Raw genomic sequence first — 72089 nt, forward strand, 5'->3', positions numbered from 1 at the left:
TTACTCTTCTTTTTGTGTCCCGTGGAAAGGTAAAGAAATCATCTTAAATAACTATACAAATATAATTTTTCAACAATGGAAATAAGTTATCGAGCATATATGTTACTATATACGGGCCTAGAAAATTTAAAAAAAAAAAAACTTTAAGAAGGTGATGTATGATCATATAAATTAAAAGCTTAACCGCTAATTAGTTAGTAATTTATTACAAAACTATGCATCCATGTGTAGTCCTGAGTCCCTGATGCAAATCCTTTGTGAAAAAAAAGAAATTAAAATTTTAACCGCTAATCAATTAGTAATTAAAAGTTTAAAAGTTTAAACAAGATTACTTGTTTTCAGTTTGACCAATCGGCTTTACGTTGTCATTCATCAACGGAACGTGGTTTTAATGTCATCGCTAAGCATGATGTCAGTAGTTACTGTGTACACAAATGTATCGTCGACAATCATCTCATTCCTATTCCAAACCTCATCTAATACTGTGTAGTGAACCGAAATCTCACGATTCTCAAGAGATCAGTTTGTCATGTCTAAAACATCACCGTAATCTAGAATAACCTTAAGCGTTGGAACGGATGAGTGAGCGATGGTCAAATTTAAACTAGGGTTGGTGTCATTTTCCTTTTTCAAGGTTGTGAATCCTTTGAACCAAGGGGTCTGCCACGCTTAAGTGTCGGAGTAGATGATTGGCTAACCTCCAATGTACCGAGCCGCATGGAAGGTGGGGCCTCCCCACATTCGGGGACAGTCTGGCCTTCCCAGGTGAGATGGTAACGTATGCAGGGTACATTTATCCTTTGCAGGTGCGTTTGTAGCGGGTATATGTGATCTTGTCACCTTAGCTAGATCATTAAAAGCATCTGGCATGCTCTGAAGATCTATAATTCATTGCACTTCAGTTTCAGATTGGGCAGTGCGGGGATCTAAATGAGACATAGTGGGAGCATACCACTACAATTCGCGGCGTTCTCCAGAAACGTTAGCATGCTTATTTCCCACTTAACGACTGGAAGACTGTCTCATCAAAGTGACAATCCACAAAACGTGCGGTAAAGAGATCTCTTGTCAAGGGTTCTAAATAGCGAACAATTGATGGCGAATCATAATCGACATAGATTTCCATTTTTCTCTGATGACCCATTTTGGTACGTAATGGTAGTGCTATTGGCACATAAATGGTGCACCCAAACACCTGTAAATGCGAGACATCAGACTCGTATCCAGTGACCAGCTGTAACGGTGAATGTGGTTGGGTAGCGGTGGGCCTCAGGCGGACTAGCATAGCTGCGTGCAATATTGCATAGCCCTATGCAGATACCGGCAGTTTGGTTCTCATAACCAAAGTCTGATCTATCAATTAAATGTGCTTTATGAAAGCTTCTACAGGCCGTTTTGGGTGTGAACATGGGGTACATGATGTTCCACATCAATCTCTACTGACATGCAATAATCGTCAAAAGTCTGTGACGTAAACTCTCCAGCGTTATCTAGTCGAATCGACCTAATCGGATAATCAGGGTGGTGAGCCTTTAGCTTAATAATTTGTGCTAGGAGTTTAGCAAATGCAGCGTTGCGTGTGGACAATAGGCAAACAAGTGACCATCATGTTAATGCATCAACCAACACCATAAAATATCTAAATGGTCCACATGTTGGTTAGATAGGTCCCCAAATATCCCCTTGAATCCTCTGAAGAAACTTAGAGGGGGTTGTGAATAATCTTTGTAATCAAAGGTTGAGTATTCAACTTCCTTTTTGAGCATGCTTTGCATGGTGGGAATCCAACATAGGGAGGTAACCGATGCCCATGAGATGTTTTGAGGATGCGACGCATCATGTCACGTCTAGGATGACCCAAATGGTTATGCCAAAACAGCAAAGTACCCTGGAACTCAGGCATAGGGCCAGCCACATATTGGGCTTCTATGCTGTAAATGGTTGTGATGTACAACCCACTCGAGAGACGTTCCAACTTCTTGTGAATACTCTTTTGGCCATATTCATACAAAGTGATACAAAGAAATTCAGAACCATTATCTTCAGTGGTTTCAACATGGTATTGATTATCTCAAATATCTCTAAAACTCAGCAACGTTCTTTCGGAACGTGAAGAATGAAGTGCCGCTTTAATGGTTAAGACTGTACTATTGGACAACATGATACGTGCCTTTCCGTATCCTTTAATCAGGTTGGATGGCCCTGAAAGGGTTGTCAGATGTGCTTTCTTGGGTATAAAGTTAGTAAAATAGTGTCGCACATGCAAAATGGTGTGCGTAGTAGCACTATCAGCTAGACAACTTACTTCCCCACTAGACATACCTAGAAATAAACTGATTGAATTGGTCACATGCATAAATATAAGTCCATTCATTCAATTAAGCAATTCGAGAAATAATATCCATAAAATAACAATCCATAATTCAAAACAAACCAAAACCAAACAAATTATTCCAAATACTTAGAAAAATTGTTCAAAATTAAACCATAAACCTAGAAAAAAAGGGAAGAGGGGCCGGCCACTAAGGTCAAACACCCTAAAACCATGTCTAATTTATTCGACCATAGGTGCTGACGCCTCCTGAAAATCCGATATCTCCATAAATGTAGTAACATATTCCGGATGATCTAAATGTGCAAAGTTAGACTCACGATGGGAAGGATACTTGGCAATAGCCTCGGGGTTAGCTTGGCATACGCGTGACCAATGATCTTTTGATCCACAACTGTAGCACATGTCCATTTCAGTGGAAATCGGTTGAGCAGTAGCTTTTCCTTTGTTTTTGAAGTTCGGGGCCTTAAATGCAAATGGTGGACGTTGCTGGGTCATATTTCCTCCCTTGGGGCTGGCACTTTGTTGACCTTGGGCTAGTGGTTGGGCTTGTCGCCTATTGCCATGGCCACGATGATTCTTTCATTGTTTGTGGCTGTTAGAATTGGGCACATGTGCTTTAGGCTCGACGTTCAAGCCAGGTGGTCGAGATTGATGATTCTTTATCAAAAGATGGTTCTACTTTTTAGTGAGAAGTAGTACAAAGATCAAATCCAAAAACTTGGTGAATTTTTATGCCCTATATTTTTGTTGCAGGATAATATTGGTGGCATGAAAGGTCGAATAGGTCTTCTCCATGAGATCTGATTCAGTAAGTTCCACTTTATAGAACTTCAATAGGGATCGAATTCTACAAACTTCAAAGTTGTATTCATTGACGAACTTAAAGTCTTGGAAGCGAAGATGCTGCCTGTCGTGTCTTACTTCAGGCAAGTATATATCTTTCTGTTGATCGAAACGGTTAGCCAGAGCAAGCCAGAGGGTGCGTGGGTCATCCTCAATGAGGTACTCGGTCTGCAGAGCATCATGGATGTGTCTTTGAATGAAGATTATTGCAGTAGCTTTCTGAGCTTCGTCGACAGGTTTATCGTTTGTGGGTGCCTCGATGGTGGCTCTAATACCCTTTGCAGCGAGATAGAGCTTCATGTCTTGAACCCACTTCAGGTAGTTTTTTCTTGATACTTCCAGAACGGTGAAATTGAGCTTGTTTAAGTTCGACATGTCCCTAAAACAGAGGGTAAAAAAAAATGTGATTAGTCATATGGTGATCCATAGACATATATCGTAGAACATTCAGGTTCTATAGACATGTATTGGTTTAATTTACGCATGAAAACTACTGGTTTCATGTGGTAAGTTTTGAATGAAAACTTCAGGTTTCAAAGGCACTAAATATGAAACTACAGGTTCAATTTAGTTTTTATGAACAATTAGTTCATAAATGAAAGGTTTCTACAAAAAACACAGAATGCAATATACTGACTTAAGTGTAGTGAATTTGAGTTTCTTCAGGAACTCAAGTGTGAGAGCTTCATTAATACGAAGGTAGGTCAACAGTTCAAAGTATAAAAATAAATTATTGAATCGATGATGTCCAAAAGTGATCTTCAGGTCAATAATTTTGGATTTAATCATCAGATTAATGGACTGCAGGTCAATTTTAATTAATTCAATAGATCGGGACCGAATAGAGTCGATTGTGGAAGCAAAATAATATGGGAGAAAGGCCCTGCAGGTTCGGCTGCAGGCGTGTTGGGCTCGTTGAGGGCTGCAGGCCTAGGGTTGAGAGGGTTTGGGGAGCTTAACAGCCAAGGCTACTAGCTTCAAGTCGAAACTGGGACACGGGGCAGGCCCAGCAAAAAGTTGGCCTTTTAAGTTGGTCTGGGGAAGCCCAAAAAAGCTGGGTTTCATGTTTTAGGTCTAGGGAAAATTAAGCCCAGCAACATAAAGCTGCTGGCGAGTGGGCTGAGACTAGGACGAAGCCCAATGAGCATACGGGCTGCTACAGGCGAGCCGGATTATGGGCAACAAGGAAGCCTAGTAGCTTAGGGTTGCTAGAGTTGGGCCAGGGACTCGGGACAACAGGCTAAGAAAAGGCTATAGGTTTTTCTTGGGTGGGCTAAGGGACTTCAGGCCCTATAAAGTAAGTAGGTCGGAGGCCTAGGGTTTGGGTCAGCGCAGCAGCCTGCTGTGAGGTCTAAGTTGTCTAAAATGACATAGTGCCATGTTATGCTCCACACGGTTGGGCTTCAGGCCAGTGGTGGTGTCTTGGTGAAGCCACGGTGGTGATGCGGTAGTGTTGCCGCATGTTTCCCAAATTTTTTTTTTGACATTCCTAGGGTTTGAAAAACCCTAAATCGCTTATAATTTATTAATATGCTTTGACTCACAATTCCACATAGCAAATTAATTGCGTAATGCATGAAACATATATATATATATATATATTGACAATCATATGAAACATATATGATATATTTATATTGTAAGGAAAATATAAACATAGAGGGGTTCATGCATCATGGGGAATATTTTCATGCTTCGTGGACGTTTCAAATATCTTCATTTATTTCAAGCGTACCTAATTAGCAGAAAACAAAGAATAACCTTTGAAATGTGTGGAAGATAGCCTCCTCCTATGATCCGTCAAGTCCTCAGCTTCTAGCAAGAGTGTGTTGATAACGTATTGTAGGCCTATTTAATTGAGCTATCTAAAGGTTTAGAGAGAGGGAGACCGGCGGTAGTGAGAGAGAGAAGAGAGAGATTTAATTGTGAGATGTGTATTGTATCACCCCCATTGTACCTTTATTTATAGTAGTAGGATATACAAAAACCTTACCCTTTAGGATTACAACTCTTAATAGGTAATCAACTCCTAATATGAATATAAGATATATTCCTAGATCTATTAGGATTTACTCAATCACATTCTTATTCTAAATATGACTGCAACAATTTGGTTATTTTACAATAATTCTCCTTAAAAATCTTTGTTTTCATTTATTTCTTCTTTTCTTTTGTTGTTTTTAACTTCTGGTCCACCATTCCCCATCTATTTTTTTTAATTTCTCCTCTCAACTCTTAGTCGAATTAAGTGATGAGTAGTGATTGCGGTTCGTAATATCTTCTTCTAACTATCTTTATCTTACTCTATAGCTTACTCTTTGATTGTAATTTTACTTTATCTTACTCTTTCTATTGTTCACTCCACTTGAATAGGTTCGATTCATGTGGTGACAAATTCGATATACCAATTTATTAAAGTTAGTTTATTGTGTGCAAATTCTCATCTCTTAGTGTAAATATATCGCTTTATAAAAAATAAACAAAAATATGATAAATCCATGGTGCATATTAGAAATTAAAAAAAAATAGAGCTTCACATTTCTAAAATGACCCCTTATATATGTGAAGTAGCAGATTCACCACTACTTGTGTCCACTGCATAATATTTCTTATGATCTGAATTGATCATTTTAAAGTGATGTCATCACTGCAACAATTCACTTAAATCGGAAAGTATTTAGTTATCTAACTATACTTGGGTTTTTATTTTTATTTATTTTTTTATATATTTATATATATTATTTTATTTTATTTTATTTATTTTTTTAAAGGAACAGTTGGTGATAAGCCATGGTTATCCACCCAGTCCGGGGGCTAGGAAGACTTACAAAGGCATTTCAGCCTTTCCCTGATCACAATCAAGCAAACTCACCAACTTGGAGTTTCAAACACGGGACTTCCTTGTTTTTTGTATTTTGGGAGCTACATAGTTAGACAAATCACAGTGTTAGACAAATCACAATGTATTTTGGGAGCTGACTTTGGCCAAATAGTTAGACAAATCACAATCTTGTAGATGATGCTTTACCACAATGGGGAAAAACAATCATATCTATGTATTCTAGTGCGGGTTTGATCTCCACCGATCTTCTTTACCCAAACAACTAACAATTTAACCCACTACCAATATCATTTGTCAAAAAAAAAAAAAAAAAAAACGTAGGTCTCAAACAATTCCCCGTTGAACTCAATTTTCTTTAAATTTAATCCCACTTATTGAGGTAATTGATTTTCTATGATCCATAAATGGGAAATTTGAAAATGTCCTTTTCTAGAGGCTTGAAAAAGACCTTTTCCCTTTTATTACCGAACTCTTATAATTTTTTCCTTTTTTACGTGTCAAAAAACTTAACTAATCCTAATTGCATTGAATTTTTTTGTTTAGTTTCTATTGCTCCTGACCCCCTCAAGAGCAACTCAACCTCATCTCGACGCCCTTGAATAATATAGCAGCAAGTAAATATAATACTCAAGACAAGAGAAATGATTTGACAAGCACTCGAGGTGTCGTCGAAGGATCTCGAGAAATGAAGAATAGGCTAATGGTTTGCATGCGATTAAAACTATAAGAAAAATAGTCTTTTATTTTCTTCCCAAAAAACGAAATGAAGAATAGGCTATTTTTTTTTTTTTTTCAAAATTGAAAAGCACAATTCCTTTTCAACCTCGAAAAAATAGCACTTTTCTAAATTCCTAGGCATAATCAAAGATTTTAAACATAAATTTTAAATTTGGTAAATATTGAATTTTATAGGATACATAAAACAAACAAAAAAACTCTAAAGGGCCATCAATTTTATGCTCTAAACAGTTGACTATGACAATTTAACCTTAAGTTGACTATATTAACTACATTGGAGAAGTAGCAGAGATGAACAATTATAAAACCAAAAAATGAAGTTTTATAGGGAGAAGAGAAATGTGAGAAAAAAATGAATGAAGGTTTTGTATTGAATTCAATGACTAATTTTACTATATCTTTACAATAGCTATATATAGTTGACTAGAGGACTAGCTCATAAGCTTTGAGTAACAAACTCTAACTAACTCTTTCAACTAACTATTACATCGTCCAATCCTTTACAACTGTTTTGATGAGTGGCAGTGATGAGTTGGTAGTGATATATTCAACATCCTCCCTCAATCTCAGATAAAAGGACTGAAAACATAACCTTCGCAAAAAATCTTGAGCTGAGCATTTCGTCAAACACTTGGACTGCATAAAGTTCTAAACTTTCTTCCACACTGGAAAACAAATTAGGGATCAAAGTCGCAAAAAAATATAATTCAGAAAGCTGATCAGAGTACGCCACCAAGAGGAAAGAACTATATCGAAGGCACCGAAACGCACCATAAATTGATGACCGAGTGTTATTCCTAACACCGCACCATGTCCGGAGGAAAACCCATTTCCAGAGCAAAACCCAAATTGTAGACCACCATCACGAGCCCCTCCAAGGTGAGGGTATTCCACTGGATCCAAGAATTTGCTTGAAAACCCATTTTTTTCCCTAGTATCAGGAGGTGAAGAACTCGATGAAAATCTTTTTTAAAAGCCAACAAATCAATTGGATTACCACATATTCGATTGATCCTACCAAGCAATGACCATAACAACTGGATACATACATACATACATATATATATATATATATATATATGAATGGGACTTAACTTAATGTGAAAGCTTGTTGCAGAAAAGAAACATGGAAAGTCAAAAAGGTTTAAGAAATACAATACCAAAAGTAGAAAGAAATTAAGACAAACAAAGGAAAATAACGAAGAAAAACTATGATAAAAAGGAAGTTTCTATGTGCACTGAAACATGCCATGACCTACCGGCAATGTTTTAAAAACTCTCACCTAGCGCCTAAACGTGATAAAAAAGAAGTTTTTGTGTGCACCGAACCAAGCCATGACCTACAGGCACTATTCTAAAAACTCTCACCTAGCACCCCCAAGACCTCGTTTAGGTGTTAAGAGGTTGACCACTGCTCTGATTAATTCTTAGACGTTTGAAAATTAAGAAATGACATTTAGACCTGCTTAGGTGCCCACCTAGACCGCCTAGGCGTCTTCCTAACCTGCCTAGACACGCCTAGGTCACGATTCTCACTTAGGCAGAAAAGAGATAATCTTCATTTTGCATTTTATTCCTCATGTTTTCATTACGTTCTAATACTTTATAATCTATATGTCATTCTATTTTGTAGTTTTGTCATCCCAATAGAATTATGTATTTTTTTAAGTATAAACAGACTTTTATTTATACGATATATAATATACTTAAATCCGCTTAGGCCCTGACCTAATTGCCTAGGTACTACACCCTAACCTGTCGCCAACTAGCGCCTAGCATCTTTTAGAATCTTGCTTGTAGGTCTCAGTTGCATTTTCCTTTCTAATGGGAGGAAGTTTCCTTTTTTTTTTCTTTTTTTTTTTTTTTAATGTGTTCTCTTTTATATATACTTAGGCAGCCCATGAAATTTTTTTTATCCACACATCTCTTTTTACTTCCCACACATTCTATGTTGATTTATGTTCTTTGATTTTCTTTTTATTTGATTCAATGATCGGAAATTAGGAGAGGTGTGAGAGGTAAAAAGGGGTGCGTAGATACCACCACCCACTCATTGGGTTTGTACATCTACTAGATAGAGGGAAATTAGTACAATAAACATATTTTTGTTGAAAACCTAGCCCATTTGAATTAGGGTTTTTTAGGTTTTGTTTTATATAAATATAACTTGTAGTTTAATATAAGAATAAAGTTAGCCACAATATAGCCTCTCATAGTAGCCGTTTGGGGAATTTGTTGTGTTCTCTTTCTTCAATTAATAAAGTTTTATTCATAATTTTATATTCAGTTTGAACCACATTATTGCTAGCTCATTGTGAGACTAAACCCACCCCCTCCCCTATAATATCGTTGTTCAAAAAAGAAAAAAAACCTATTTTGACATCAATGCATAAATGATCAACATTTATTATGTCGTCATTATATATATCATTGTTGTCGTTATGTCATCGCTAAATCGTTGATATGTGATTAATATGTCGTTATTACTGAAAATGATCATTTCTACAAACTCAATGTCAAAATGTGTTTATTGTAGCTATTTTCCTTAAAGAAAACGCATCTGATTAATGTCTTAGCAATATCTATTCCACACTATGTATCTTAATTACATGCAAAACGTACTATGCTAGTTAATATATAAAATATTAATGTTTGACTTGTGACATGATGTTCTACAATTTGATTTCAGGTCACGTGTCACGTATTTAAAAGGTGGATTTAACTTATATATTGGATTTTTTTTTCATAAGTACAAACTTAACTATATTGGTTTAACTTATACGTTTACAAGTATTCACGTTATAAATTATATGTCACATATACATATAATATTTTTCTTTCTATAATTGTAAGTTAAGCACAAGATGGGTTGTACTTTGTTTGGTAATTAAGAAGGGAGTTTGTACCGGTGGTGTTTGTACATGTGGTATTATTTATGTTTGTTTGTGTTATGGCAAAAAAAAATGTTTACCTTGTTTGTGCAAATTACCTCCGACCGAATCATTGATCACTCAAAAAAATATTCTCATAAGACTCTATCGTTTTCTTTAAAAAAACAAAAAAACAAAACAACAAATTAAGAATATAACTATAGCTATAGTTATAGCTTATCGGGAAGAAAAAGGGGAAACAACAAAGTAGAAATGATCCCATTGTAAATTCATGGAGTTTTTTGATATGGGTCCAAAGTAACTAAAAATTGGACTTATTTCAAAAGTCAAAAGTCACTAAAAATTGGACCTATTTCAAAAGGTAGTCTATAAAATTGGACCTATTTCAAATTTTCCCTTAATTTCATTACATGGATATATGTATATATTGTTTTTTTTTAATAAACGATAGGATATTTTACATTAAATTATTGAGATTAAATTCAAACGTGAACGCAAAGAGATGAGCACGCGACTCTAGCTAATTTAACTATGTCTACCGAAGATAAGATATCACTGAAAGAATAAATAAAGAATTAAATTATGAGTATATGGTATTTGGTCCACAAAGATGGGCAATTAATTAATTGTGTAATGCACTTGTAATTCGATATGACTGCTTTCTCTGTCCGGCTGGCTTTTTTGAGCAAGTCTAGGACTTCCTTATTTTACTTAATCCTTGCATTTTCAGTTGGTTCCGGTGCTGGACCATCTGTCAATCAATTTGAAATGAACAAGGGACCCAGAACTGCTAAAAGTATGGAAGCTTAATATAATTTTTGGATTTCTCTTCCCAAAACGACTTAAATAAAAAGTTTCTAAAACAAGAGTTTGATCTAGAAATCGTAATCTCCTAAAAGTTCCAAATGTATTGAGCAATTAATGGTATTCTGATTTCCCAAAAAGGCAGAACCAGAAAAGAAATTCATAGGAATGCGATCAAACATTTGTGGAACTGTAACCCATGCCCATTAATCTGTATATCTGTGTTGTAAAACCAACCAAAAATCAATTATGTACACAAAAAATGGAAAATTACTAAAAATATAGAAAGTCACAATTCTTTCTTTTTCAAGATGGATAAGAAGAAACCAAATTGCTTGGTATACAAGCAGAATTCTTCCATGTCCTTGCATGCAATTTTAAGATCTCTCTAGCCTTCTCCTTGGTCTTGCTCCCACTATCCACCTGAAGAACTAAGCATAGCTTCGCCACAATACCCAATTGCATCATCTCCTGCAAAACATTCGACGTCGCGGAAAACTTGCAAATGAAGAACAAAATCTTCACTGCCCTCTCGCTTGCCACCTTCGAGACCCTCATTATCTTCTTAGACACCACGGCTAGTCCTGCGCCGTGGGTCAGCAGTTCTGCGCGGCCTTCCGCGCAGCCGCATAGCATGTCAAGCACCAAGAGTGTCATTTCCAAGGTTCTCCTATCGGAAGAAGTATCTAGAAGAAGCTCAATCAAGACCATAACCGCCCCGGATTCAACGGCTTTGATTCTGTTTCGTCCCCATGGACAGAGCTGGATCAACAGTTGCAATGTGGCTTTTGAGGCCTGTTGTGAGATTTGATCATTTAAGACCCGAACAACTTGGACGAAGAATCCAGGTTTTACGTTTGTCATCCTCATCGAATCAGCAACCTCGAACATTGATCTCAACAACATCACAGCGTACGTCCGAGATTCGTCGCTCCCACGTTGCATGAGTTTGATTAAGGCCTCGACAAACTCACCCTCTTTGCCTATTAGGGTTTTGAGAACATCTTCACTAAGATTTAGGTTGTAGAGGATGCTCAAAGCTTCTTCATTTTCGGCGTTGTCTCTGTCGTTCTTGATGTTGTTGATTATCGTTGAAGCAAGGAACTCGCCTGCACCAGTGGCTTCAATGCTTCTCTTGTTGGCTTCGCTTTGGGATGAAATGGATCGAAGCTGACTGAGGCATTTTGCCAGACCGTTTGGGGACTTTTTGGCGTCTCGGAGGAGCTTATCGATCTGAGATTTGTTAACGGGAGGCTTCGGAGTTGGGATCCTTTCGATGCCGTGAGAAGCGTTCATTGTGCACCAAGCTTGGAGCAATCGGCGAAGAGTGTGGTTGGGAGTTATGTCGGAATCCTCCGAAACCACTTGTTTGGTAACGGGACAAGTCTTGTTCTTGCTCGAGAACAACCATTTCTCTATGCTCTCTCGATCGTATGTGATCCCGGTCGAGATTGTGACGGGATCCTTCATGATTTCTAGAGAAATGGGGCACAGGAAAAATGAGGGAACATCAATTTCTTGGTCCATTTGATCGAGAAATCCAAAACCGAAACGAGAAACCTGCCGAAGATTGAGAACTGACAAAGGATACTTTTGGTTGATCAACAAAGTGTTTGATTAAAGGTGAGAGTTGAAGATTGATATGAAGGTTTTTTTTTATGTAGTTGTGAATTGGTTTGAACTTTGAAAACGTTGTGAGGAGGATATATGACAAAGGAGTTGAGTTTGTTTATATATATACAGGTGGGGAAGAGAATGAGATTTTCAAATTGAGAAAGTCAAAACACGGTACATATGTGTGTGAGAGAAAGAGAGAAGAAGAAGGTGAAGACTTTTCCAAGTTATTGAATAGCTCAAGGTTGACGAACGTTTCCAGATCATTAAAGTGGCACGAGGTGAAATAAACATACAAATACATACAAAGTTTTTGGGCAAAATTGACACACGCACAACCCTAACTCCCTTTGCTAAGTGAACAACAAAGCTACGGGGACGTCACACACAACTCAATTATTATTTGATATCTTTGATATTTTGAAGATTTCAAATATTTACGGGGACGTGACACACGCACAACCCTAACTCCCTTTGCGGCCTCAACGCCACCGAAACCTCCTGTGCACGGGTGCATACACACAATCAACATTTCCATATAACAAACTTCACTCTTACATAATACTAATGGCCTTAGAGTATTTTAACTCAAAAATGTGAAACTTTCTATTGCCTATTTGGTTCACTGACGATGATCACTTTTTATTTTGTTGAAAAGATTTTGAGTTCAACTCTCATTGATATTGAAAACAAAGATTAATTGTAAGTTTTTACGTACATGTATGAAATAAAATCTGAACACATATCCTCATATTTGGCATGAATTAAACCAAATAATTACACAATACAAATTAGGCTTATTCTGATATCCTAATAGAACAAAAAACGTACCTTGAACCAAAATCAATTAGCAATTGTTGAAGACCATAATTATATATTGAAAAATCAGAGTTTACATTATCAATGTGAGAAAATCTCTCAACACACTCCGTACTAGGGTGCAATGTGCACGGGATTGTGTACTCTACACTACTGCTTTCTTAATTATAATTATTTTACCCCATATAAGCGTATAGACTGTACTATTTCATTTACATGCAACCCAACTGAGCCTTCTCTCTCTCTCTCTCTCTCTCTCTCTCTCTCTCTCTAACTCTGAAAGGAAGAGGGAGTGTTGGAAATTTTGATGAAGCCTAAGAAGAATTGGGTCATTGGTGATGGAGAGAGCAGGATGGAAACCAAACGATGATCATCATCACACATCTCCCAATTGTCCCCGGTGTGGTTGTTGCAACACCAAATTTTGTTACTACAACAACTATAGTTTAACTCAGCCAAGGTACTTTTGCAAGGGCTGTGGGAGGTACTGGACCAAAGGAAGGTCCCTCAGGAACGTCCCCATCGGAGGTGGCTGCCGTAGGAATAGAAAACGGTCTAAGTCTTTAAGGCTATCCGCCACCACCACCTGCACTACAGAAGGTCACACGCATCACAACACAAATAAGAGTAGGGCTAGTACTTATGAGGGTGCTCATAATTCCTATGGCACCAACGTGTTGGGTAATTCCACAAGTCCCTCAGTGACTCAAGATGGGTCACATATTGATCTTGCACTTGTTTATGCAAATTTCTTGAAGCAGAAGCCCGATAATTCAGATAGTACTATCGGATCTGATCATCAACTACCAGAATTGCCAAGCGAATTCGACCCGGCAGCTTTAGATTTTTCGAGCATGGAATTAAACATGAACAATGCAAGCTCAGACAATACGAGTACTCAGTTAATGGATAATCATCATCATCAAAATGGTCTTGTTGGGTTGCTTGGATTTCACACTCTATCTCATGATCACTTGTCCACTGAAAATTGTAGCACCAATGACCGTATGTACTTTGATGGATTAGACCCATTAATTCATCATCCAGAGAAGCATCATCATCAACACACAGGTGAAGTAGTACAATATGCAAGCGATTTTGGGTTGCCCCTATTGCCAGGCCAAGAGGCATTGTGGTTTACTACTTCGCAAATGATGGATAGTGGTAGTCATACAATGCAAGTTGGCACATCGCTACTAGGACATGAACTTCATAATCCCAACTTGTTAATGGATTGTGGAAAATATGGAAGAGAATGATTTTTCTCATTATGTTTCTCTACAAGATTACAAGGATTTATATACATGATACAATTGTGTAGGTAGGACAAGCTAGGACGGCTGTAGGACAGCTTGACGGCTGTAGGACGGCTAGTGTGTAGGTAGGACAAGGTAGGACGGCTGTAGGACGGCTAGTGTGTAGGTAGGACAAGGTAGGACGGCTGTAGGACAGCTTGACGGCTGTAGGACGGCTAGTGTGTAGGTAGGACAAGGTAGGACGGCTGTAGGACGGCTAGGACGGCTGTAGGACGGCTTATTCTTCCAATACTCCCCCTCAAGCTGGATCAAGGAGGTTAATTGATCCAAGCTTGGATAGCAGACTTTGAAACTGAGGAGAAGCAAGAGACTTCGTGAAAATATCAGCAAGTTGATCTTGGCTTCGAGTGAATGTGGTTTGAATTACCTTGGACTGGACTTGTTCCCGAACGTAGTGACAGTCAACTTCAATGTGTTTGGTGCGTTCATGGAACACCGGATTGGAGGCAATATGCATAGCTGCTTGATTGTCACAGACAAGAGACATAAGTGTGTTGATTGAGAACCCCAAGTTCGAGAGAAGGCCCTTGAGCCAAATGAGTTCACATGCAGTGGAAGCCATGGCTCTATACTCAGCTTCGGCACTTGAGCGAGCAATTACATTTTGTTTTTTGCTCTTCCATGTCACGAGGTTTCCTCCAACCAACGTGCAGTAGCCAGTAGTGGATTTTCTATCAATAGCATTCCTTGCCCAGTCAACATCGGTGTAGGCAATGATTTGAGTATGACCATTGTTTTTCATGACGATTCCCCGACCGATGAAGCCTTTGAGGTATCTGAGAATTCTTTTAACAACATTTAAATGAGCTTCAGTGGGTGCATGCATGAATTGGCTTACAAGACTGACGGCGTAAGTTATATCCGGTCTGGTGATGGTGAGATATATAAGCTTACCCACCAATCGTTGATAGTAACTGATATCACTGAGAGGTTCTCCTGTCAAGTCCAAATTCAATTTGCTATCAAGAGGAGTACGAGTTGGTTTGCAATCCATCATCTTCACTTCTTGAAGTAAGTCAATCACATATTTCCTTTGACTCAAAAAAAAGTCCATTGGGGGAAGTGGCCAGTTCAATCCCAAGGAAGTATTTTAAAACTCCTAAGTCTTTAATGGCAAATTGTTGATGAAGAGAATGTTTAAGAGTGTGAATCTCATCAATGTTATCACCTGTAATGATGATATCATCAACATAGATTAGTACAACTAATTTGCCAACTGATCCTATTCGAACAAACAGGGAGGAATCAGCATGACTTCTCTTGAACCCAAAATTTTCAAGTACCGAGCTCAGTTTGGCATACCAGGCACGAGGAGATTGTTTCAAGCCATAGATTGACTTATGAAGCTTGCAAGCCATACCTGAATTCTGTGCTTGTGGATGACCCGGGGGTAGTTGCATGTAGACTTCCTCTTCGAGGTCTCCATGTAAAAAAGCATTTTTTACATCCATTTGGTACAATGGCCATTCATGGTTCACTGCAACAGATAACAAAACCCTTATTGTGCTCATCTTAGCCACGGGAGCAAATGTCTCCTTATAGTCCACTCCAAAAGTTTGAGTAAAACCGCGAGCCACCAATCTTGCCTTGTGTCGTTCAATTGAGCCATCAGAATTAAACTTGATTTTATAGACCCACCGACTGCCTACCACCTTCTTGCCTTTGGGAAGTTGAACTACACTCCAGGTTTTATTTTCATTCAAGGCTTTGAGTTTTTCTTCCATGGATAGCCTCCACACAACTTGACGATTGGCTTCTTGAAAGTTCCTTGGTTTACTTTCATAGGACAGTTTACTGAGGAAGGCTGCATGAGAGTGAGAGACTTTGGAGTAATTTACAAACTTGTGAATAGGGTACCTTGCATGGTAAGTTTCATAGTCTTGCAGCCTTGATGGTGGATGTCGATCTCGAGTCGGATTCCTGCGGGGTTGAGCTGGGATCACAATAGGTTCAGCTCCACTCTCTTGTATAGATGTTGTGTTATGGTCATGGGGAACTACTTGTGCTTCTGAGGCTTCAGTGTCGTCTCCAATAAGCAGGTTGTCATTAAGGGTTGCATGAGAGTCCCGGTTGTGAGGTAGTGAATGGACACAGTCACTTGGTTCGACTGGATTTGGCAATGGGAAGAGATCTAGGAAGTGCTCCCCCTGACGATTTTGATCTGATGATTTGTTGAAATATGGTTGGTTTTCATCAAATCGTACATCTCTTGAGACAAACATCTTCCTGGAGCACGGATTGTAGCATTTGTACCCTTTTTGAGTGGAGGAGTATCCCATGAAAACACACTTGACAGCTTTGGGATCAAGCTTGTCTCGGTGATGGGATTAAATATGAACATAACAGGTACATCCAAAGATTCTTAGATGGGAAAGATTAATTTTTTTGTTTTGCATAACCTCAGATGGTGATTTTGTATCCAGAACACGACTAGGCAGTCTGTTGATAAAGTAGGTGGCTGCAAGAACTCCTTGAGACCAAAACCTCTTAGGCACATTCATTTGCAACATTAGCGCCCTGGTTTTTCAAGTAGGTCCCTATTCTTCCTTTCGGCAATTCCATTTTGCTGAGGAGTACCTACACAACTTGTTTGATGTATAATTCCATGGGTGCTCAAATAGTTAGTCATATTTTTGGATGTATATTCAGTGCCATTATCAGACCTTAGTATGTGGATTTGGGACGAAAAATGGTTCATGACAAGATTATGAAAGTCCTTGAAAGCATCCATAACTTCACTTTTGAATTTTAGGAGGTACAACCAAGTGGCTCTTGAGAAATAATCAACAAAGATAACGTAGTACCTATAACCATCAAAAGACTCTAGAGGTGCAGGTCCCCAAACATCAGAGTGCACCATCTCAAAAAACTTGTTGGTCCTAGACATGGAAGAATTGAATGGGAGTCTAGTAGATTTTGACAAATGACAAATTTCACATACAAGGGAGGATTTGCATAAACTAGGGAACAACGTAGACAACACAGATTCTGAGGGATGTGCTAGGCGTTGATGCCACAACCGATGTTCTAGGTTTGAGCTGACTTGGAACCCCTTTGGAACATTGAGGTCCTCTGAAAAATAGTACAGCCCATTTAGGTAGTGACCTTCACCAATCAGCTTCTTGGTGGCTAGATCCTGAAAAACAACATTGTGGGGGGAAAAAATTGCACGACAGTTTAGAGAGTTTGTAATCCTTCCTACGGACAATAATTGAAAAGGAAAAGATGGAACATATAACGCTGTGGACTCAACAGTTTCTGAGATCAGTTTAACTTTCCCTCTACCTAGAACTGGCACACCTCTACCATTTGCTACAGAAACTAGTGATGGTTTAGTGTAGCTTTCAAAATCGTATAGCTTTGAATATTGATTTGTCATGTGATCTGTGGCACCTGAGTCTATAATCCAAAAATCATGAGAGTGACTAACATTTAGAGCAGTTGAAAGAGCACACATGATACCTGGAATGTCTCCTTGAGGTACATGACCAGATTCAGCTAAGAACCCTGCAAACTGTCCAAGAAGAGCAGTTTGACTTTCCCCAGTCGACGTTTCACCTGTGCTTCCTTTTCTGGTTTGAAGGTAGGTTGAGAACTCATTCAACAAGTCAGCTGGATTGGTTGTAAAGTTCATCGACCCACCGATGGATGTAGCAGCAGCAGCATGGTACTTGTTTGTATGTGGTCTAGCGTGTGAGCCCTTATGATCTCTTAAAGGCTTGTTCTCAAACCTTGGCTTCAACTCAGGGTGCAATATCCAGCATCGATCTATTAGATGTCCAACATTATTACAATGTAGACACTTCAGATCTGGCCTTTTTCCCTTGTATACTTTATCTCCAAATGACTTGTGATTTGTCACAAAAGCTCTAGCTTCAGACACACTAGGTTTTACGTCAACATTCATGACTTTTCTGCGTACTTCTTCTCGCTGGATAGTAGTGCAAACACTTGCAAATGATGAAAGTTCGGGATTCATTAGAATATGGCTTCTAAGATCTTCATATTCAGAACCCAAACTTGCAAGCAAATGAAAGATTTTATCTTCCTCGGACCTTTTTAACAGTACGGCAGCATCGATAGTGTGTGGTCGATACATATCTAGTTCGTTCCACATGTTTTTCATGCAACCGAGATGATGAACAAAGGATTTATCACCTTGTTGAAGACTTGCGAGATTCCTCTTAAGCTGGAACACTCGAGCAACATTGTTTTGATTTCCATACATGTCCTTGACTGCCTTCCAAAGAGCACTAGAGGATTCTGAAAAACTGAAAATTTCAGACAGCTTAGGATCCATGGAGTTGAGGAGCCACGACATGACCAGCTGGTCTTTGCACAGCCATGCTTCATACTCCGGCGATGCGACGTCAGGTACTTCAATACTTCCATTGACGAATCTAAGTTTGGACCTTCCTCCAAGGGCAAGAGATATTGATCTGGACCATGGAAGATAGTTAAACTCATTTAACAACACAGAACACAAACGTTGGTTTGGGTTGACTTCAGCTTCTGGAAAACTAGGGCGAGGAGCTGTGAAGCTTTCAGCTTCTGAGCCAAAAAGATTATCTTCTGCCATTATCGAAACGAATGTGCAGAAGAAGAGAAGGGACAACAATGGAGTCAGGCCGGTTAAGGTTCCGGCTCTGATACCATGTGGAAAATATGGAAGAGAATGCTTTTTCTCATTATGTTTCTCTACAAGATTACAAGGATTTATATACATGATACAAGTGTGTAGGTAGGACAAGCTAGGACGGCTGTAGGACGGCTTGATGGCTGTAGGATGGCTAGTGTGTAGGTAGGACAAGGTAGGACGGCTGTAGGACGGCTAGTGTGTAGGTAGGACAAGGTAGGACGGCTGTAGGACGGCTAGTGTGTAGGTAGGACGGCTGTAGGACGGCTTATTCTTCCAATATGGATGGTTGGAGCCCGTGTGATCTGCCATGCAACGAAACTTTCTCCAGGAGTACATGATGAGAGAAGAAATGTTGTTCATTGTTTTCATTTTGTTTTAATATACTATGAATATGATTAATTATGTATAGAATAGATTGGAAATTAAGAATCACACCATGAATAATCCATAAATATAAATATGATCATTTTACTTCAGTTTTGTGATAGTATGTACTAATTATAAGCGTTTCATTCAAGAAAAATTAGCTGATATTCGGATTTTAAAACTCCGTTGAAATAAAATAACGAGAACATATTACCAAATCATTTCATCAATTGAGATTTGCACTTTCATCATTTCAACCAATTTCCCTTCATTTAATTAAAACGCAATCAACAATTTCAATTTCCATTTTAGTGAGTGAAGCACATATGTAATGCAGAGTATTCAACTAATCTAACGAAAGGTATTTCTCAATGTTATCAGTTTAAGAGAGGATTATTTTGTAGCTAGCTAGAATTTCTTAGTTACTCTAGGATATCTTTTCAAAATTCATGCATTGCGCAAATAAAGCTCCTGTATAGAAGTTTCTTTAATTTGTAAGTTGGTAGACCTTTCTATTATTTAGAAGGTCCCACAGAAGCTTCTGTGGCTTAATTGTTCCCCTACTCACTAAAGTTCAACTACTCAATCAATTTCCGACGAGGAAAATTATTACTTGGTCAAACTGCATGTAGGACTGTAGGTTGACATGTTCCAAGTGGTGTCTCTTCCTCTTTTGAAGGGAAAAGTAGTCACTCTTGTGCCGTTTATAACCGTCATTCGAATTAAAAAGAAAAAAAATACATACGAAACTTTCAAATTTATTGAAAGCATGTTCTGGGTAGCCATGAAACCCCATGCAGCCAGCATGCGCAAGTTATTTTATAGCTAGGTTATTTTATAGTTTCCTCATCCATCACGCAATCGAATAATCGATCACATAATCTTTGGTGAACGACGTGAAAATTAATTTGTTTAATTTCCAACTTTCCATTGTTGCGATTGTAAGTTGCAAATGCTGACCTGATCATAAGTAGTGGATTGCAACTTGAAAAATTACTGAGACAGCATGCTTCTAATTGTCTAATAACATACAAATGTCGGGCGATCGAACTAGGATGAGATCCTCGCGTCATGATATATGCAAAAGTCAGTTAATTAAAGCTTTACGATGTGCAACATGTTTTTGGCCCCTGAGAGTAGAGAGAGGCACAAGATTTACATGGCTTTATTGTCACATATTATTAGTTGACTATGAGTTGGTGCTTCTTTTTATTTTATTTTTTATTTTTTTTGAGAATTGAACTTGCAACATAGCAAGTAACGAATTAAACTATCTAATCTGCACCACATAATATGCTGGGGTTATTATTCTAGCATGTTCAAACAGCATTCATGGTAGGTGTAAAATGGTCATATAATTCATGCACTATTTCTTTTGTGGAGTAAACGGTTGATTTACCCCCTGAACTTTCACTTAACTTTCGATTCCCCCATGAACTTTTCTATTGGAAAATTAAGGACTCAAACTAATTTATTTTAGCTGATATGCCTCCTACTGTTAGTTTTTCATATAGTCCATCTATATTTTTGTTAAGTGAGACCATCTGCACAACATGTGAGGGTAGATAAGTCATTTCACTCTTAAAAATGATTAAAAAACTGAAAATAAATAAAAAGACAAAACTTTCCCTCTATTTTTTCCCGTTAATTCCTATCTTCAATTTTATTTTTCCCTCTTATTCCTGTGCATGAGAAATGACTATATGGTGTTATTGTCTTCATAAGTAGCTAAGTTAGTCTTTTTCTTAAAGCATGTACTACCATTTTTATTTTCTCTAACAAATAAATAATTTGATAAATGCTCATGGTGTTATTGTCTCCAAAGCAGTGCATTAATATAAGAAACATGTTCATAATACTCATAAAAAAATGCTCAAGATAATTACATACTTTTCATAATGTCGTAATAATCCCAATACAATTCCAGAAAATGATCCTTAAGAAGTTGGAAAACATAACATCCTTAATCTTACTCAGCCATCAAAAATGAAAATAAGTTCAGGTACAAGATTCCAACCAACCGAGGAAGGCCATGGAAAGTGTAGTTGATCTCCACGTGTCATGTGCGTTTTGAGCAGAATGTTTGTGCTCTTATTTTGATAACTAAAACCTTATTTTGCTTGTATTTGGTTAAGTGGAATGCCCATATTTTGTAATCAAGATTCTATGGGTTATGTTCCTTATGGATGGTAAAATCTCTTATGTTTTCCAACTTCTTAAGGATCATTTTGTGGAATTGTATTGGGATTATTAGACCACCTCCAAAGGAGATATCAAATTTTAAACCTAAAATTTAAATTTGAAGGCTTACATGGCACTTTGACATCTTTTAAACTTTTGCTTTCTAACCGATATGTCAAATTTTAAAATAATAGTTCATATGTATTTTCTTTGCATTGGGAATGAAAAGAAACAAAAGGATAACGCTTTAAACAAATAAAAAAAATTAATAAAAAGCATTTAATAATTAATTAAAAAAATCTGAAGGTGCTGTCAAATTTGGCAACAAGTGAGAGAGATGTCAATCCATGTCATGCCACATCAGATTTGACTTCTCCATTGGAAAACATTAATGCTGTCTTTTGTTACCATTATTGCTGATTTGGACAATTTGACATCTCCTTTGGAGATGCTTTTATGACATTATGAAAAGTAAGTAATTATCTTGAGCATTTTTTATGAGTATTATGAACATGTTTCTTATATTAATGCACTGCTTTGGAGATAATAACAGCGTAAGCATTTGTCAAATTATTAATTTGTTAGAGAAAATAAAAATGGTAGTACATGCTTCAAGAAAAAGACTAACTTAGCTACTTTTGAAGACAATAACACCATATGTCATTTCTCATGCAGAGGAATAAGAGGGAATAATAAAATTTAGGATAGGAATTAGCGGGAAAAAAATAGAGGGAAAGTTTTTATTTTATTTTATTTATTTTTCAGTTTTTTAATCATTTCTAAGAGTGGAATGAATTAACTACCCTCACATGTTGTGCACATGGTCTCACTTAACAGAAATATTGATGGAATATATGAAAAACTAATGGCAGGGGACAAATCAACTGAAAAAATTAGTTGGAGTCCTTAATTTCCAATAGAAAAGTTCCCCGGGGGGAGGGGGGAATCGAAAGTCGAGTGAAAGTTCAGGGGGTAGATCGACAATTTACTCTTCTTTTGTGTCTCGTGGAAAGGTAAGGAAATCATCTTAAATAACTATATAGATATAATTTTTCAGCAATGGAAATAAGTTATCGAGCATATATGTTACTATATGTGGGCCTAGAAAATTAAAAAAAAATACTTTAAGAAGGTGATGTATGATCATATAAATTAAAAGCTTAACCACTAATTAGTTAGTAATTTATTACAAAACTATGCATCCATGTGTAGTCCTGAGTCCTTGATGCAAATCCTTTGGCAAAAAAATAAGAAATTAAAAGTTTAACCGCTAATTAGTTAGTAATTAAAAGTTTAAAAGTTTAAACTAGATTACTTGTTTTTAGTTTGACCAATCGGCTTTATGTTGGCATTCATCAACGGAACGTGGTTTTAATGTCATCGCTAAGCATGATGTCAGTGGCTACTGTGTACGCAAATGCATCGTCGACAATCATGTCATTCCTATTCCAAACCTCATCCAATACTATGTAGTGGACCAAAATCTCACGATTCTCGAGAGGTCAGTTTGTCACGTCTAAAACATCACCGTAATCTAGAATAACCTCAAGCGTTGGAACGGATGAGTGAGCGATGGTCAAATTTAAACTAGGGTTACTAGTTGGTGTCATTTTTCTTTTTTCGAGGTTGTGAATCCTTTGAACCAAGGGGTCTGCCACACTTAAGTGTCAGAGTAGATGATTGGCGATATCTCCATAAATGTAGTAACATATTCCGGATGATCCACATGTGCAAAGTTAGACTCGCGATGGGAATGATACTTGGCAATAGCCTCGGGGTTAGCTCGGCATACGCATGACTAATGATCTTTTGATCCACAGCTGTAGCACATGTCCTTTTCAGTGGAAATCGGTTGAGCAGTAGCTTTGCCCTTGTTCTTGAAGTTCGGGGCCTTAAATGCAAATGGTGGACACTATTGGGTCATATTTCCTCCCTTAGGGCTGGCGCTTTGTTGACCTTGGGCCAGTGGTTGGGCTTGCCGCCTATTGCCACGGCTACGATGATTCTTTCATCGTTTGTGGCTATTAGAATTGGGCACATGTGCTTCAAGCTCGACGTTCGAGCCAGGTGGTTGAGCTTGATGATTCTTTATCAAAAGATGGTTCTGCTTTTCAGCGAGAAGTAGTACAGAGATTAAATCCAAAAACTTGGTGAATTTTTATGCCCTATATTGTTGTTGCAGGATAATATTGGTGGCATGGAAGGTCGAATAAGTCTTCTCCATGAGATCTGATTTAGTAAGTTCCACTTTATAGAACTTCAGTAGTGATCGAATTCTACAAAATTAAAAGTTGTATTCATTCACGAGCTTAAAGTCTTAGAAGCGAAGATGTTGTCTGTCGTGTCTTGCTTCAGGCAAGTATATATCTTTCTGGTGATCGAAACGGTCAGCCAGAGCCAGCCAAAGGGTGCGTGGGTCATCCTCAGTGAGGTACTCGGTCTACAGAGCATCATGGATATGTCTTTGAATGAAGATTATTGCAGTAGCTTTTTGAGCTTCGTCGACAGGTTTGTTGTTAGTGGGTGCCTCAATGGTGGCTCTAATACCCTTTGCAGTGAGATAGAGCTTCATGTTTTGAACCCACTTCAGGTAGTTTCTTCTTGATACTTCCAGAGCGGTGAAATTGAGCTTGTTTAAGTTCGACATGTCCCTAAAACAGAGGGTAAAAAAAAAACGTGATTAGTCATATGGTGATCCATAGACATATATCGTAGAACATTCAGGTTTTACAGACATGTATCAGTTTAATTTACGGATGAAAACTACAGGCTTCATGTGATAGGTTTTGAATGAAACTTCAGGTTTCAAAGGTACTAAATGTGAAACTACAAGTTCAATTTAGTTTTTATGAACAATTAGTTCATAAATGAGAGGTTCCTACAAAAAACACAGAATGCAATATATGGACTTAAGTGTACTGAATTTGAGTTTCTTCAGGAACTCAAGTGTGAGGGCTTCGTTATTACGAATGTATGTCAACAATTCAAAGTATAAAAATAAATTATTGAATCAACAATGTCCAAAAGTGATCTTTATGTCAATAATTTTGGATTTAATTATCAAATTAATGGATTGTAGGTCAATTTTAATTAATTCAATAGATCGGGATCGAATAGAGTCGATTGTGGAAGCAAAATAATATGGGAGAAAGGCCCTTTAGGTTCGGCTGCAGGCGTGTTGGGCTCGTTGAGGGCTGCAGGCCTCGAGCTGAGAGGGTTCAGGGAGCTTAGCAGCCAAGGCTACTGACTTTAGGTCGAAACTGGGACACAGGGCAGGCCCAGCAAAAAGTTGACCTTTTCAGTTGGTCCGGGGAAACCCCGAAAAGCTGGGTTTCATGTTTTAGGTTTGGGGCAAATTAAGCCCAGCAACATAAAGTTGTTGGTGAGTGGGCCGAGACTAGGACGAAGCCCAATGAGCATACGGGCTACTGCAGACGAGCCGGATTATAGGCAACAAGGAAGCCCAGCAGCTTAGGGTTACTAGAGTTGGGCCAGGGACTCGGGACAACGGGCTAAGAAAAGGGGTTCTTCTTGGGTGGGCTAAGGGACTTCAGGCCCTATAAAGCTAAGTAGGTCGGAGGCCTAGGGTCCGGGTCAACGCAGCAAGGCCCAAAGGGTTGCTGCCGTGAGGTCTAAGTTGTCTAAAATGACATAGTGCCATGTTATGCTCCACACGGTTGGGCTTCAGGCCAACAGTAGTGTCTTGGTGAAGCCACGTTAGTGATGCGGCAGCGTTGCCGCACGTTTCCCAATTTTTTTTTTTTTTTTTTGAAATCCCTAAAGTTTGAAAAACCCTAAATCGCTTCTAATTTATTAATATGCTTTGACTCACAATTGCACATAGCAAATTAATTGCGTAATGCATGAAACATATATATATATATATATATATATATATTGACAATCATATGAAACATATACAATGTATATATTGTAAGGAAAATATAAACATAGAAGGGTTCATGCATCATGAAGAATGTTTTCATGCTTCGTGGACGTTTCAAATATCTTCATTTATTTCAAGCGTACCTAATTAGCAGAAAACAAAGAATAGCCTTTGAATTGTGTGAAAGATAGCCTCCTCCTACGATCTGTCAAGCCCTCAGCTTCTGGTAAGAGCATGCTGATAACGTAATGTAGGCCTATTTAATTGAGCTACCCAAAGGTTTAGAGAGATGGAGACCGGCGGTAGTGAGAAAGAGAAGAGAGAGATTTAATTGTGAGATGTATGTTGTATCACGCCCAGTGTACCTTTATTTATAGTAGTAGGATAGGCAAAAACCTTACCTTTTGGGATTACAACTCTTAATAGGTAATCAACTCCTAATATGAATATAAAATATATTCCTAGATCTACTAGGATTTACTCAATCACATTCTTATTCTGAATATGACCGCAACAGTTTGGTTATTTTGCAATAATTCTCCTTAAAAATCTTTGTTTTCATTTATTTCTTCGTTTCTTTTGTTGTTTTTAACTTCTGGTCCACCATTCCCCATCTATTTTCTTAATTTCTCCTCTCAACTCCTAGTTGGATTAAGTGATGAGTAGTGATTGTGGTTCGTAATATCTTCTTCTATCTTTATCTTACTCTATAGCTTACTCTATGATTGTAATTTTACTTTATCTTACTCTTTCTATTGTTCACTCCACTTGAATAGTTTGATTCATGTGGTGACAAGTTCGATATACCAATTTATTATAGTTAGTTTACTGTGTGCAAATCCTCATCTCTTTGTGTAAATATATCGCTTTATAAAAAATAAACAAAAATATGATAAATCCATGGTGCATATTAGAAATTAAAAAAATAGAGCTTCACATTTCTAAAATGACACCTTATATATGAAGTAGCAGATTCACCACTACTTGTGTCCACTGCATAATATTTCTTATGATCTGAATTGATCATTTTAAAGTGATGTCATCACTGCAACAATTCACTTAAATCGGAAAGTATTTAGTTATCTAACTATACTTGGATTTTTATTTTTATTTAATTATTTTATATATATGTTTATTTTTTTAATGGAACAGCTGGTGATAAGCCACGGTTATCCACCCATTCCCAGGGCTGGGAAGACTTCCAGAGACATATCAGCCTTTCCCTGGTCACAATCAAGCAAACTCACCAACTTGGAGTTTCGAACCTGGGACTTTCCTGTTTTTTGTATTTTGGGAGCTGAAATCCATGTTCTTACCACTGGACCACTTGGATTTTGACTTTGGCCAAATAGTTAGACAAATCACAATGTTGTAGATGATGCTTTACCACAATGGGGAAAAACAATCATATCTATGTATTCTAGTACGGGTTCGATCTCCACCGATCTTCACCCAAACGACTAACAATTTAACCCACTACCAATATCATTTGTCAAAACAAAAACAAAAACGTAGGTATCAAACAATTCCCGGTTGAACTCAATTTTCTTTAACTTTAATCCCACTTATTGAGGTAATTGATTTTCTATGATCCATAAATGGGAAATTTGAAAATGTCCTTTTCTAGAGGCTTGAAAAAGACCTTTTCCCTTTTATTACCGAACTCTTATAATTTTTTCCTTTTTTACGTGTCAAAAAACTTAACTAATCCTAATTGCATTGAAATTTTTTGTTTAGTTTCTATTGCTCCTGACCCCCTCAAGAGCAACTCAACCTCATCTCGACGCCCATGAATAATATAGCAGCAAGTAAATATAATACTCAAGACAAGAGAAATGATTTGACAAGCACTCGAGGTGTCGTCGAAGGATCTCGAGAAATGAAGAATAGGCTAATGGTTTGCATGCGATTAAAACTATAAGAAAAATAGTCTTCTACTTTCTTCCCAAAAAACGAAATGAAGAATAGGCTAATTTTTTTTTTTTTTTTTTTCCAAATTTGAAAAGAACAATTCTTTTTCAACCTCGAACAAATAGCACTTTTTCTAAATTCCTAGGCATAATCAAATATTTTAAACATAAATTTTAAATTTGGTAAATATTGAATTTGATAGGATACATAAAACAAACAAAAACACTCTAACGGGCCATCAATTTTATGCTCCAAACAATTAACTATGACAATTTAACCTTAAGTTGACTGTATTAACTACATTGGAGAAGTAGCAGGGATGAACAATTATAAAACCAAAAATGAAGTTTTACAGGGAGAAGAGAAATGTGAGAAAAAAATGAATGAAGGTTTTGTATTGAATTCAATGACTGATTTTACTATATGTTTACAATAGCTATATATAGCTGACCAGACGACTAGCTCATAAGCTTTGAGTAACAAACTCTAACTAACTCTTTCAACTAACTATTACATAATCCAATCCCTTACAACTGTTTTGATGAGCTGGCAGTGATGAGTTAGTAGTAATATATTCAACATCCCCCCTCAATCTCATATAACAGGATTGAAAACATAACCTTCACAAAAAATCTTGGGCTGAGCATTTCGTCAAACACTTGGACTGCATAAAGTTCTAAACTTTCTTCCACACTGGAAAACAGATTAGGGATCAAAGTCGCAAAAAATATAATTCAGAAAGCTGATCAGAGAACACCACCAAGAGGAAAGAACTATATCGAAGGCACCGAAGAAAACGCACCATAAATTGATGACCGAGTGTTATTCCTAACACCGCACCATGTCCGGAGGAAAACCCATTTCCAAAGCAAAACCCAAATTGTAGACCACCATCACGAGCGCCTCCAAGGTGAGGGTATTCCACTGGATCCAAGAATTTGCTTGAAAACCCATTTTTTTCCCTAGAATCAGGAGGTGAAGAACTCGATGAAAATCTTTTTTAAAAAAAAAAAATCGAATTCAAGAACCGAAAATTCCCACTTCTGTTTGACGATTGCAGAAGCACAGAAGAAATTAACAGAACCCACTAGCCAATTGCATTCAGATTACACCACAATTTCAAAGACCCATATATCACCAACAATCTTTACGCAAAATACAGAAGGGAAATTTACCCAGTAATTACTGAACAATTACAGAAGCATTGAAGAACTTAACGGAAGAGAAATAAAACTAGAAGACAATGAAATCTAATGAAAAACGGAACCACCAGAATCCATGGCGTGAGCTTAGTGGCTCTGATACCATATGAACTACATTGGAGAAGTAGCAGAGATGAACAATTATAAAACCAAGAAATGAAGTTTTACAGGGAGAAGAGAAATGTGAGAAAAGAAAAAGAATGAAGGTTTTGTATTAAACTCAATAAACTAATTTTACTATTTGTTTACAATAACTATTTATAGCCGATTAAAAGACTAGTTCATAAACTTTGAGTAATAAATTCTAACTAACTTTTTAACTAACTATTACATAATCTAATCCTTTACAACTGTGTTGATGAGCTGGCAGTGATGAGTTGGGATTGATATATTCAACAGAATGCACGCGATCATGAAGCATTGTAGAAATCACATGAAATACATATAACACCCGTAAAATTGTTAAACACGCATGCACCAAACAAATCTGATCATGTCTTTCTCAGCAACGTGTGCTTTACAACTCAGCAAAAACTACAAAAGAATTACAATTTTGTTTTGTATAATGCTTGAGCTTTTCGTAAAAAGGGAAAATGTCTAAGTTCATGCATATGGTACAATCCAATCTACTCTGCATGTGGTCATCTTCAACATGTCTATCGTCAAGCCAGTATGGTAGCGGATGAATTAGCCACGCTTGGTCATGTGAAGCCAAAATGTTTTTTTTTTTTTTTTCGGATTTTCTCATTTTCTTTTTGTTGTGGCTTGTAAAATTAAGTTTGATATGAGGCACTTAGGGATCTCAAGGGTATTTTGAAAGAAAAAGTTGAGATTACAATATAAAATTAATTGATAATATGGGTACGTAGTAGTTTAACTTTTTATAAGCACATGTAAGGTTCTTCCTCCTATCAGTGTGAGATTCATTCTCAATACGTCATCTCATGTGTGGAAATTTTTTTAGCCTAATACGTGGACAACACAAATAAGGGAGGTAACGTGGAGTGTGTGTGGCCATTTGGCATCATATGTGGGACAACCTGCTCTAATAGAAAGTTGCGGTTCTACCGAAAAATCAACTGCAAATATGAAGAGTAGTCCAACCTCTTATAAGAACATGTAAGGTCCCTCCTCTCATCAATGTTGGATTCATTCTCAACACATTATCATTGTAAGTTTTTGGTCTATCTTTTGTTTAAAAAAATCCAATCTAATTCAATTAATGCAGTTAGTTTCATACTTTGTGTTATGGATCGTTTCATAACTCTTTTAATCTGATATGAATTAAAATTATAGAAATTATAATCTTTGATACGTCCGGTACATTGTATAATCAAAACACTTTTTTGGGGCAGTCTAATATTATCATATTATTCCCACTTAGTATTACGGTCTAGGGGTATTTTTCTTTATTTGTAAGTGAGAGGTCTTAGGTTTGATTAATTATCGCCAAAGACAAATTTAAACTACATTATTTTTAGTCTATCATGAGACTAGGCCCACTCCCTCCTTCTTAGTGTAGATAATATCGTTTATTAGAAAAAAAATCTACCCTCATATTATCTAGGGTCATTAGGTTTGATTAGAAGACTTTAATTTAATAGCCAACAAATCAATTGGATTACCACATATTCGATTGATCCTACCAAGCAATGACCATAACAACTGGATACATACATACATATATATATACATACATACATATATATATATATATATATATATGCTTGTTGCAGAAAAGAAACATGGAAAGTGAAAAAGGTTTAAGAAATACAATACCAAAAGTAGAAAGAAATTAAGACAAACAAAGGAAAATAACGAAGAAAAACTATGATAAAAAGGAAGTTTCTGTGTGCACTGATACATGCCATAACCTACCGGCAATGTTTTAAAAACTCTCACCTAGCGCCGCCTAGCGCCTTAACGTGATAAAAAAGAAGTTTTTGTGTGCACCAAACCATGCCATGACCTATAGGCACTATTCTAAAAACTCTCACCTAGCGCCGCCTAGGCCTCGTTTAGGTGTTAGGGGGTTGACCACTGCTCTGATTAATTCTTAGACTTTTGAAAATTAAGAAATGACATTTAGACATGCTTAGGTGCCCGCCTAGACTGCCTAGGCGTCTTCCTAACCTGCCCAGACACACCTAGGTCACGATTCTCACTTAGGCAGAAAAGAGATAATTTTCATTTTGCATTTATTCCTCATGTTTTCATCACGTTCTAATACTTTATAATCTATATGTCATTCTATTTTGCAGTTTTGTCATCCCAATAGAATTATGTATTTTTTTAAGTATAAATAGACTTTTATTTATACGATATATAATATACTTAAATCTGCTTAGGCCCCAACCTAATTGCCTAGGTACTACGCCCCAACCTGTCGCTGACTAGCACCTAGCATTTTTTAGAACCTTGCCTGCAGGTCTCAGCTGCATTTTCCTTTCTAATGGGAGGAAGGTAAAGTTTCCCTTTTTTTTTTTTTTTTTTTAATGTGTTCTCTTTTATATATACTTAGGCGGCCAATGAATTTTTTTTTATTTTTTATCCACACATTTCTTTTTACTTCCCACACATTCTATGTTGATTTATGTTCTTTGATTTTCTTTTTATTTGATTCAATGATCGGAAATTAGGAGAGGTGTGAGAGGTAAAAAAGGGTGCGTAGATACCACCACCCACTCATTGGGTTTGTACATCTACTAGATAGAGGGAAATTAGTACAATAAACATATTTTTGTTGAAAACCTAGTCCATTTGAATTAGGGTTTTTTAGGTTTTGTTTTATATAAATATAACTTGTAGTTTAATATCAGAATAAAGTTAGCCACAATATAGTCTCTCACAGTAGCCGTCTGGGGAATTTGTTGTGTTCTCTTTCTTCAATTAATAAAGTTTTATTCATAATTTTATATTCGGTTTGAACCACGTTATTGCTAGTTTGTTATGAGGCTAAGCTCACCCCCTCCCCTATAATATCGTTGTTCAGAAAAGGAAAAAAAAACTACTTTGACATCAATGCATAAATGATCAACATTTATTATGTCGTCATTATATATCATTATTGTCGTTATGTCATCGCTAAATCGTTGATATGTGATTAATATGTCGTTATTACTGAAAATGATCATTTCTACAAACTCAATGTCAAAATATGTTTATTGTAGCTATTTTCCTTAAAGAAAACGCATCTGATTAATGTCTTAGCAATATCTATTCCACACTATGTATACTTAATTACATGCAAAACGTACTATGCTAGTTAAGATATAAAATATTAATGTTTGACTTGTGACATGATGTTCTACAATTTGATTTCAGGTAACGTGTCACGTATTTAAAAGGTGGATTTAACTTATATATTGGATTTTTTTTTCGTATGTACAAACTTAACTATATTGGTTTAACTTATACGTTTACAAGTATTCACGTTATAAATTATATATCACATATACATATAATATTTTTCTTTCTATAATTGGAAGTCAAGCACAAGATGGGTTGTACTTTGTTTGCTAATTAAGAAGGAAGTTTGTACCGGTGGTGTTTGTACATGTGGTATAATTTATGTTTGTTTGTGTTATGGCAAAAAAAAAAAAAATGTTTACCTTGTTTGTGCAAATTACCTCCCGACTGAATAATTGATCACTCGAAAAAATATTCTCATAAAACTCTATCGTTTTCTTTAAAAAAAAAAAAAAAACAACAAAGAATATAACTATAGCTATAGTTATAGCTTATCGGGGAAAAAAAAGGGAAACAACAAAATAGAAATGATCCCATTGTTAATTCATTACATGGATATATGTATATATTATTTTATTTTTATAAATGATAAGATATTTTACATTAAATTATTGAGATTAAATTCAAACGTGAGCGCAAAGCGATGAGCACGCTACTCTAGCTAATTTAACTATGTCTACCGAAGACATGATATCACTAAAAGAATAAATAAAGAATTAAATTATGAGTATATAGTATTTGGTCCACAAAGATGGGCAATTAATTAATTGTGTAGTGCACTTGCAATTCGATATGACTGCTTTCTCTGTCCGGCTGGCTTTTTTGAGCAAGTCTAGGACTTCCTTATTTTACTTAATCCTTGCATTTTCAGTTGGTTCCGGTGCTGGACCATCTCTCAATCAATTTGAAATGAACAAGGGACCCAGAACTGCTAAAAGTATGGAAGCTTAATATAATTTTTGGATTTCTCTTCCCAAAACGACTTAAATAAAAAGTTTCTAAAACAAGAGTTTGATCTAGAAATAGTAATCTCCTAAAAGTTCCAAATGTATTGAGCAATTAATGGTATTCTGATTTCCCAAAAAGGCAGAACCAGAAAAGAAATTCATAGGAATGCGATCAAACATTTGTGGAACTGTAACCCATGCCCATTAATCGGTATATCTGTGTTGTAAAACCGACCAAAAATCAATTATGTACACAAAAAATGGAAAATTACTAAAAATATAGAAAGTCACAATTCTTTCTTTTTCAAGATGGATAAGAAGAAACCAAATTGCTTGGTATACAAGTAGAATTCTTCCATGTCCTTGCATGCAATTTTAAGATCTCTCTAGCCTTCTCCTTGGTCTTGCTCCCACTATCCACTTGAAGAACTAAGCATAGCTTCACCACAATGCCCAATTGCATCATCTCCTGCAAAACATTCGACGTCGCGGAAAACTTGCAAATGAGGAACAAAATCTTCACTGCCCTCTCGCTTGCCACCTTCGAGACCCTCATTATCTTCTTAGACACCACGGCTAGTCCTGCGCCGTGGGTCAGCAGTTCTGCGCGGCCTTCCGCGCAGCCGCATAGCATGTCAAGAACCAAGAGTGTCATTTCCAAGGTTCTCCTATCGGAAGAAGTATCTAGAAGAAGCTCAATCAAGACCATAACCGCCCCGGATTCAACGGCTTTGATTCTGTTTCGTCCCCATGGACAGAGCTGGATCAACAGTTGCAATGTGGCTTTTGAGGCCTGTTGTGAGATTTGATCATTTAAGACCCGAACAACTTGGACGAAGAATCCAGGTTTTACGTTTGTCATCCTCATCGAATCAGCAACCTCGAACATTGATCTCAACAACATCACAGCGTACGTCCGAGACTCGTCGCTCCCACGTTGCATGAGTTTGATTAAGGCCTCGACAAACTCACCCTCTTTGCCTATTAGGGTTTTGAGAACATCTTCACTAAGATTTAGGTTGTAGAGGATGCTCAAAGCTTCTTCATTTTCGACATTTTCTCTGTCGTTCTTGATGTTGTTGATTATCGTTGAAGCAAGGAACTCGCCTGCACCAGCGGCTTCGATGCTTCTCTTGTTGGCTTTGCTTTGGGATGAAATGGATCGAAGCTCACTGAGGCATTTTGCCAGACCGTTTGGGGACTTTTTGGCGTCTCGGAGGAGCTTATCGATCTGAGATTTGTTAATGGGCGGCTTCGGAGTTGGGATCCTTTCGATGCCGTGAGAAGCGTTCATTGTGCACCAAGCTTGGAGCAACCGGCGAAGAGTGTGGTTGGGAGTTATGTCGGAATCCTCCGAAACCACTTGTTTGGTAACGGGACAAGTCTTGTTCTTGCTCGAGAACAACCATTTCTCTATGCTCTCTCGATCGTATGTGATCCCGGTCGAGATTGTGACGGGATCCTTCATGATTTCTAGAGAAATGGGGCACAGAAAAAATGAGGGAACATCAATTTCTTGGTCCATTTGATCGAGAAATCCAAAACCGAAACAAGAAACCTGACGAAGATTGAGAACTGACAAAGGATACTTTTGGTTGATCAACGAAGTGTTTGATTAAAGGTGAGAGTTGAAGATTGATATGAAGGTTTTTTTTTTTATGTAGTTGTGAATTGGTTTGAACTTTGAAAACGTTGTGAGGAGGATATATGACAAAGGAGTTGAGTTTGTTTATATATATACAGGTGGGGAGGAAAATGAGATTTTCAAATTGAGAAAGTCAAAACACGGTACATAAGAGAGAGAGAGAGAGAGAGAGAGAGAGAGGGAAGAAGAAGGTGAAGACTTTTCCAAGTTATTGAATAGCTCAAGGTTGACGAACGTTTCCAGATCATTAAAGTGGCACGAGGTGAAATAAACATACAAACACATACAAAGTTTTTGGGCAAAATTGCATTGTAAACCCTATTTGACTTTAGAATAATAATTTTCCCCATTTAATTTAATTTCTTTTCTTTATAGCTCGTGCGTATTTAAATTCTGCATACCGACAAAAGCTAATGGGTGCGGAGGCGTATGGCGTTGGCGCACATTCTTGGTTGCTGCAGCCAATCACTCCATTGGGTTGACTTTTTCCATTATTTGGGTTGTTGTCACCTGCCACATCTTTTTTTGTTTTTTGTTTTTGTTTTTTTTTTTTTAATTTTTAATTTCATGTTTTGACTAACAAAATAGTCTTTTTTGTTTTAAAATTTTGGCACATGGAAGATGTTTGGGCTGGCCGCTTGATAAGTGTGTGAAGTGCGTGACTTGTCAAAGTTAATCTATCGTTATTTCATGATGAAAGTAAATAAAGGAGGGTTCATTCATGCATTCACAATGATTTGCCTACATCCCTAGAAATGATAAAAGCTACAAGTTAAGTAGTTAACTAATAATGGCTAGATTTTGTTTTAAATTTGGATAATGTTAGGGAGATTAAAAATTTAAATTAAATTATGTAAATTAAGGTTGTTGATAAATGAATTATTAATTAAATGTCAATTAATATGCTTATTTCCTATTAGTAACACATTATTCTTTAATTTTTTTTAACACATTCTTTAAATTTTGTATCTTAACTAGAACAACATGAAAAAAAATATTCGTGTCAATCAAACTTTATTACAAAAGAATAGGAAAGAAATCCATTTCAGTTTAGTTTAGTTAAATTCCTTTATGTTATTGGCCGATTATATTGCGTAGTATGACGGTAATATAACATCACATCTCAATTTTGTGTTATATAGATTTTACTTAAAACATAATTTCGTTGTCCACGTTTATAATTTGGATAGATTAAAAAACCTCATTGCCTTGGGGCATGGTATTACTGCGACAGATTAATTTATCATCCATGAAAAATATAATTCAATAGTTGTAACAAGAATATAATTGTTCATTCTAACAAAAGAACTCTAGAATTGCGATAGCAACAGTATATCACTATTAGTAACGCAATTAAAAACATAATAGATATGATCTATCATCGTCAAATCCGATAACATCTAAAACTCATCAAAAAAGAGTAAAGTTCTCTCAAATATTATTGATAATATGATAAACTGTGGAATACAACTGCATAAACTAGTTTAAATACAAAACATACTGAAAACTATAGATCTGGATATAGTTAGGTTGACTAGAATAGTGTGCTCCACCCTATGCGCCCAAATTCGAATTCTTCACTTCTAATTTAGAGTAAAATATCAGTACGTTCCCATCAAGCCGACAATGTCGCACATCGAATTGCATTGTAGGTTCGAGTCTCTCGATTTGGGAGGTATTGGGGCGGTCATGGCTGATGGAGTGTCAACTTGATGACCTTGGCAATGATGAGTGCTATTTGTATGCATGTAGGGCTTTTTTCCTTGCTCGGAATTTTTTCCTTGTGATTGATCTGATTTAATTTTTTTTTTTTTTTTAACCGGTGTTTCACATATCACATCATAGAAATGTTCACATAGCTAATTGCTTTAATAGTGTACAGTGTTTGGTGCTGGGCGTAGATAAATTCACTGGATTATTTTGAGTATAATATATCCTTGATCCGGAAAAAATGTATAACATGCCCTTGCTCCGAAGAAAAGTGTAGTATGTGCTTATTATTATTTGATACTGGTATCTTCTCAATAACAAAAAAATATTTCACATGTGTGAGATTTCTAGTCTTAATAATAATACTCTAATTATAAAATCACCATATTTATGAAATTGTAGCAGCAATTGGTTGTGAATGACTCTCAATCTTTTTGACCTTGGTTCTGTACGAGCAAGTCAGAAAGATTGAGAAATCGAACCATATGATTGGTGTCATTTGACAAACAATAGTGTTAATTATAAAATTGAATATTGTGTATAAGATAATAGCCATCGTATGATGCAATGATTTTATATTCAATTGCGTGATATGATCAATGACTACAATGTATTTTTAGTAGAACGGTATTGTTAGTGACTCAATTATATATTATCCACCTAATATTGAGACTTAGTAACTCAATAATTATCCGTCATCTTCCATTAAAACTTAGTACTAACTCCATAATTATCCGCCTAATATGTACATTATTCTTTGGGGCTTTTAGATCCAGGTCCAAAAACGTAGAGTGTTTTTAGGAGTGAGTCCAGTTATCTAATTATATGTTTTTATTTGTTTTATACTCATTTTATATTTTCTAAAAATATTAAAAATCAATTAAAATCTTCTAATATTATGCATTTTCCAACTCCAAAAAAATATATTTAATATCTTATAAAAAAAAACTAATATACTAACATAAATTTATCTGTAAAACATTCTACCCTAACTCAAGTAACAAATATATGAATGTATATAATACCTATACATGAGATATGAAACCTAACTAAAAAGTAGAAAAAACATAACATACCTACAAGCAAGACACATTAATCTGTGACAAGTTGATTATAAAAAAAAGAATGTGTCATATAGGTAGATAAATATAATTAACATGTGATATAGGTTGATTATAAAAATTAAAAATAAAATCTATAAATGGGGTTTAAAGCAGGAGGAAGAACGAGAAATAACAAAAAGATAAATATAAAAAAATAAGTAAAGAGATAATTGGGAAGAAATTTGATTTTTATAATAAATCTTATTATTGAACAGATAACTATTGATAATTAAATAATTAATGTAACAAATTGGATTTATTTTAATAAACTGGACTATTCCTACTATTGGCTCAAAAAATTGGACTTATATTAAGTTTTCCCTTATTCTTTCTCGTTATTCAAAAACCTTTTGTAATAATAACAAGTTTTTATTTGTCAGCATTTCTAATTAGCTATCCATCTATTGAGGATAGTGCTGCCCTAATAATCTGAGAGCTTAATAGCTTATGATGTGCCCGAGCTAACTAAACTAATTAAAGAACTATATTATAATATCTACTGTTACAAGACACAAATGAACATCCTTATGCATGCCCCAGTAATAGCTCAATCACTTTCCAATACCTCTTCACACGACACTCTCATACAACTCCAACCTAAAAAACCACCATTACAAAAGTCCAAATTGAATTTGAACCCATGCAATCTATAATTGGTTGGTCATGATATTTCTAGCCACAAGTACATTGGATGCAAGCAATGACTTTTCCCAAAAGGTGTCAGCTATGAATTCTTGTTTCTCACTATATGTATATAGCATCGAGGGACAATCAATTTTAGATATACATTTCGACACTTATTTTGGAGCGCTTATACCATAATTTTATTCAACGATTCTAATCGTTTATATTTCAATTCATCATTTATATAAAAATTTAGATAAATCCAAAACTATTAAAATATTCATTTGTAGTAAAAAAAAACGAATAAAGTTATACAAAGTAACATCAATAAAATTACTATCATTTATTCCAAGGGTCATATGGTTCGGACTAGAGTGATTTTTGTATACATGATCTTTGAGGTAAGATCTAAAAAATAGACGATTGAATTGATGAAATACATTACGAAATGAGCCATACAAATGTATGGCAAAAAAAATAAGTGCCCTTGTTCCTAACCTATGGATGAGGATCCTCTTTGTATACTCTTAGTGGGGATCCTAGGGATTCTCACATCCTAACCGTTCATCGTACATCATGCGGTTAATTTTTGTTAGGTATTATTTATGTTTATTTTAAATAAAAAATTCAAAATGATTTCTGAAATCATGATGTATGATGAACGGTTAGAATATGAGGATTCTTATAATTCCCAAAATTTAGATCTAGAATCCAAATCCCTAACCTATATATCATATATATATATATATATGTATGTGTGTGTATATATTTACTTATTTAGTAGCAATAGACTATTTATAGCTGTGTGGTTGGGTTACGTAGAGGCAAACGTGTGCACACAGCGTCAGGGCCGCCAGCCATCCCTCAACTCTCTCTCAACCTTCGGGATTATCCATTCAACCAAAATGCTTTGAGGCTGAGGACAAGAGATGTGTTGCTTCAAACTTCCATATTCTTGTGGGCACAGCTGTGGGCGCACATCGAACCCTTAATCACTTACAAGAGCCGTGTTAAATTTATGCTTGCATGCATGCCCCAGTTGACGAATTTCTCTAAGTCTAACACCGTCATTTGACCAAATGAAAAGAACCGTCATAGATGATGTCAATCAACTACCATACAACTGACATGCTTTATATTTAGAAAAATTTAATCAAAAATTTTTGGTACTATTCATTTTAACAAAAAATTATATTTCTACATTAAAAAGTTAATCTTGGTACTATTCATTTTACTCTTTATTTTATTTTTATCGTTAAAACTCAAAATTTTCAAATTATTTTCATTAGTTTTTCTTTATATTTATTAGAATTTTATATCTTCACTTAGTACTATATATATTTTAGTAATATTTTTCTTTATTTTAAAATAAGGTCCTAAGTTTTAATAATCTCGTAATGATAAGGTCGAAATCAATTAATTCTCTCACATTTTAGTAAAGGATAATACCAGGGAGTACCCAACATACTGACCATCCTATCAATTAACGACACGTGTCCTTTTAAACTCACACACCTAACTAAAACTAGTTGCCGAACGGTCAGTATTTTAATCTCCAAACATTCTTCTTCTCCCTCACCAACCTTCACCGGTCTGTCCTCTCCATAATCGTCGTTGCTGGCCGGAAGCCCACCCCTTCCACCACCTTCCTCCATGCATCTCCTTCTCTTTCTCTCATGATAATCTACAGTTCTGAATAAACAATTTCAAACTTCCAATCTTGTGATCTTTCACCAGCTCTAATCTCGAGGATTTTCAAAACCCAGTTTTACCAAGTGGGGGTGGATTCGGAAAAGATATAGAATGGGGATGGATCGCCGAAAAAGAGACGGAGTGGGGGTGGGTCATCGGAGAAGAGGGGATTGAGGATGAGTGGCAAGAGAAGAGACGGAGAGAGTTGGGGTCGCCCGAGAAGAGGCGGAGTGCGGTAGGGTTGTTGAAGAAGAGACGGAGTGTGGTAGCAAGGTTGGGAAACGGGGGAGAAGAAGGGTGTTTGGCCGGTGAAATAGTCAATGTTGGGCTATCAATATAGTGATGTTGAAACTCAAAGCTTGCACGTTGTTCTTTTTACAAAATCCTTCATTGTAGAAAATTATATTTTAATCCTTAAATGAGATGAAGTTTAGAAAAATGTCTTATACAAGATTAAAAATTGATTTTAGTCCTTAAACTCTATTTAATGTCAGCATATGTATTCAATGTCACTTTTTCATGTATTTATAATTTTATGAAAATATTATAAATTTTAATTCTCATTATGGTAAGCATTTTTATAAGAAAATATTTTCATAGAGATTTTTCGGTATACTTATGTTTTTGCATATTTTCTTATCTGCCACTAATTCATTACAATATATATTTAGGTACGAACATTTCGGTACAATTTGTTAGTATGATATGTTTAGGTACGAATATTTCGGTACATTAGTTTAGTATAATATATTTAGGTATCGACATTTCAGTACACTAGTTTACCATTATATAGTTAGGTACGAAATTTTCGGTACACTTATGTTTTCACATATTTAATTATGTGTCACTAATTCACTACAATACATTTAAGTACGGGAATTTCGGTACACTAATTTAGTAAAATATATTATGATACTGACGTTTAGGTACACAAATTAGAGAAAGTTAAATAAAATTAATGAATTAAAATGTGTATAATAATAAATTTAAAATTTAATTTAATAACATTAAATAAGTTATCTATTAATAATAAAAACAAAAATATAATATGAATTAGAATTAAGTACACATTAAGGGACTAAAATTAATATTCAATCTTATACCAGGTTTTTAAATAATTTTCTTGAAGGATTAAAGTTCAAAAACCCATTTTCATTGATCATCATGGGAAAATAGTATTGGAATTTGGCTTAATTTATTGTCTTCAAGAGTTTTATTGATGAGAGATAGTCTAATTTAGGGCTGAGAAAAACATTGGACGATCGAGATCAAATCTCAACTGATCTAACGGTCATTAATTTTCTAATGGGTGGATTCGTATCACTATTTTTACACACGTTTTTTTGTGGATTCGCTCCATAATATATTTTAATGGTCCGCACAGCCTATCTTTTAAAACATCATTATCAATTATCCTTACAAAATGTGTCACATCTCGGCTCAGGTCGGATCACTTCCCGGGCCCGCTCCACCACCGTAGCACAATATTGTCCACTTTCCGCTTACCATTCCCTCACTGGTTTTGTTTTTGGGAACTCACGAGCAACTTCCAATGGGTCACCCATCATGGGATTGCTCTAGCCCCTTTCTCGCTTAACTTCGGAGTTCTTACGGAACTCCAAAGCCAGTGAGCTCCCAAAAGGCCTCAGTGCTAGGTAGAGATGAGAATATACATATAAGGATCACTCCCTTGGGCGATGTGGGATGTCACAATCCACCCCCCTTAGGGGCCCGACGTCCTCGTCGGCACACACGCGACCAGGGTTAGGCTCTGATACCAAATTGTCACATCTCGGCCCGGGGTGGAACCACTTCCTGGGCCCGCTCCACTACCGTAGCACGATATTGTCCGCTTTGGGCTTACCATTCCCTCACAGGTTTTGTTTTTGGGAACTCACGAGCAACTTCCCAGTGGGTCATCCATCATAGGATTGCTCTAGCCCCCTTCTCGCTTAACTTCGGAGTTCCTACGGAACCCGAAGCCAGTGAGCTCCCAAAAGGCCTCGTGCTAGGTAAGAATGAGAATATACATATAAAGCTCACTCCCCTAAGCGATGTGGGATGTCACAAAAAGTTAGACAAATCTAAACCATGAAAACATTCATTTGTAGTAAAGAAAGTGGACAACTACTTTTCACTTGAAACTTTAATTCATCTTTCTCGCACCTCATATATCTCCTACCAAAGCTTTATCAAACACCATAGTAATTAAAACTTTTTGAACAAGCAGAGTGTTGCAGCAATTAAAAAAATTAAACTAACTAAAATCAATCCAATTTAGTTCCAAATTTTATGCTCACAAGTGTACGAGTATAGAAAGCAAGCATTAATATCATCCCACAAAAATTATCTAAATCTTACCAACTAGTTTGAATCCAATTGCAAGGTTATTTTAATTTACAAAGATTCATGAAGGAAGATGGGTTTGGGATTTGAAACTAATTGTAAAATCAAATAACAGAAACAAGAAAATATGATTAATAAAACAAACAGTAGCAGCAAAGAAAGCAAATTATAATCCAATTGAGTAAAACATTAGAGCATCCGACTCACCATAATGAATCATATTTTTTTCCAATATGCAACTACCCATGGCTTATGTAATAGTTTAAAATATTGAAGCTCATTAAGATCATTTATAGTAAAAACTAAGAGCTGGCATCTACTCCTAAGTAATTCATGGTATCTCCTGCAAGAAGCTTAAGCTGCATCAAATTACGAAGTTATAATCAAGATGGTAATTGGTCACCTAAATTAAAACGAGATACATACGCACAGCAGAAAAATACTCAATGAGAGCAAAAACTTGAAAAATAATTCACTCAAGGTCTTAAGAATTCAAGGTCATAGTTATGTCTTAGCCCTAACAATGAAAGTTAGTTACGAATCATCATAAAAAAACATATCTATATCATTCATGCAAAATAAGAGATTAAGATTCAAGAAAACCCTAAAGTCTCTCCTCTACCGCACCTCTTCCCTTGGTTCTCGACATCCTCCAATTGCCGCAGCCAATCGCTTTTAACTTCTTATATAGCAGCCAAATACTCCTAATTTGTAGGATAGGAAGCCCTACACGCCAAAGCCCATAATCCGAAATTCTCTGCTGAAAATAGAATCACTTAAAACTAGTAAGGCCTGAAATATTTGAACCCAACCCCTATGTTTCCTGCAAGTGGCCCCTCTAAGAAGAGTGTTGCCTTTGCAGTACGGTATGGTTTGAACTCCATCTAACAAATTTATCATTTGACAAAAAAAAAAAAAACTGCAATGTTTCCTTTTTCCATTCTCGGCCGAATTCGCAGCTACAATGTCACCAAATTGATCACCGTCCCCTTTGAAAGCTGACCAAAACGCACAACAACTAAAACTCCCCAATTTGCAAGGCCGAATACAACCCACAAACTGGAACATGATTTAGAAAGTGGATGTTACATCTCTCTAGTTTTGGTTCAGTTGAAATCCCACTTTCAGGTCGCTGACCGCTTGGAATTTAGAAAGAAACGCCACCCCTTCTTCCTTCTATTTTGGAGCATACAAGAGTGAACATCACATGTTCTGTAGGTATTGATTTGGATGGTCACGTGGAAGCAAAACAATATGGCCCATCCAAATAAGGATATGAATATTAACAGCTATTTACCACGGAGAACATACTAAAAAGTTATGAAAACAAAATGAATTTAGATAATGGGCACATATTAATTCAAAAGATTAAAGCTCCAGCAACTCATATTTTGACTAGAAATTACACAGCTATATTATGAGCGTTTCCTTCTCATTATCTAGTCATAAGGGCACAAATCCAAGTAATTCGTTTTATTTACATTCAACATATCATCAGAAAATTCTAACTTTCAGATTAACTTTAAACTTAACAGATTAAGTTAATCTGTTAAGAGATGACGTGGCTACCAGCAAATTCTCATCTCTTAACAGATTAAGTTAATAAATTACACAGCCACGTCATCCGTTACATTTTTCATCTATTAATCTGTTAAGAGATGACGTGGCTGCCACATCTGTACCATGTGGCTGCCACGTGGCAAAAAAAAAGTTAAAATTTAATTAAAAAAAAAAAAACTGAAAATCGCAGAACCCACCCCACCTTCCCCACAACCTCTCCCCACCCTTCTTCTCCCTCCTGAGCCCGAGCCTCCCTACCACCTTCCCTTCTCTACTCTCATCACCTAATCCCTCGTTATCGTGTCCGCATCCCAACGCGATTTTGTTAATCGAGCCCGAGAGTTGGCTGTAGGTGGAAGATCCGGCTGGGTTGAAAATTGGGTTAGATTGTTGGTAGCAATCGGAGCAGGGGCCGCATTGAAGCCAGTTGCCGTCGCTGCCAGTGTCGAGCACCATGTAGAACGACTTCGCTGGAGCCCCGATGCTGATCCTGGAGAAGTACTCGCTGCTGCCCTAACTAACACTGGAGACCACAGAGGTGGAGAGGTCCTGGGGTTGGATTTTGGCATGCATGGGCTCGAGATCCCCTCTTTTTATCCCCTGAAGTGCCAGTTGGAGCTTGGTGTGTATTAAGGATACAAGTTAGCAATACAGTTAGTAAGTTGGTTAGAGTAGTTAGGCTATCCCTTATAAAAACAGTTGTGTAACCTTCATTCTATCAATCAATACAAATGCATATTTCTCTATCTAAATCTATCTCTCTGTAAAACTCTCTGTGTTGATCTTTCTTCTCTTCAGCTTTCTTCTTGATTTTCTTTCAATTTCCAAACATTACAATGTAGCTAATATGGTATCAGAGCCACTAGGCTCACGCCATTGATTCTGGTGGTTCCATTTCTATTAGTTTTCATCTGTATATAGCTTAATTTCTTTCCAAATTTTCATTAGATTTTTGGTGCTTCTGTGATTGTTCTTGGGTTCTTTCTCCGTTTCTTGCTTCGAATGCCAGAAATACTTTCGTTCCGGGTTTTCTTGAATCTGATTCTTAGCATGGGCTGAATCCTCAGAGAACAAGATGTTGAGGGTGTTCCGAAATCTGAAAATTTGTCACCAGATACGAATCGGACAGAGTCTTGGTGTGCTTGTTGTCCAACGAAACCCGGAATAGTCTCAGCAAGTGCTGCTCTTACATCCTCAAAATCAAAATTCTTTTCCCCTGCGGTTTCTCCTACACTGGAAGCTGGTGTATTCGCAGGAGTTGGTGGTACTGGCTCGCTGGATTCGGTGTTTTCCTCATAATCTTCTGCTGCTTCGCTGGGATCTGGGCTTTCAGAATTTGGTGCTGCTTCCCCAGAATCTTGTGCTTCTTGCGAAGAACTTAGTGCTGTTTGTTCATTGGAATCGGAAACTTGCCCAGACATTGTTGCCCCTTGTTTACCGGAATTTGACATTTTCCTAGAAAATTTTCTTTCCCAAAACTCTATCGACTGAAAGGGTTGATTACGCAATGCAAGAAGCATTAATCTCACAGAGACTTCTCTCCGTCTTTCACCACCATCTTCGCGTATTTCTTCATATTTTCGGGTTCCAGAACGATAGAGATTTCTGGTTTTCTCTCTCAATTCTTGATCTTTCTTCTCTCTCTCTCTCTCTCTCTCTCTCTCTCTCTTAATTTCTTGAAAGATTTGATGGGTGAATGGGGATGCAGAGCTCACGGACCTCTCGCCATCCATGGTTCATATATAAAATTTCAATTTTGATATGTGCTCTATTCTCTGGTATGGAAGAATGTTTAGACCTATGTGCAGCCCAAGTGTTTGACGAAATGCCAAGCTCAGAATTTTCGAGAAGTTCTTTCTCTGCTTTATTGATAGTCTGCAAGGTTATTGGGTTTGATCTTTCTGCAACTCTTGATATATTTGGAAAAATGCGTGTGAATTCTTGCATTCTGGTATGTACAATTTTGTGGTTGTTCCGATTATGGTTTGTGTCAAAATTCAGAAATGTAATGTCTAAGAAGATTGTTCAGCAGCTAACTGAGGAGTGGTGCAGTATTTTCCTTATTACAGCCTATAATGTCGAGTCTAACCAACTCAATTGTTAGCATGAATCTACAGTAAGTCCGGTTATACGATGAAGTTTGATGAAGTTGTAAACGGTAAATCCCACGAAGGGTAATTCCGTGATGTAAGTAGGTAAATCCCACGAAGGGTAATCCTACATAGATGTTGATTTTCTGTTGTTGAAATTGTGAAGGCCGATGCCACTGTTAAGAGTAGTTGTATTTTGGTAAAATCCACAAAGGGCGATCCCGTGGTGCTATAGTTAAGGCCGATGCCACACTATAGTTTGTTATTTTTCTGTTTAAAGGCCGAAACCAATGTTAAATGAAGTTGTTGACGGTAAATCCCACGAAGGGTAATCCCGCAAGAAGTTGTTATAATCGGCCTGAGGGTGTGTTACAATTTTATAAGAAGCTGTTCATCCACGAGTTTGTTGGCACTGTCATAAACAAGAGGTTTTGGTGGTTGGGTTTGGAAAGCGTGTACTAAGAATTGATACTACTAAAGTTGTGAAGGGTGAACCCCCTTCTGCTGATGAGCCTCTCAAATGTCCTGTTGAAAAGCTGATTGATGGAGTCAAGTTTGTCGGTAAACATGATGGAGAAGTGACTTTTCGATAAGGAATTTGGTGTGTCAAAAGAGTTGCTCATGAGACTTTGGTGTGGGATTGCAAGATTGCAGATGGTTCAACATTGTGTTCAGTGATTGTAGATGTTCTTCCAATCTCAAACTAGGTTTCCCCAGTTGAGATTGAGGGGGAGTATTAAGTATACAAGTTAGCAATACAGTTAGTAAGTTGGTTAGAGTAGTTAGGCTCTCCCTTATAAAAACAGTTGTGTAACCTTCATTCTATCAATCAATACAAATGCATATTTCTCTCTCTAAATCTATCTCTCTGTAAAACTCTCTGTGTTGATCTTTCTTCTTGATTTTCTTTCAATTTCCAAACATTACAATGTAGCTAATAGTGTGGAGGGGAGTTCACTCGAAATTCAAGAACATTAAGAACCTACTAAGGAGGGCATTTGGGAGCGTAGAGCCTCATAATGTGACGCCATGTCTCGTAAAACACCGTGCGAGTTGCTTCGTCCATGGCATAATGATTCGGCGTCGTTTTTCCACCCTCCAAGATCTCAAACACTAGACCTCAAAAACCACACCCTCATCTCAAATTCCACATTTTACAGAGAGAGAGAGAGAGAGAGAGAGGTTGAGCTGGGACCCACGCTGAGGGGTGCTCGGGTGGAGGGGATGGATGAAGTGGTGAAGGGGATGGACGTATGAGAAGGAAGAGATGGGTAAGGGGTAGGGGTGGGATATGGGGTTGCGGGGAATGATTTCTAGGTTTGGGTTTTTCTGGTTTTTTTTTTTTTTTTTTTAATTTATAATTTTTTTATAATTTATAATTTTTTATAATAGGGTTAATATTATAATATTTTTAATGTATAAAAAATCATTTTTTTACCACATGACTGCCACATCAGCACAAATGTGGCAGCCACGTCATCTCTTAACGGACCAATGGATGGAAAATATAACGGATGTATTATATTGAAATAAAATAGTATGTGATGTATGAAAGTGAAATGTTTTAAAGATGTTGTATGGGGTTGTAATAGACCTCAAACCTGAGGGGGTATTATGTAATTTACCCAAACAATAATGTTATTCTTACCATATTTTTGTGCCACAATTGTATACCACCTTAGGTGGCATTTGATGTGGACAGCCACATCATCTAAATTAATTAGCATTTAATTTCAAAATGTTAATTAATAATTAATAAAAAAGATTGTTAATTAAATGATGATTGTGGTATACAAGAGTCTCATTCTTCCACCTAAGATTATTTAAGTGTTTTAATTAATAAAAAGATTGAAATTAAATAATGTAGCTTGTCTAACTCATCTGCTACCTAAGATGGTAAAAAAATGTGGTAAGAATATCATTACTCTTTTAAAAATGGACTTCTAGTTGAACATATGTACTAGCAGTATAGCAGTAATTTTTGTTTTTTATTGGGTGCATTAGTGATTAGTGTATTTGGAAAGTCATTGGCCTCCTATAATTTAAAATAGGGATATTTTGATATAGGCACCTCAATTTTGAATTTTCTAGATCAAACATTCATGCATTTGAGTGATTTGATTAAACTTTTTTTTGTTATAATTTTAGTGCTATTTGCACATTTAGTACGTTAAGAAAAAAAAAATAGGATTGAGAATAATATAAATGTACCAATACACAATGTGTACAAAATTAAATGTACCAAAATAAAAATAATGTACCAATATTAACAATAAGTATCAAATCAAATGTACCAAAATTGCAAATAAACGTACCAATTAATGATATTTGTAAATTCAAACGTACCCTGCAGATAATATATACATAATGTATTGTACCTAATAATAATTCGTCAACAACTATACTTGAAAAAGCAGGAAAAAAAATAATATAATTTCACAAAAAAATTGAAAACATTACACGAAGCTTTTATGTTGATCACCAACTATTTGAAAAAAGAAAAAAAACCATTTGAAAAAAGAAAGAATATTAAATGTTTGCATAACAAAAAAAAAAAAAAAAAACTATGATCGAAAAAACATATTTGGAAGAAGATAAAATATAGTTTAATTACTAATATCTCCACTAAATAAGGAAAAGAGCATCATGCCGATAAAATGATAAATTCAAAAAAGTATTTTAATTTTTAAAAATAGAGGTGATTATTGGTTAAAGCACTTTAATCAAATTTTAAAAAGACACAGATGTTTTATCTAAATGATATAGAAAAACTGTAGGAAATTCTAATTTTCCATTTAAAATAAATGTGTGGTATATTTTTAATATTGCAAGTTTTGATTGAATTAAATCAAAGATTCCTAATTTTTATGGACGTTTTGAAATAATTACACAACAGAGAAAGAGAGTTTATCGTGGGCAAGTAAATTTTTATGTTTAATTCTTTATAAAATGGACATAAGTTAATTCCAAGATTCTCATAATAAGTACAATTATATACTTGCAAAAAAAAGAAAAAAAAAAAAAACTACTCAGACAATACAGAATAACTTCATTCTCCTTCTTTCTTCTTAATTTGTTTGTTCAACAAATTGCATTTAACATAAATACTGTGGCAGGTAAACTTAATTTGTATGAACACATTTTGTATTTGGTCATCTGGGATACAGAGACATACCAAGACAAGGACAGTTCTTCCACTCCTCATGATGTGATTTAAGGATTTCCCTTGCTTTGTCTTTCAAGTATGGAGCACAGTCAACTTGGAGCAAAGTACAAAGCCTACGCACAGCTCCAACCTCCAACATCTCCTGAAGCACCAAGTTGGTTCCTGAGTACTTGCTTACCATAGAAAGGATCAAAACTGCTCGGTCATCAGTTGTTGGAGAAACCCTAAGGAGTCTCTTTGACACAACAGAGATGCCTCCTTTGTGACTAACAAACTGAGCTCTCCCATCAGCACAAGAACACAAATGAAACAATATACCAAAAATGAGCTCCGTTGTTCTCTTTTCTGGAGCACCAAATTCAAGCTCGATGAGCTCGTAAACAGCCCCGGCTTCGACCATCTTGATTCGATTTCTTCCCCAAGGACAAGCGTCTAACATGACATGTAGAGCTGCACTCACCCCTTGTTGTGTGACCCCATTTCTCAAAATCCCAACAAGTTTCTTAAAAAAATTAGGTTTTAGGGTTTCCAGCACGGTTGAGTTTGCCTTTTGGATGATATATTTGAGCACCAACACCGCATGCGTACTGACCGCGATTTGATTCTCCGTTTCGCAACCAAAAACCCATGTCAATGAATTGATGATCTGATCGTTTTCCATAAAGAGACGGTTTAATTCTTCGGACGAAATCCGAACAAAGTGAAGTATGCTAAGGGCGTTTTCTAGGCCATCCACCTGGCCGTTCTTGTAACATATGTTTGTAATGAAAAACAACATGGCCTTAGCCACGCCGGCTTCCACCATGTACTTCCTATTCCCTTCGTTTTCCACCGCGAGGAGCTCCAACTTTTGAATAATCTTCAGCTGGAGCTGAGGGTGCCAAAGGTCCTTGAGGAGTTTGAGGACTTGAGCCTTGTTGAGAGGTGGTTTCGGAGTTGGTATTCGATCAATGCCGTAGGAGGCATTGTCAGTGCACCACGCCTGAATTAAGCGGCGCAACGTGTGGTTGGGGGTTAGTTCGGAGTCTTTCGGGAGCGGCTGTTTGGTGGCAGGACATGTGTTGTTCTTGCTCTGGAATAGCCAGTGCTCGATGCTCTCCCGGTCATACGTGATACCTGTAATGGTTGTCACAGGGTCTTTCATGATCTGAAGAGATATTGGGCAGATGAAATACTGAGGAACTTCTATATCATCCATGAAAAAAAAAGTGGTTGTATAATTAACAAATGACAAAATTTGATGGAGGGGATAAGAACTAAGAAGCTGGAAATTAGATTAAATGATGAAGATATTGATACATTGTGTGGAAGGGGGGAAAGTTTTGTTCTTGTGGGAGGTGGTAAGAGTATGCGGCTATATAATTAACCAAGGTGATGAGAGAGAGAGAGAGAGAGAGAGAGTAGTGGTATTTCCATGGAGTCGTCATACATCTAAATATATGGAGTGTGATTGGGACAATTATACTAGCTAGCAGGTAATACGAGTCCATTCTAAGGCCAGCGTTGAGTAGTCAAAAGGAAGAAAAGTGTGGCCAGATGTTCAGAGCTTCAAATTAAAAGGAACACGGAATGGTGAGGAGCAATGGACTGGGACCTTTAATGTCATTCTCCTTTTTTATTCGAGTCAAATATATATGGGGATATCAGGAATATAATATTTGTGCGAAAACTGAAACTCAACCGACTTGATATTAATAGCTTAAAAATATTTTAGTTAAATAAACACCACAACTTAGTGATATTGTGATAAAATTTTGATATTTAATTATAACTGATTCATTATATAAGTTGTTTAATTACCATTATTCTTGTAGTAAAACATCGTTCAACACAGAAGGCTTCATTAGACCAGCAAAGTAAAAGAAAATGATAGAATATGGTTTCAATTAAGCAATAACCATTATTAATTCTTGGTCACAAAAGGCTTCTAAATTTACGTAGTGTAGGATCGCATTCCAATCGGTTGGTACACCTCATGATCGACACACACATAACAAAATCACTAAACTTCACATGCCGATGTATAACCTAATCATGCAGTTTATTGATTGTACCCGGTCTAAATTTTTTGTTTGAATGTGGGATCTATTTTTATGAGTTACATTTAATAACTCACACCATATTTGTTTTCTATAAAGTACAGTACATCATGTTCACCAATCATTATGTATATACAAGGTTCTAAAAGACACTGGGCGCTAGTCGACTGGCAGGCTGAGGCCTAGGCGGACTAGGCGGATTTAAGTAAATCTATTATATTTCATGTAAATAAGTGTCTGTTTATACTTAAAATATATATAATTTCATCATAAACTACAAAATAGAATGACATATATATTATGAAGTATTATGAAAATATGGGGAACATACATATAATGTGTGTTCATTTAAGTATTCAACAAGTCACTTACAATTTATTGAAAAAAAAATTGCAAAATGAAAGTTATCTATTTTTTGTATAAGTGAGTCGTAACCTAGGCAGGTGCCTAGGCGGGTATGGGTGAGCTAGGCGAGTGCCTAGGCGCCCTTTCTTAACTTTCAAATGCCTAGACATTAATTGGGACGGTGGCCAGCTGCCTAGTGCCTAGGCGGGGTCTAGACGGCTCTATACGAAAATTTTTAGAACGGTGTGTATATACAAGCTTGTAACTATTTCATACTTTAAAATATATACAATATAACACATAAATTAATAACACCAAATTATTTGTCCAATATAAAAATTTCTCATTGGTATATCCCTTTAATTTATATGGCACTAGCCTCTTGCCATAGACGTACTTGACTTTTTTCTTTTAATTATTTATTTTTCTGTTTGAAAAAAAAAACAAAAAACGAAAAAGCAAAGCAATATATTATTATTTATAATAAATAATAAACTTATTAAGTACTCACAGGCCACTCTTTGGTTGTTTTTATTTTTATTTTTTGTGAATTTGTTTTTCTTTTGAAATCCTAATGAGAGATGGACAATTTTAAGATTATGAACACTTCAACATTTTTGCCTTCTTCCTTTATATATATAAGATCATTTTAGTTTTCTCTTTTTAGGATTCCACCCAGTTGTAAGTAGGGCACATCTTCTAGATCCCAAAACGCAACCAACTGAGTTTGATTTGTGGACGTAGCTCAGGGGATAAGGTTATGGCATGTAGTGACATACATGCAGAACACGAAACTTCCTAAAGCGAGAAGCTCCATTATCTAGTCAAAAAGGTCGAGTCACCTTGAGGTCCTTGCATTAAATGATCATCTAGTTAGTAAATGGATACTAGTAGTCTGGTACTGGTTGAGGCTACACGCATATCACATTCTTGCCTCATTGTAACTCCCCACCTCCCACTTTATTAATTTCACTTTCACATTCCATGTTGTCATTTGTTTAATTTTCTTTTGTAAAAAAAAAAAAAAAAAAAACAAAAAAAAAGAGAGAGAAAGAAAGAAAGAAAAGAAAAAGGGAGCTTCTTCATTGCATCAAGTCATTGAATGTAAAAAGTATATCCCTTGATCCAAAGTCATTGAATAATAATATACCGCTTTATATTAATGTTTATTTTGGGCTGAGCTAGAATTTGTTCTCGGCCTAGTAATCTTCTTCTAGAATTATCATGGGTCATCCAGTCAGGATTGGCCGAATCCTATTGCAGGATGGATTGGTTTAGATAAGGATGAAGTAGTTAAGACCTAGTGCAATAAGGAGTCTTAAGAGGCTAAGGATGCTGAGACTTAGGGGATGAATCTGGTTTGATGATTAGCTCGGTTCAAAGTCCTTATGGAGTTAGGATTGGCCGAAACCTAATCAGATTAGGTTGAGAAGTTCTAATCCGGGTATGATTTTAGCCCGGCTATGAAGGGTTTGGCTACTATAAGAGGATGGAGCATACATTCAAGCCTCTCGAATTCAACACATAAACTGCCCTGCGCAAACTCTAGCTCTACGCAAAACCTTTCAACAACCTTGAGATTTTTATTTTCTTTTTTCTCGCCAACACATCTTCAGTTTGGATAAACAGCACTGTGAAGGCAACCGGTGACATCTTCAATTTGGATAAACAACATTGGAGCCATAGACTCAGCCGATCAAGGAGCATATTCAAGTTGGATAAACAACATTACTTCGAGACCGACTGGTTATTTATCCAAGTCTCGGTCGATATGGATTTTCGAGTCCTTGTTGGTAGAGGTCATCTCATCAGCCTTCTCGGCAAAGTGAGGTGTTACAGGTTATTACATTCGGCACATTGAAAGGCAAATATGATATTTGAACTTCGCAGAACTAGCAGGTTTGTCTTCAGGCTCTAGAACCCGAAGGCCAAGACATGTTCTTTCCTCGGCCGCAATCACGAGATCAAGAAGCCAACAGGACACTCAATGCCACACTAACATATTTTACTCCCCGACTAAGCTCGACCGACGAGTTGGCTTGCCCCACATATAATCGAATGACGTAGTTAGCTTATTAATTGCTCAGCCTGCATGCCACGTGGGCTTGGTAGTTTTTAGGGTCAACATTTTAGCATGCCTAGTGGGACCCAATATTAAAGCTATGAAGTTCATGACCATTGGGACACGGTCAGTAAAAAAGAAAACAGTCATGGGAAAGTCAACGACCAACCTTTCAGTCCATAACCCAGGATAAGATGACTTGTCACAAGCACAAAAACCTCATGTTGCCGTGACACCCGAGGCCATAAGCACGACATGCCGAGAAAATGAACTTAGTCTCAGTGGTCAGCCTCGTGGTGCAAAAATCCCTAACAAAACCAAGGGTGTTTTCATTGAAGAGATAGTAGAGGATTGCGATGAGGATAGTGGTGAAAGCTCTGATCCACCAACTAGGTTGTTTCTTCGAAGACGACTTGAAAAGCAATCTCGGCAATTTGAACATGTATTCAGCCAAAAAGTAAAAAACATACTCGTAAAGATGCATGATAATAACGCTATACAAAACAAATGACTTGAACTATTGGTTAATAAAGTCCACGAAGGTGGACCCGTCGATCATTCCCGATAACCTCCACTTAAGAACAATCTGTTACCAATGATACAGGCTGAGATATAATCTACTTGTCTTTAAACAATCGACTTGGAAAAAAGAGGTAGATCAAGCAATAGATCAAACAGATCTGACCAGAGAACAGTTACGACGTCTGTTGATGTGGTCAAAATCTAGAGAATGATTGATTAGGCCTTAAAAAAAGGGCCAAAGTTTCCAAAATTCATTCATCCATATCCAGCCTTCATGGAGAAATTCGAGTACCCCAAGGGATTCAAAATTCTGGACTTCAGCCTTTTTGCTGGAGAATCATCTCTATTGTCGTTAGAACACGTAGCTCAATTCACTACTAAGTGTAAGGACGTTAACAGCGACTTCTATAAGCTACGGTTGTTCAACTTCTTGCTAACCGGGGCTCAGCCTTCGCGTGGTATATCAACCTCCCGCCCAACTCCGTCCAAAGTTGGGAAGAATTAGTCGAGAAGTTTCACGAGCAGTTCTATCAACCAGGGGTGGACGTATCAATGTCTTCCTTGGCCAGGATGGCTCAAGCCTCTGATGAACCACCAATAGAATACCTTACGATGTTTAAATCGGCTAGAAATTGGTGCAAAATACCTCTCCCTGAAGTAGAGTTCGTTAGGCTCACTCTAAATGGCATGGATGTAGAGTACAAAAAGAAACTCATGAGGGCAAACTTACGAGATATGTACGAATTGGCTCAATATGTCAAGCAATATGATTATTTGCTCTGAGAAGAGAAGATCTCAAAATCCCCATCCTGAGGAACTATCTACAAGAACCCTACGGTTAGTTATGCATCAGCTAATAGGGAAGAGTCCCAATACGACAGCATAAATACGGCCAAGATAGTGATTGACAAACCATATATATGCAAGGTGTTAACTCACGCTAGCTCCAAAGATGTCAAAACCTGTTTGGCCCCTATGGGAATTGCCTTTAAAACATCAAAGGTCTACACCTTCGACATCACCAAGGCCGACGCCATCTTCGACCAGTTATTGCTCGCGAAAATTATCAAGCTTCGGCCAGGGCATAACATTCCCAAAACCAAAGACTTAAGAGGAAAACCTTATTGCAAATATCACAACTCAAACAAACATACGAAAAACAACTGTGTCGTATTTCACAATGTCATCCAAAGCTGGATTGATAATGGCAAGTTCAAATTTCCTAAAAAACAAATGGTAGTTGACGCTGATCCTTTCCCTTCAGCAACGGTAAGCATGGTAGATGCTTATCTACCCAAAAACAAAGGAAAATAAAAGGCCGAGTTCATTCTAATGCAATTCATCCCAAAGCAAAACTCTTAGCCCCGATTGATAATTGATTTGTTTTCAAATGAGCCGCCCAAAGACTTTTAAGGACTGGCTATCGTCGAATCTATGTTAGATTCCAGCACAAAGGAAGCGGACGGACCGATTGTTTTATGTAGTTGGTGCAAAGCAAGCATTATCTTAATCGAGCCAAATGAGAAGCCACTTCGGACTACAATACCACAACACCTCAAAAGATGCTCGGCATAGGCCAGCGTTATAAAGTTTTCGGTAGGCTCAGCCCTCAAACACGGAATGATGGGCCTTCTTCAGCTAGATGGCGCCTTGATTTTGATGCACCATTTTATAATGAGGATTATTATGCGCATAATTTTAGCAATTCGAGTTCATCCATGAACAAGAAAACCTTCAAGCCACCTAAGCCACGTAACTAACGTTGCTATAGCAAAAATGCCGGCGCTAGCGAATAAACTGCATGGCTCAACGACAAGTGGCCTGGGTTTGCTCGGTTACTAAATGGCAGCCGAAAGAAAAAGCAGGTAGCGAAGATGATTGAAAACCTCTGACAATCATGGCCGAGTTACTTCAAGGAAAGGAGGTGATCAATCACGACTTTGAAACTATAATGGAAGAATATGAGAAGCGCATCAAACTCCTTCTTCGGTATGGGGAGATGAAAGCTCGTTTCAAGCACTTCAGGAAGGAAGCAGAAAGTGAGCTTCCTCTATTACCCTCACAAGAGCCATTAATTAAAGTCTGACAAAATCTTCATCCACCATTTCTCGATAAAGCTTTGGAATACATGAGAGAGTTTCACAAGAAGCATTCTGCTAATGACCTATACGGCCTACTAAAAGCATGCCAAGAGACACTTGACCTGACACTAACTTGTCCTGATACCGAACAGATCATCTAGAAGACAACATATCTGAGGATGAAGGCCAAGTTCTAACATATACGTGAGGCTCGAGTTCTCGGCTTCGAGGTTGAACTATATACGTGAGGCTCAAGTTCTAACATATATGTGACGCTTGAGTTCTCGACCAAGTTCTAATATTTGCAATACCATTTTGAAGTTTTTTTTAGCTGTGTCCCTCTTTGGCTTTACGACCAATGAAAAAAAGTGTGTAGCACGTTTAGATGCTTACCTGGACACAAGGGACGCCTGCATAGCCTATCAGGAGTGTACCCGTAAGGCGTCACAAAAGCAAAACCAAACCACAACGTCGAGGAAGTTCAGGGATAACGGTCAGAATGAAACATGTCCGGTGGATGTAATACGGATACAATTACTCGTTGAAGCAGAAGTTGATCAAGCAGAGGGTACTCAAGAGCAGGAGGCCTTGCCTAAAAATCTAGAAGACAAAGAGCAGAAGGCCTCGCCTTAAAATATGAAGATTAGCATGGTCCATGTTTTACCTGCTAAGTTTTAGCCAACCACATCCTAACTAAATTTCCTAGATGGTGATGTGGTTGCTGAGGAAGCAACACAAGTCGACTTCGTCGCCACCGAAGAGGCTGAGCAAGTAAGCAAAAAGATAAACTGAAGGCAGCTCTTGCCGAATTGTTCCCCCTCTCTCCTTTCGTTAATCTTCAACATTTAATGTCGTTATATGTTACGGCTCATATTGAAGGCTAGTCGATTGTGGAGCAACAGTCAACATCATGCCCGTTGCTATCATGAATGCATTACATCGTTCCAATGATGAACGTATTCCATCAGGGGTCACCATGAACAGCTTTGCTGGTGACAAATCCTAAACCAAGGGAGTGCTTCCGTTGGAAGTAAATATCGCAGGTCGTAACCACATGATCACATTTTTCATAGTCAATTCGAAGACCAAGTATAATGGTTGCTCGGTCATGACTGGATCCATCAAACAAGCTGTATCCTTTCGTCGTTATATCAAGTCCTCATCTTTTGGGACGGCAAATCGATCGTGGTTCATCTGGCTGATAATCAGTCGTTCGAAGCTAATATGATTCAGGCTTGGTATTATGGCGATAACATCGGGTACATCACCTTGCAAGGTTTTAACGAGGAAGGACGACCGACTTGGTTCTCAGTTCAGAACGTCATCGAGGTAGGCATTGAGATTGTTCACTAAGATTCGACAAGACTCGAATTGGCTGACCTGATGGCCGAACCCTGATGTCTAATACCAAACGAGACACGTGCCAGGCCACGGTTTCATCTACCATGGAATGACTACTGGCCCATTGGTATGCTATTTCCAAACAACCAAATTCAAGAGTAAACCTAGTAGAGTTTTTTGCCGAATAGAACAACGATCCAATTCTATCACTAGATAAGGTTCAAGTTACTCTGGCCGAGCTAAAAGACAGTCGGCCCCAAGTCAATGACCCTTTAGATGAAATAAATGTTGGAACGATTGAAGACCCGCGACCTTTATTTTGTATTGCTTTGTTACCTCAACCTATGAAAACCGAGCTTTGTAATTTACTCAAGGAATTTAAGGATTGTTTCACTTGGAGCAACCATGAGATGCCTGGTTTAGACCGAATATTCGTCAAGCACGAATTACGCATCAAACCTAGTTGTTAAACATTCTATCAACCCCACCGACGATTCTCGACTGAAGTACAACTCGGCATAAAAAATGAACTCATTCGACTTCTAAAAGCTGGGTTTATTCGAACAGCTAGATACGTTGAATGGTTGGCGAAAATTGTCCCAGTTTTAAAGAAAAGTGGTGCTCTCCGTATTTGTATCGATTTTCAAAATTTGAATTTGGCAACCCCTAAAGATGAATATACAATGCCAATTTCATATTTATTAATCAACGCAGTAACAAACCACGAGATGTTATCCTTCATGGATGGTCATGCTGGTTAAAACCAGATTTTCATTACTGAGGCCAACGTCCACAAAACTACTTTTCGTTGCCCGGGGGCACTCGAGACTTACGAATAGGTCGTCATGACATTTGACCTGAAAAACGCCGATGTCATATACCAATGCGCTATGAATACTATTTTTCATGATTTAATTGGTACCATCATCGAAGTCTACATTGATGATGTTGTAGTCAAATCGAAATGTTGCCAAACACATTTAGATGACCTTCGACAATCTTTCCTTTGTATGCGCCAACATAACCTTAAAATGAATCCTGCCAAATGCGCATTTGGTGTGTTGGTGGGCAACTTCTTAGGTTTTATCATACATCATCATGGCATTGAAGTGGACGCAAATACAGCTCGGGCGATCATCGATGCTCCATCCTCGACAACAAAAAAAAATTACAATCATTACTCAGTAAAATCAATTTTCTTTGTCGTTTCATTTCTAACTCAGTACCAAGATGCTTTTACACAAATTAAGGTCTCCCTCACTACCCCATTTGTCCTTGTGCCACTTCGACGCGGCAAACCACTCAAGTTGTATATTTCGGCCGCTGAGAAATTTGTTAGCTATCTTCTTGCACAAGACAATGACATAGAATGAGAGCAAAGTCAATTTTTATCTTAACCAAAATCTTAACTCAGCCGAGATAAGTTATTCACCCGTCAAGAAACTTTGTTTGGCATTGTTCTTTGCTGCGTCCAAGCTACATCATTACATGTTCCCTTCTGTTATACAGGTCATTGGTCAAAGCAACGTTATTCGCTATATGCTTACTCGGGCGATAGTGAAATGCCAAATCAAAAAATGGATAATGGCACTGTTCGAGTTTAGTTTGCAATACGTGCCCCAGAAAGCTGTAAAAGGACAGGCCCTGGCCGATTTCTTAACCCAACATCCTTCCCCATACGGTTTTGGGGGCAACACATCGAAATTGGCATGGTGGAAACAAGTGATAATAATTGGACAAAGTATTTTGACGACTCTAGTACTTCGACCTCGGTTGGCGTTGGGATAGCCATCCAATCCCCGAATTGTTTCCAATGGTATTTTGGTCTTAAGATGGATTTCAATTATACAAATAATTAGGCCGAGTACGAAGCCCTTATCATCGGCCTTAATGACTTAGGGGCAGCCCGTGTGCTCGTTCTTAGCGATTCCGAACTTGTGATTAACCAACTCCATGGAACTTTTCGTTACATGAGTTGTACTCTGATGCCCTATCATATGGTTGTTAACTATTTGGCCGAGTCGTTTGAAGGCATCACATTCCAACATATCTCATTAGTTCAAAGCACTGACGCAGATGAATTCGCTCAAATAGCCTCCGGAGCAAAACTCCTGGAGGGTAAACTAGGCTGGGTCATACCAACAGTGCGACGACCATACCCAGCCTTGGTTAATCAATAAGTTCTTTAACAAGACCACGTGATCCGTACATGAGTTATGTCCTTACCTTCGTTGTTGGAACAAGAAGATCTTGTCGATGTTTGCGCGGTTGAGACATTACCTGATGACTGGATAAGGTCAATTGTGCAATATCTTAATAATCCCAGTGGCAACCATGACCTCAAAACAAGGGTATATGCCACAAATTACATATTGTACCATAATGAGTTGTACCGAAAGAGTGAGGACAGCCTATTGTTATTATACCTCGACCCACAAGAAATCGCCCAAGTGATTACAGAAGTACATGAAGGAATATGCGGAGCTCATCAATCCAGACGAAAGATGCGTTGGCTGCTTCACCGACACAGTTATTTCATGGGCCTATACAGAGAGTCATGGTCGAATTACTTCACTCAGTCACCAAACCATGGCCGTTCAGAGGATGGGCTATGGACGTGATCGAAAAAATTACGCCGTCTTTCGGGTCAGCGAAACATGCATGGATACTAGTTGTGATAGACTACTTCACCAATTGGGTAGAAACGAAGTCATACAATGAGTTAACGTCTAAAAAAGTTTGTAATTTTGTGGAAGAAAACATCGTGACCAGATTCGGCGTACCAGAAATAATCATAACAGACAATGGTATGAGCTTTACATTTGACATATTCAAGGAATACACTGTGAGTTTGAAAATTTGACTTGATTAGTCTACGTTATATTACGCACAGGCGAATTTATAGGCCGAAGCAAGTAATAAAGTTTTGATTGGTATTCTTGAAAAAATGATAAAAGCAAAGCCTGGTATGTGGCATTTGAAGTTAAGCAAAGCATTATGGGCATATCAAACTTCACTCCGATCAGTAATCGGGACGACCCATATGCGTTAACCGATGGGCACAACGTAATGCTACCAGTCGAGCTAAGCATAAACTTATTACGAGTAATCGAACAAAGTAGTTTGTTCAGTGCCGAGTACAGTCAGGCCATGAGGTAAAAGTTAGAGGACTTGGAGGAAGTTCGGTTTGATACCTATAATTTATTAGTGGCGCAAAAAAAGATTGATAAGCGAGTCTATAATCGACGAGTTAAACAAAAAACGTTCGACAAAGGTGAGTTAGTTTGGCAAATCGTGTTTCTAGTAGGAATTAAGGATCCCAGATTCAAGAAATGGTTGCCGAGTTGGGAAGGACCATTCCTCGTCCATAAAGTTCTTGGCCATGAGGCATACCACCTTAAGGATTGGATTTGTTTAATTCTAAAATTACCAACCAACAGGAAATTCTTAAAGAAATACTATCCAGTCACTTGGGATATGCAAGAATATTAAAGATTATTGATTTTGCAAAAGGCCGTACAAGCAGAATTACAAAAAAAAAAAAAAAAAAAAAAAAAAAAAAAAAAAGACTCCAACAGCCTACTACTAAAAACAAAGTCCTAAGGGGTCGAAGGAAGGAAGGTTTCAAGAGCGGCTTTCAGTTCTAACCACCTTACTTCGCTCATCGTGACTTCAGTCTGCCTTGTTCTTTGCTCAAGTTGTAGTTGTTGTATCAGCTTTAAGCTAGCTACGTAGTCCGTCAATCTAGACCTATTAGCCTCAAAATCCTTTTTGAGCTTCGAATCAACGGTCGACCTCTGATGTTGAAGTTCGACGATTTGACGTTCGAGGTCGGCCGTCCGTGTCTTCTTTGCTTTTATTGCCCCGACCTCCGACCAGATAGCTTCATGAGCGACCATTGCAACCTTAAGATCGTCCTCTACCCGGAGAGCTCTTTCAAAAGTAGTAAAGTATTGCCGGGTTCACTCTAGGACGTTAGATAAATAAACAACATTTTCGATGCTCAGCAAGTCACCGGCTGCAAGGTTGTTTAGGCACTTTCCTACAGAGTCGAGGCCTTTGTGTTGAAAGACTTGTGAGGTCGAAAGAAACAGAAGCTCATGTAACTTGATGAAGGTGTCACACTCGACTGCAGTCGCAGAAGGCTCGACCGTGGTGGTAGAAGGCCTAGCTATTTCAAAGTACTGGAGAGTAAGGCATTAAGTTCGACCTCTTATGAAGGTTGCACAAAAAGAAAAATTGTTAAAAAAGTTCTAAGTTAAAAGGCGGTAGGAAAAGGTGAAATGAGCAGTTGTGTATCTGACATTTGATATTTTTCTTGGTTTAGAGTTCTAAGGCAAAAAATTAATAAGAGAGTGATAAATGAGTCTTACAAAGGTCGAAGTAGCCTCTTGAGGAAGCATGTCAAGATTTTGATCCTGGGGATAAACCGATGTTTCTACCGTCGTTTCAGGCTCAACAAGAGGTGTTTTTCCACGTCCCGCACCTTCTTTGGCTACAAGAGTATCGACCTAGCCAGACGCCTCGACCATCTGTTGAGGATTGGTGGATGAAAGTTCAGTTGGTCAAGGGTGCCTCACCAGTGGGGCTCCCTCGCTCTCGTCTTCCTAGACGAAGAAAGATTGGTCGTTAGTCGGAAAATATAGTTTAAATAAAAAAAACAAAAGGAGAATGGTTGTACCATTTCTTCCAGGATGATTATTAGAGCTTTCTTTAAATTAAGATGAGGGGTTTTCCCGGCCATGGTGGCCACATTTTCTAAGGCAGTAGTTGCTAGGCTAATTTCAGGAGTAACAACTGGACCTAGAGTAACAAGACCATTGGCCAATGGTGCAACGACTGGTTTAACCACGGCTTCCGTGGTAGGACGAACTTCAGTGGTTTGAGCCGAAGGGTTTTGCGGCACTTCCGTCGAAGCCTGGATGACATGAAAAGGGAGAAGGACACTTGGAGTGGTTGCTCCCATGGTCTGACTTAATATGATGTGAATTTCCCGTTTCCCCTTCTTTGCCTTCTTCTTGATGCATTTTTAGGCCGGGCAATGCAGCCTGTCATTTTGACCTCCGGGCGAGGCTGTTTACTCGGCATGATCTGTGCATCAAGGGCCGCTGCTGGAGTTGGCTCGACCAAAGGATGAACGATGGTCATAACCTTTTTAGGATAAGGGTGAGCTTATTTTTTTCCACAACCATCTCCACCACATCGGCCTGTTTTATTGCACTACTACCTGGAAAAACTGAGCCCAAGTTAGAACGGAGTTTTAATAAATGAGTAAAAGGAAATAATATAAGCAGATGTATATGTTGGGTCATTTCTTTGGATTTTGGAGCGAAAGTCTTTTTGGGTCAATTGCCAAAAATATTTGTTGAGATTTGCTCGGCTGAAGTACTGAAGAAATCCTTGGTGTAAGCATCCCACCAGTAGGCAAAGGTGGTGGCACATCAAGATTCTACAGTACTCGACCGAAAGAGAAATCTGGAGTACCGTTCCTTGAACTCCTTCTTGGGTACCTCGTTTTCCCTTTTTGAGGAGCCAGAAAGGCGTTTTTGGCTCAAAAGTAAGCGAGAAGCAAGGAATGACATAGGATACCCCTGGAAATAACCCAGTTGACAAGCCAAGAAATTGGGGTGGTAGGTTTCTTAGCTTCATTGTCGAGCTTCGCAACCATAGAGTAGGTCACAAGTAATGATAGATGATCCCCAAGATTTATAAAGATCAGCTTCCTCGACTTCTTCCCACGCCGATTGTGGAAAGATGATGGAAGATGGATATGTTCAACGACGGCAGATTTGGAATTCGTCTTCTGACAAGTCCTATAGGCCAAAGAAATATTTGAAAATTTCCTCGGCCAAGTGAGTAAGGATAGGGCATGAAGCCATCTCAATAACCATTGTTTCAGAGAAGTTGAAGCTTGGGACTTCTGGCCACAGCATCAAGAAATAAACTTGAAGCCAGAGCTGGAAGACCCAAAGCGGGCCGTTTTGGTAGGGGTCAATTTTCCCTACAATAGCTTCGGCCAAGCACCTAGTGAGGTTGGCAAAGACAGCCGGGCTAAGGGCCAGGACATGACTGCTGGCCAGGGCTTCGGCCATCGGTATGTTCTTGGCCAAGCACTTATTTAACTTAGCGCAAAAAATGTACTTGTACCAGTAAAATAAAAAAACCCTGTGTTCCCATTTCTTAAGATCTCCCCTTCTAAGCCAGGGAAATGGGTGATCAAGGGTTTGTAGTTAAAAAAGTTCTTGTACAGTTTCTGCATGTTTTCTTTCTGCGGTCTTTGGCTTCCCTTCATCAGGGCTTCAATGGCACGTTCCTCGAAGACTGTCTTTAGGTTTAAGTCGAATTTGTACCCGGAAAACGAAGTGTCGATTGGGAGGCCGATGGGAGATGTGCCAAGTATGGCTGTAATGTCTAGCACCGTTGGACCAAGGGGGCTGAGGAGAAGGACCATCATATTGGTGGTCGAGCACCAAAAGCTGAGGGTAGCCATCTCAAGCTATCGATCCAAGTTCATCTTGATAGTCAAGAGATTGATGGCATCGAAAATGCTGAGAGATTTCATTTCATCACCAAAGTATAACTCTATTCGAGTGACCTAAGCAGCCCAGGTTGCAGTGGTCGAAGGCCAAACACCTTAGGGTTTGGCCGATTCCTATTTTGACCAATCACACCCTTGGAGCAAAGGTTTTAGGCAGTGAACCTTCATCATTTCGGTGATGGCTTTTGGGATGTCACCCTTGAAAAATGGGCCGAGGGTTTGGTGGGAAGCATTTGGTTCATCCTCGAATCGGATGGTTTTGATAGTATTTCGATCAGTGATGTTGCGACACTTGTTGCATTCCTCGGTGAATTTGGAAATGAAAGTATTGGCAACCATTGATGAAGATGAAGGTTTTCTAGGTTTCAAAGTATGGTATCTTTTCTGGGTTTATGAGCAAATGGCATGAGGTTCGAGAGATTTGAAAATGTGAAAATCTAAATGAATGAGAGTTGGGTATTTATAGGCATTTAGGAAAAAGATCAACAGTTTTATTTTAAAAAATAAAGGGTAGATTCGACCACAATATTATGTAATCATGATGGATATTTAGAGAATCCAGATAGAAAAGCCGAGAAACTTGCAAATTAAGGGTGAATGGTTACATGTGACAATGAGTTTTATGACAAATAGATGTTTCAGTGCTCGCACGATTCAAGGATGCCGAAAAGCTTGCAAATCAAGGATATACTATGCATGTGGTGGGGAGTTTATGGCAAAACAACGTTTCAGTGTCTGCACGCCTCAAGAGTCATTATTAGGGGACAAACATGCCAAGAAGATGACACGTGGCAAGAAGTATAACATGATTGAGATTGTGCAATCATGCTCCATAAATATGCTTGAGTGGTTGGGGGATTTAAGATTTCTCGACATTCGTTAGGAATATGTTAAGGGTTTGGTTTTGCTTATTTAAGGTCGAAGTCCGGCCAAGACTTGTAGGTCGAAGACCTCAGAAGCGAGGGGGCAATGTTTGGGCCCAAAATATTATTTTGGACCGAGCTAGGAGTTGTTCTCGACCCAGTAATCTTTTTCTAGAATTATCATGGGCCGTCCAATTAGGATTGCTTGAATCCTATTGCAAGATGGATTGGTTTAGATAAGGATGAAGCAGTCGAGACCTAGTGCAATAAGGAGTCTTAAGAGGCTAAGGATGCTGAGACTTAAGGTATGAATCTGGTTTGATGATTAGCTCGGTTTAAAGTCCTTTTGGAGTTAAGACTGGCCGAAACCTAATCAAATTAGGTTGAGAAGTTCTAATCTGAGTATGATTTTAGCCCAACTATCAAGGGTTTCGCTACTATAAATAGAGGATGAAGCATACATTCAAGCCTCTCGAATTCAACACACAAACTGCCCAGTGCAAACTCTCGCTCTACGCAAAACCTCTAAACAACCTTGAGATTTTTATTTTCTTTTTTTCTCACCAACACATCTTCAATTTGGATAAACAACGCTGTGAAGGCAACTGGTGATATCTTCAATTTCGATCCGATCAATGAGCACCTTCAGTTTGGATAAACAACATTGCTTCGAGATTAACTGGTTATTTATCCAAGTCTCAGTCGACAAGGATTTTCGAGTCCTTTTGGGTAGAGGTCATCTCATCAACCTTCTCGACGAAGTAAGGTGTTACACGTTACTACATTCAGTACATTGAAAGCCGAATCTGATATTTGAACTTCGCAGAACTAGCCTTGTCTTCAGGCTCTAGAACCCGAAGGCCGAGACGTGTTCCTTCCTCGACCGCAATCACGAGATCAAGAAGTCAGCAGCACGCCCAATGCCACATCAACATATTTTACTCCCTGGCCGAGTTCAGCTGATGAGTTGGCTCGCCCCGCACATAACCGAAGGATGTAATTAACTTATTAATTACTCAACCTACGCGCCACGTAGGCTTGGTAGTTTTTAAGGTCAACAATTACGCTTTAATTTGAATTTTGAACTGATAGTGCAACTCACGTTCACTAAAGATATAAAGTTACAATGTCTAGTTTTAACATCATAACATTATATTCCAATGGGACGTAAGGCGACTTAGAAAAAAAAGAAAAAACAGAGTTGAAGTAGTTTAGCACTAGATATTTTGAAGTTGAACAAATCTAAAACTTCGGTTGTAAACAAGAATACAAATATGCAACTTCCATACTCATATTAGAATATTTCCAAATCAAACATAACTAACTGAATTTAAGGACTATGTGGTTCATTCAAGTTAAACATACAAGTTTTATAATTTTGGTTTAGCACGAGAGCATCGAAGTTAAAAGTCTATAACTTTGTTTGTAACCAAGAATACATACATTGTTCGATATATATATTCAAATATAAGAATTAGGTAGTTTTTACCAAAAAAAAGAAAAAAAGGGGGGGAAAAGAATTAATGGTTCATTCAAGTTGAACATAAATTTTTTGTAATTATGGATGAAATTAAGTGATAAAAAACGAAGGGAAAGCCTAATTATCTGGATTTTGTTTTGTTTTTCTCTTTGGTCTTCCTCTAAATTCGCACGCACAAGAAAAGAAGCTTCAGTGGCTCAAAGAAATTATCAAAATTATAAAAATAGAAAACGAAAGTACACCGAAGAAGAATATAAAACAAATATATGAACGTTCTTTAATCACTATTCAACAATTTGACTCATATAATGCATGCTTTAAACTGTTCAACCAGAAATGTCGATCTCTAGTTGTTAGTCAAAGCATGTGGAATCCTAAATGATTTTTCATTTCTGGTAGGGTGAGTCAATGCATTTAGTTACCAACTTACCATAATTTTGATCGCCATCTATATACCTACATTCATTCACCAAGTCAAGTCATCCAACTATAATGATTCTTCAACATGATGCAAGCAATAAACATCAATACAAAATTATATAAAATCCTTTTTCAATATGATTCTTCAACATAGTCGAATAAGAACATATCCCCGTCGTTATATTAAATTTGCACGATGAGGATTTCTTTAGCCATGAAAATAATTTTTTGATCACAGAGTCTCACGATCTGACTGTGATAATGTGATATATATCTATTGTTAGGTTATATAGATATGATTTCATGTGATCAACAGCGCAATTATTTTTTTGTTAATTAAAATGAGAAATAAAAGTTTAGGCGTGCTTAATGTGACTTCAAAAGATGATGATGAGTCTCTCATTTGCTTATCTTTCATACAGTCAATCACTTTAATGCACTACGTAGTTTTAAATTCATACTACAAGGTTCATCACAGCTCGACATAACATGATCTATAAGGTATAACTTCTAGTACCATGAGTGTTTTTTTTCATAGGACCACCCACGAATTTGATCAATAGCTCTAATAATTTATTTAAATATACTTCAAATTGACAGTCGTAATATATATAACCAATTATTTTGTAGAAATGCTAATATATATGTGGATTTTCAACTATGGGATGACAACTTGTGGAGGTCTCACATCGTTGTTCTATTACGTTCATGCAAATTTACTTGGACTTCTCGTAAGCATTCTTGGCCAACAATATCGGCTGGTTGTTGGACTTATCCCTTGAATATTGTTGGTAATTCAAGTCATTCCTTTCCGTTTGTTTATGTGATTTGCCATGCTTCCTTTGACTGCGGACCCTCACCCTCCATCTCAGTCTCCTATATAACTCTGTATTGATAAAAATAAATAAAAAATAAAAAATTCAAAGATCATTAGATCAGCATTTAAATTTGGCAGTACAGTTACAAAAAGACAAAGATTCCATTCAAATTTGGCCGGAAAAACATTTTTCACGAGGTTACAAATTGCAACTGTGCAAACTAATCTGCATGTTATACTTAAGGCTTCGTTTGGTATTTAGGATTGGATTGGATTGGATTGGAGTAACCTAAAAAGGTTTATTAAAAGTTATTTCTGAGAGGAATAGAATGGGATTAAGCATGAATATTCTTCCTTCTAATCCTACAATGAATAAGTTTTCTCAAATACAATCCATCTCCTACCTCTAATTTCACCACATTTATTCCTTTCACATATCCAGTTGAATCTAGTTATCTATGCCAAAATAGGTCTAAAAGTTTACAAACAGATGTATTATAAAAACATTTTAAAAACCAACCAACTACTTTTCTTCCACTACTAAATTAAAAGATAGTGCAAACAATTGTTACTTTCTTGCCAACGCAAGGCCATATAATATCCCATTGTATATTGCAAGCAGAACGCCAATATATGGTTGCACATGCTCTAAAATATACCATTAAACCAATAATTAGTTGGTCCCCCATTGAAATCAAGAGGTTCCAATTTCCAATCACCCAACCCACTCCACGAAATAAAAAAAGCTTCTTTCTCAATTCATGTGCTAATAGCCCGTTTGGGATTTTAATCCGGGATTTATAAATCCCGGTTCATTTGTTTAACACTACATTTGTTCTAATCCAACAATTACACATTCAGATATGCGGTCCAATATAATTAACCTCTGCCATGTAGACTATTTAGTGGGGTTAATATTGTCTAATAGTACCTAACAAGCCATTCTCTCAAACGTCAAACGGCAGCCTCCTAATTAAATTCAAGCTGAGTCTTTAACTCCAAGCTTTAATTTTATGTGGGATAACGCACGAATTTCCCAAGGAGATTTCAAGAATTAAAGGTCAATTTCAAATGTTTCCAGTCGTCTATGTTCAGATCCAGCTGATGCTGGAGTCAAAAGAAAAGGATGAGAGATGGTGAAAACTGCCCACTGGGAATGAATTGGGGAGGGAAGAGACTGAGATGCCGAGCTTCAACAACCATGGATTTTGATGATGAAAAGAAGAAGAAAAGCAGATGGAGCATTTTTTTATTCTTTTGTACGGAGTGTATCTGGTTTGCTGTGCAAATTGGTGTGTCGATAGACGTGTTGGGGAGTCTGGTAGTGGTTCTTGTTTGGATTTGGTTTACTTGGTTTTTGGTGTCCATGATATTAATGAACCTATTATGTAGACAAACCAGACAATGTGGTCGATAGTGTTAATACACCTTATTTGCAGATTTAGAAAGTATATATCATCCTATATGTAGGCTTGTCGTAACGAACCTATCCATGGGTTTGTGGTTATATAGTGAACCTGTCAATGGGGATTGGATTATAGTGTTGACCTGTTTTGTAGGTTTTATGTGTTTATGTACTTAACAAAAATGGAAAGAGATATGTTTTGCTCACCGCCATAATTATGGTCTATGTTCACCATACAACTTATCATTTCTTTCACTTAACTCTAGTTAATTTTTTTTATTTTTCAAAATTGGAAGATGAACACTTAATAGAAAGTCAACTAGAGTTAGGTGAAATGACACGTGACAGACAATGAGGTGTATGGTGAGCATACACCATAATTTATAGTGGTGATAAAAAATACTCCCTAAATTAAATATCACTGTTATAACGGTAACTGATATCTAATTATCTTTTTATTTTCTTTTATTAAAAAACTGTTTCACTTAAAAGTTAAGTAGTAAATATGTTTACCCACATTAGTTTTTAAATGAGAGCAAAGTGAAACCCTACCCACATTAGTTTTTGAAATGACATTGTTTGCGACTGCTTTTAAACGTTATCTATGTTGTGAAGACATGAATTAACCACATCGTCTGGGATTGTTTTTAGCTCAATATGATGGTTTTACCCTTGACATCATGAACAAATCACACCAAGTCTTAAAGGGCCCAACATTTACCTGCCCTATAGGTTTAAGGCCTTTGGGCCCACACACATGTCAAGATGTCCTTCATGCCCATGCTACCCCACTCCTACCACCACATATTTCCTTGCCCAAGGAGGCAGGAATCGTGTAACAACCCGTTCCGATTAATTTTAAGGATTTTGGAATTAGGGTATTTTAGTAATTTAATTGGTTTTGGATTAGATATTTTATTTTGGTTTTTGGTCTTGTTTGGTGTGCCCAAGGGGCCCATCCTTGATTTTGTCCCCCAGCCCAAAACACTTCACCACTCTCTGTCTCATTCTCTCCCTTACTTCTGTCTTTCTCTCTATGCTCTCCCCTGAGCTCTTTCTCTCTCATAACTCACTTTCTCCCTCACTGCATCATTCTCCCCCGAACACCACACACCCAACCAAGACAAACGATGACACCACCACCATGATGGGCCTTCATCGTTCTCTCCCTCATCCTCTATGATGCACAGAGAACCCAACAACCCTCTCCAGCGAGTCCCCTGACTTCCAGGCCATTTTTTGGCCAACTCCGGCCACAGCTGGACCAAATTTTTGTATGGTTCTCTTGCCCTCGTCTGTAGCTTTAAATCCATGTATGGCATGTTTTGTGTTGGTTGATTTTTGGGGTTGATTGGAGCTAGGAATGCTCCAGCGTTCTTCTCTGTCCAATCAGCCAAACCCGGCCTATAAATAGGTCAAACCCCAATCCACTACCCTAGACTGGCCCAACTTGTTGGGCCATGGAACTCGACCAGTTTGGCCAACCCAACCCAATTACCCAAAACCCATATCTGTGACTCAAGACCCATTGAACCCAAGCCCAACCTTACGGCCCAAAATCCTCAGCCCAGACCTAGATCCAACCCAAACCCAGTTGGATCCTGGAAACCCAGCTAGTGCATGGTCCGTATGTGGGACTGCTAATGGGCGAGCGTGAGACTGCTTATGGGCGTCTATCCTGGCTAGCACGTGGAGTACACGCTCGTCCACCGGAGGTACTATCATGGCAGAGTCGGTGACTTTTTCGGTAACTCAAATTGGCGCCCGAGGTCCCCCTTTATGTTTTTCAATGTCCTGGACTCGTTTATGATGTTCATGTCCTGAAATTCAATCATTTGGATAGAGTTTTATTAATTGGACCCTTTATGTGCTTAGGTGCAATTGTTTATGGAGTTTCTGTCCTCTCTAGTTTGCATGGCTCTTCAACGGCGAAGTATCTATGAGTGGACCCCTTTTAAAGTGCATATTTTACTATTAGAAATGCATACATGAAAAGTATGATTTTATGTCTACGTTTTATGAAATGTTTATGAGTAAATTGGCTTCACGCTTTATGAATTATCATGCTTATTCGACTTTACGTTCTTTGTGGTATATATGATTGATGACTATATACCTACTTATGAACGTGGTTTTACGATATGACGTTTTAGTTATTAAGCTCCGTTTTGAGATAGATAGATAGATAGATAGATATATATATATATTAGAAATATTATGTTAATGTTTTTATGTGCTTGCTTAGTGGTTACTCAATGATACTGCTTACAGGCGAAGATATTTATATTTGGCTTCCGCTAGGAGTTTGTAGATGGCTTCGGTTTGAAGATACTTATATTGGCTTCGGCCGAGGGTTGCAATGCCTACGGGCAAAAGAAACTTATATTGGCTTCAGTCGGGGGTTGTAGTGCCTGCGGGCAGAAGATATTTATATGGTTTCGGTCAAAAGAGTTCTATATGCCTTCGGGCGGGAGATGATACCACTATTTAGCACATTATATATGATATATGTCTTATTGAAGGTTTTATGGCATGTTAAGGTTTTCGGAAAACCTATTACATATTATACTATTGAGTTTTCATAAACTTTGGGTGTTAGTACGTTGTTGAATAACTATGTTAGTATTACTTATATATTAACTTGGTCTACTCATGTTTTGTTTTGCGCCCCTTCAGGACTTAGAATCGAGGCGTACAATCCCAATGTCAAGGCACTCCCGTATCGGCATCTTCGAGTCCTCTCGGTGTAGGACCCATTCCTTTGTTCATTCAATTTTATATTATTCCTTTTTAGTGTCTCGATTTAGTTGTATGCTCTGAACACGTTCCACAATCGCATATTCATTATAATTAAATTTACAAGTTTTATTTATGTTAGTCAATTGTTCTTAGTTCTCATACATTCTAGTATGGCTTCATCACCTTCAAGTGTCAGCCAGCACGTGCCTACCCTAGTGTTTGGTGAATATCAGGGTCGGGTGTGTCAATTTGCTATCAGAGTGTGGTTTGTTCAAAGCATACTTAGGATCTTCTATTACTGTAGTAATTTGTCAGTCTTAACATCATTTGGATGTCACGATTTCCAGATTTGTTGTCATTTGGCACGGTGATGCAACCATCATTCTGCGTGAATAGCCATATCCTATTGAAGAATAAGAAATTTCGTGTTGAGATTGTGCCTCATCGGTGACGAAATGGATTGTTGGATGACTTTCAACATCGGATCGATACTCCGCAACATGTGTTCCCTGGGAATTACCGGCATAGTTGGTTTTACAATAAAGTGACGTGAATTGGAAATCTCAATAAGAGAAAGTCTGGTTAAGACCAGCTGCAAGTCCGAAGTGGTGATGCCACTCTGCAACATATGTTTCTTAGAAATTGCAGGCAGAGTTGGATCTGCATATGAGTGTTTGGAAACAGAAAGTTCTTAATGGTATGAGTTGGTTAAGACCAACGGGAGACCTAAAACGGTGATGCTACTCTACAACATGTGTTCCTTAGGAGTTGCAGGCAGAGTTGTATCCATACAGGAATGTGGTAAAATGGAAAAATATAAGTGGTTTGAATTTGGAAGACCTAAATCGGTGATGTCACTCTGCAATATGCGTTACCTAGGAATGACGGGCAGAGTTATATCTTTATGGAAATTATTCG

The 72089-nt window shown here is 37.5% G+C and overlaps 4 protein-coding genes and 2 long non-coding RNA genes across 6 annotated transcripts; 1 reads left to right on the forward strand and 5 right to left on the reverse strand.

Moving 5' to 3' along the window:
* Positions 1–7108: 7108 nt before the first annotated feature.
* LOC125470869 lies at positions 7109–8042 on the reverse strand. Its single transcript, XR_007253235.1, has 2 exons — positions 7530–8042; positions 7109–7423 (listed from the first exon to the last, which is right to left on the reverse strand). It is a non-coding gene; the product is annotated as an uncharacterized LOC125470869 (long non-coding RNA).
* A 2483-nt stretch (positions 8043–10525) lies between these two features.
* Positions 10526–12067, reverse strand: LOC103935213 (E3 ubiquitin-protein ligase PUB23). Its single transcript, XM_009344973.3, has one exon. The coding sequence runs from the start codon at positions 11978–11980 to the stop codon at positions 10760–10762; it is 1221 nt and encodes a 406-aa protein (XP_009343248.2). The 5' UTR covers positions 11981–12067; the 3' UTR covers positions 10526–10759.
* A 1157-nt stretch (positions 12068–13224) lies between these two features.
* Positions 13225–19179, forward strand: LOC103935227 (dof zinc finger protein DOF3.5-like). The gene is made up of 2 exons (XM_048570490.1): positions 13225–14115; positions 19120–19179. Exons 1-2 carry the CDS (start codon positions 13225–13227, stop codon positions 19177–19179), a joined length of 951 nt encoding a protein of 316 aa, XP_048426447.1.
* An 8375-nt stretch (positions 19180–27554) lies between these two features.
* On the reverse strand, positions 27555–29599 carry LOC125470857. Its single transcript, XR_007253229.1, has 2 exons — positions 27988–29599; positions 27555–27878 (listed from the first exon to the last, which is right to left on the reverse strand). It is a non-coding gene; the product is annotated as an uncharacterized LOC125470857 (long non-coding RNA).
* Positions 29600–32833: 3234 nt separating this feature from the next.
* Positions 32834–34108, reverse strand: LOC125470823 (E3 ubiquitin-protein ligase PUB23-like). The gene has a single exon (XM_048570489.1). The coding sequence runs from the start codon at positions 34106–34108 to the stop codon at positions 32888–32890; it is 1221 nt and encodes a 406-aa protein (XP_048426446.1). The 3' UTR covers positions 32834–32887.
* Positions 34109–48390: 14282 nt separating this feature from the next.
* On the reverse strand, positions 48391–49738 carry LOC125470817 (E3 ubiquitin-protein ligase PUB24-like). Its single transcript, XM_048570473.1, has one exon. The coding sequence runs from the start codon at positions 49715–49717 to the stop codon at positions 48506–48508; it is 1212 nt and encodes a 403-aa protein (XP_048426430.1). The 5' UTR covers positions 49718–49738; the 3' UTR covers positions 48391–48505.
* Between the last annotated feature and the right edge of the window lie 22351 nt (positions 49739–72089).

Source organism: the organism of the source record quoted next, unplaced genomic scaffold (genome assembly GCF_019419815.1).
Source record: "Pyrus x bretschneideri cultivar Hongxiangsu unplaced genomic scaffold, Pyrus_bretschneideri_v1 Contig53, whole genome shotgun sequence".
In the NCBI taxonomy this organism is placed as follows: domain Eukaryota; kingdom Viridiplantae; phylum Streptophyta; class Magnoliopsida; order Rosales; family Rosaceae; genus Pyrus; species Pyrus x bretschneideri.

Bases quoted from the DNA above. Each gene is read 5' to 3' on its own strand.
- LOC125470823 (XM_048570489.1), bottom strand. From the start codon at position 34,108: ATGGACCAAGAAATTGATGTTCCCTCATTTTTTCTGTGCCCCATTTCT.
- LOC103935213 (XM_009344973.3), bottom strand. From the start codon at position 11,980: ATGGACCAAGAAATTGATGTTCCCTCATTTTTCCTGTGCCCCATTTCT.
- LOC125470817 (XM_048570473.1), bottom strand. From the start codon at position 49,717: ATGGATGATATAGAAGTTCCTCAGTATTTCATCTGCCCAATATCTCTT.
- LOC103935227 (XM_048570490.1), top strand. From the start codon at position 13,225: ATGGAGAGAGCAGGATGGAAACCAAACGATGATCATCATCACACATCT. The intron at 14,116-19,119 runs ATGGATTGTGGA...TATTCTTCCAAT, and splicing joins TTCATAATCCCAACTTGTTA to ATGGATGGTTGGAGCCCGTG.